Source organism: Loxodonta africana, chromosome 5, assembly GCF_030014295.1.
Source record: "Loxodonta africana isolate mLoxAfr1 chromosome 5, mLoxAfr1.hap2, whole genome shotgun sequence".
Classification (NCBI taxonomy): domain Eukaryota; kingdom Metazoa; phylum Chordata; class Mammalia; order Proboscidea; family Elephantidae; genus Loxodonta; species Loxodonta africana.
The window spans coordinates 24,378,296-24,450,384 of record NC_087346.1 but is presented as its reverse complement, the minus strand read 5'-3'; the positions used below and the strand labels follow the sequence as shown (position 1 = coordinate 24,450,384).

General features: G+C 39.5%; 1 protein-coding gene across 2 annotated transcripts; it reads right to left on the bottom strand.

The window, feature by feature from the left end:
• Positions 1-21,041: 21,041 nt before the first annotated feature.
• On the bottom strand, positions 21,042-63,748 carry NDNF (neuron derived neurotrophic factor). 2 transcript variants are annotated; one of them, XM_003410500.4, is made up of 4 exons: positions 63,325-63,748; positions 32,644-32,832; positions 26,606-26,730; positions 21,042-25,222 (listed from the first exon to the last, which is right to left on the bottom strand). In XM_003410500.4, exons 2-4 carry the CDS (start codon positions 32,829-32,831, stop codon positions 23,829-23,831), a joined length of 1,707 nt encoding a protein of 568 aa, XP_003410548.1. In that variant the 5' UTR covers position 32,832; positions 63,325-63,748; the 3' UTR covers positions 21,042-23,828. The 2 variants fall into 2 exon arrangements, with proteins under 2 accessions (XP_003410548.1, XP_023404394.1); XM_023548626.2 differs by lacking the exon at positions 63,325-63,748 and adding an exon at positions 35,678-36,639.
• Positions 63,749-72,089: the final 8,341 nt, after the last annotated feature.

Genomic DNA, 72,089 nt, shown 5'->3' with positions numbered 1-72,089 from the left:
TACACACACTTCTTAGAACAGGCATGTGTTAAAGAAACTAATCACAGGAGCTCAAGTCGTAATATTAAGCAGACCTACAAGAGGGTTAGTTGGCCCTTGGTAAAGTGTAATGTTTGGATAATAAATTTAAGGGCAGAGTTTCCTAGCTCCTCATAGATAGGTTATTATTAACACCCATTTTTTTTTTCTTTTATCAAAGCAATAAATTCTTCACGGTTATTTTGTAATGTAGTCATGGGAAGTCATTGAATTTTAACAGTTTGAAAATACATGGGCTTCCCAAGATCCTGTTTTAACTGTGTTTTCCAGGGACTCCATTCTGCTTTATAAGTAGGCAAAGGCAGCATAAAAGGAAACTTTAGTAAAACCAATGTCAACAAAAAGAAAACTTTGAAGGCTAAGGCCTTCATTTATCTGGAATCAGGTTTAGTTTCAATGCAATTTCCTCTTTTGATCCTGATGTCTGCAATGGTGTCAGTAACCTTGAGTTTATTTATGGCTCCTTGGTATAATCTAGCTATGTGTGAAAGCCTGGTACCAGGCTTCCCTAAATACCTTGGTGGTAAAGGTCAGTTCAGAGCAAAATTATGAGGGGAAGCAGCTATCCTTACTCTGTTCAGTTTGACCTGGCAATAACACATCTAGCCAGAGTTAGGAGTAGGCTTCTACATGGGAGGAAAATTTGGAGAGGAAGAATTGATGCCTTTGAATTATGGTGTTGGCAAAGAATATTGAATATACCATGGACTGCCAAAAGAATGGAAACCCCGGTGGTGTAGTCGTTAAGTGCCATGGCTGCTAACCAAAAGGTCAGCAGCTCGAATCCACCAGGCACTCCTTGGAAACTCTACAGGGCAGTTCTACTCTGTCCTATAGGGTCTCCTATGAGTCGGAATCGACTCGATGGCAGTGGGTTTGTTTTTTTTATTTTGGCCAAAAGAATGAAGAAATCTGTCTTGGAAGAAGTACAGCCAGAATGTTCCTTAGAAGCGTGGTTGGCAAGACTTTGTCTCACATAATTTGGCCATGTTATCAAATGGGATCAGTCCCTGGAGAAGGGCATCATGCTTGGTAAAGTAGAGGGTCAATGAAAAGGCAGAGCCTCAATAACATGGATTAACACAGTGGCTACAATGGGCTGAAGCATAACAACAATCATGAAGATAGCACAGGACTGGGCAGTGTTTCGTTCTGTTGTTTGCTATGAGTCAGAGTCAACTCGACAGCATCTAACAACGCCACACGGACTTTTATTTCCTAGACATACATATATACACGTATATACCTAAATGGGCATTCAAATATAGTCCGATGAGGCAGATTTGTGAAGAGATGGCTAAGGTCAAAGTGGTAAAAATCAAAAGGATTGCAATGGCCCTAAAGCAGTACCTTTTAGTTGTACCTTTGGTTCTCCAATCAAAACTCATGCTCATAACCAAGGAAAGAAAGTCAGCAATACAGAGGGGATACCTACATTCTCGAGCTTCTGGTACTTAGATTCTATACCTAGTAGAAAAGTCAACTGACTCCTTTAAATTTTTGACTTAGTCTTTGTGATGTTTTCTTACAAATTATAGAGTTTCGTTTTACCTAAACTTAAAAATCAAATATTAATTACAGCTGAAAGAACTGCCTTTAAAGGTTTTTTGTTTAGCAGCATCTTTCTTTTATCAATTGAAAATGACGAAGAGATACGTCTGAGTTTCCAAATTCCATTTGCTTTGTTAAAATAACATTGCAGCCAAAAGACTCTAATGAAAGGTTCCCTCTGACAAGTCTAAACAATGATCCAATAGGAATGAAAAACCAAACTAATGAGAAAATGATGTAAAAGGCCAACTTTCTGCTCTCCCCACAAGGACTTTAATTACAGAGAAATCAACAGCTGTGCCAGGGGTAACACAGGAGTGCTGGCCATGCAAAATAACACCTTGGAATGGAATGAATTTGAAGTAAATGGGCTGGAAATGTTGGCTTTCCAAGCAATCAACAGAAACACACGAGGGAAAACACGGAGCCTTTAATTTGGTTAAGTGTGCTGATCCGAAATTTCTCCATAGCGTCTGAATTCAGTGAGTGTATGGACACTTGTGATCTTTGATTAAATGGGAAACTAATCCTTTACATAAACTGCCAGTCCCAGGATCTGGAAAAGCAAAATGATCTTCAGCCCAGGACCTCATATGCTGTCGTATGCTTTCTCCACTTATGAAAGTAAACGTTCTCTTGACTCTGTGGCCCACTGTAGCAATGTGATATTATTCTTTTGTTGTTCTTGCCTTTTTCTACAGCTCAACTTGTACAGAACATGTTTTTAAAAAACCTGTTGTTTTTCTCAGTTGAAGAGGGCTTATATCTTTTTTAAGCAAAGGTTACGGGTAAACTTAGAAAAATTATCTAAAACAGGCTTTTATTAATCAGCCCACTAATGAGAAGTCCAGATACATTAAAATACTATTGTGCCAACCAAGAAAGACACAGGTTTTCTCAAATGGGTTCAAAACAATAGAATAATGCAAAATACAAAGGAAAAGGGAAAATATTCTCACCTTTATGACTAGACAGTAACCATAGGCTTTTAAAATTAGTTTTATTTTTTATATGAGTATTATGAAACACTTGACCCATTACTTGACTGTTATATTACACACTGTAAAAACCTGGAGAATCACTCCTACTGAGAGAGGTAATAGCCTCTTTAGTTTGCCAATAAGGAGTGTGGCAAGCTGTGGCCCTATTCCCTCACTCTGGACATTCTTTTTTGGGGGCAGGCAGCTGAATCAATGACCACTGGGCAACGGTGATACTGCCCAGTGCCCTAGCGTTTTCTGCTCAGGAAGGAAACTTTGGTAGGTGAAAAGGGCCTGTGTGTTGCAGTCAGACTTCAGTTCAAAGTTCAGTTCAGCGGGCAATTTGCTTAACCTTGCTGAACCTTGATTTTCTAACTTAAGCAATTTGTCCCAGTTCACCTCATTAGTAGGTGGAGAAGACAAAATTTGAACCCATGACTGTCTGCCTTTAAGGCTGATTTAATTTTTACTTTCTTAGTAAAGGTGCATGTCTCACATGTACTCAACATAGACAATTTTAAAGATTTGTTGGTTTTATTAGAAGATTCTACTTCCTTCCTAAAAAACTAAGGTGCACATGACCCAAACCATGGTCTTTTCAATTGCCTCATATACATACAAAAGTTGGACAATGAAAAAAGAAGGTGGAAGAAGAATCCATGCACTTGAATTGTGATGTTGGTGAAGAATAGTGAATATACTGTCAACTGCCAGAAGAACAAACAGATCAGTCTTAGAAGAAATAAAACCAGCGTGATTCTTAGAGGCAAGGATGGAGAAACTTTGTCTTGCTTAATTTGGATACATCACCAGGAAAGACCAATTGCTAGAGAAGGACATCATGTTTGGTAAAGTAGAGCATCAGTGAAAATGAGGGAAACTCTCAGTGAGGTAGATTGACACAAACACCGTAACAATAGGCTCAAATATTAACGATCATGAAGATGGCACACACCTAGACAACATTTCATTCTGTCATACATAAGGTCACTAGGAGTTGGAGCCAACTCGTCGGCAACTAACAAAAACAAATGTCTTCCTGAATGCTTTGCAAAATTCTGGTTGCAAATTTTCTTACAAAATGGCAATTTTGTTACAAAATGGCTGTCGATGCCATGGCTCTTTGACTCTTCGACCGAGTACTCTGTGACTGTGTTCTATCTGAAGCTACCATTTTCTGTCATGACCCAGGCTCTGCAGTACATGTACACTATGCTGATGCGAGAAAAGCTGAGGAGAAGAATGTATACATTTCAGCATGTATGCAAGTGTTGAAGCCTGTGCTCATCATCTGTCGACCTGTGAGAAACAGAATGACGTTCTGGCAGTTCTTTTTATTTCTTTTTCTTCTTTTATTTATGTTCTTAATAGACTTTTTTTTAGACAGTAGTTTTAAGTTTACAGAAAATTTGTGTAGTAAATACAGAGAGTTTCCTTATAAATATTGTTGTTCTTAGTTGCCATTGAGTGGATTCCAACTCATGGCAACCGCATATACCCCTAAGCATCTGGATGAATATATCTGTTTTGTGGGGTTGTTGTTGTTAGGTGCTGTCAAGTTGGTTCCAACTCATAATGACCCTACGTACAACAGAACAAAACTTTGCCAGGTTCTGCACCATCCTAACAATCGTTGCTGTGTTTGAGCCCATTATTACAGCCTCTGTGTCAATCCATTTATGGAATTATTGGGTATGAAACAATCAAATAGTGAACACCTCTGTGAAAAACAGATACTTTAGTTTTAGGAAACCCTGGTGGCATAGTGGTTAAGAGCTACAGCTGCTAACCAAAAGGTCAGCAGTTCAAATCCACCAGGCGCTCCTTGGAAACCTTAAGAGGCAGTTCTACTCTGTCCAATAGGGTAGCTATGAGTCGGAATCGACTTGACGGCAATGGGTTTGGTTTTCCCCCTGGACCGGGTATCATGCTAAATATTGGGTATATAGTAGGAGAAAACCGGTCACGGTCACTACCTTCCCTTAAATTCTAGTCTAGTGAATATGGAACCATTCTTTCCGACAAATTCACTAGGAAAGGATGTTTTTCAGTACTGCACATTTGCTGACAAGATTTTTCAGATTTTTTCTAAGGCTAAGGAAGCAACATTTATTTTTGTAAATAAACTTTATACTTTAAAACAGCTTCAGATTTACGAAAAAGTTGTGAAGACAGTACAGAGAGTTCCCCTATATTCCACATCCATCTTCTCCTGTTGTTAGCATCTTACAGTAGTATGGTATATATATTAGCTATATAAACATCACGCTAATATATTAGTACCATATTAATGAAGGAGCTTGGGAGGTGCAAGCGGTTTGTGATCGGCTGCTAACCTAAAGGTTGGCAGTTGGAACTCACCCAGCATCTCCACAGAAGAAAGGCATGGTGAACTGCTTCTGTAAACATTGCAGTCAAGAAAACCCTATGGAGCAGTTCTATAATGTCACACATGGGCTCACCATGAGTTGGGGGGATGATTAGACTGTAGCTAACAACAACCACATATTAGTATGGTCTATACTTTATTCAGATTTCCTTAGTTTTTACCCAATGTCTTTTTCCTGTTCCATGATTCCACCCAGGATACCATGTTATATTATTCATCAGGTCTCTTGGCAGTGATAACTTCTTAGACAGTCCTTATCTTTGATGACTTTGACAGTTTTGAAGAATACTGCTCACGTAACCATCACAACTAGAATTTATCTGATGATTTTGGGAAGAAGACCACAGAGGTAAAGTGCTACTCTTGTAGCTTCAAGTCGGGATACTTGTTATTAAGATAACTTCTCATGGTTGATGTCAGCCTTGATTATCGGATTGGAGTAGAGTTTGTGAGGTTTTTTTTACTTTAAAGTTTCTCATCCCCGACCCTTCAAACTGTTCTCTTTGGAAGAAAGTCACTGTGCACAGCCCTCACATAAGGAGTGGGTAGTTATTTTCTACCCCCTTGAAGGCAGAGTATCTACATAAATTATTTGAAATACCTCTGCATGGGATATTTGTCTCTTCTCACCCATTTACTAATTTATTCACCATTTATTTATATCAGTATGGACTCACGGGTATTTATTTCATACTCTGAGTTATAATCCAATACTACTTTATTGCTCAAATTATTCCAGATTTGGCCGTTGGAAGTTCTTTTAGTTGATTCCTGTGTCCCTTTGACATACTATCATCATTTGTGTGTGAGTGTGTGTGTGTGTGTGTGTGTTTAAGTGCATCCTTACTTTCCGGCAGTATAAGAAGCTCCAGGCTCACCTTCTATATTTTCTACCCCAGTCATAGAATTAGCCATTTCTCCAAGGAGCCCTGAGTCATTTTTGGAGAATGGTATAAGAAACCAAGATCTGGATGCTAAGTGTGCTCATTGGTACAGGGGTGTCATTGCTTCTAGGCCCTCTGAGCTGATAGACCAATGAAATATATGCGTGTATATGAACGCATGTCTATACACATATTGACAAATATTTCTATATGTAACATCTGTATCTGTATTGATCTAAACATGAGTTCATACTGATATCTCAATTCTAGCCCATTACTACATAAATCATTCTAGCCTCCTTCTCTTGCTTATCTGTAGGTACCAACTCTGACAGTGAGGAACCTGCCTTCCACCACCCACCATTCATTTACCTAATTGTTCAATTCCAGTAAAAACGCATAGCAGTGTCAGGATTGTTAACCCACACCCCCAAGGAAAAAAACTTTATCAACTACAGTGTTTAAGTACTGTTTCTTTTGCTTTTAGTCTTACAAATTCTATTATTTCCAAAGTTACTAGGTCAGCAACTTTTCCCCATCCCCTTCAGTGAAGTTGTTCCATTTATTTGTAATACAGTTGTATTGTTTTTTCACATCTTGAGTTATAAACTGGGATCCCCTTACCTCCTAAATGATTTTCTTAAAATTTGCATCCCTTTTGGCTTCTCTTGTGTTCTAAAATTTAATGTTTTAAAAGAGGTATACTGTGTAATAGATTGAATTTGTGTCTACCCAAAATATGTGTCAACTTGGTTAGGCCATGTGTGGTTGTCCTCCATTTTGTGATCTTCCTAAGTGTTATAAATCATAATCTCTGTCTATATTTAAGATAGATTAGGGTGGGATGTAACACTGTTGTTCAGGTCACATCCCTGATCCAATGTAAAGGGAGTTTCTCTGGGGTGTGGCCTGCACCACCTTTTGTCTTACAAGAGATAAAAAGAAAGAGAAGCAACCAGAGAGTTGGGGACCTCATGCCAGCAAGAAAAGAGTGCCAGGAGCAGAGCAGAGTGCATTCTTTGGACCTAAGTTTCCTGCACCGTGATGCTCCGAGACCAAGGGAAGATCGATGATGAGGACCTTCCTCCAGAGTGGACAGAGAGAAAAACTTCTCCTGGAGCCAGCCCCCTGAATTTGGACTTGTAGTCCTAGACTGAGAGAATAAGTTTCTATTTGTTAAAACCATCCACTTGCGGTGTTTCTGTTCTAACAGAACTAGATGACTAAGACACTGTGCAACATCTACTTTTTAGCAAAGCCCAAATCAAATCATTATGGCCATGTTCTATAGTGTAGAAATGTGTATTACTAAGCAATCACTTAGTATATGTGAAATGGAACCCCTATTTTTTTTTTTTAATCATGTTGTTCCTCATGGTACATTTTGTAGAGAGGTGACATGGTCCTTTGTCCTGCACATAGTCTTACTTTGAGTCTTTAATCCCATGAAAAGGTGGTTTTCTAAGATGTGTAAGAAAGGAGCCCTGGTGGTGCAGTGGTTAAGCACTAAGCTGATAAACAAAAGGTCAGTGGTTCAAACCCACAAGACAGTCTTTGGGAGAAAGATGTGGCAGTTTGTTTCTGCGAAGATTTACATCCTTAAAAACTCTGTGGGATAGTTCTACTGTGTCCTACAGGGTCACTATGAGATGGTAACAACTTGGCAGCAATGAGTTTGGTTTGAGTTTTTAAGTATATGAAGTCTATCTCAGTGAACAATTCAAAACTACTTTAGATTCTCATCAGAAAATTCAATTTCAAACCATTGTTTTTCACCTTTTATCAAAAGGTGATTTTAGGAAAATACTACTCATGGTTGGACTAAATCAAGGCTATGTTTTGTGGAACTTTGATTCCATTGACTAGGTATTCTAGAATTCTATCAAGTCAGATAATCAAGTACATCTTTGTGCCGTTGTGTCTTGGCCACTGACAGATTGCCTGAATGAACTCTGTATTTTCAGGTCATGCTGTTGTATTTTTATCGAAGGATTAGAAGAGACAGCCATATCAAATCCCTCACTGTATTTGCTACAGAAATGCTGGTGAAGACATTTCTATTACGTAACTTTGTTTCTTTACCCCCTGGCCCCAATATGGAGTTCCAAGTCAGAAAGTTAGACATTTTTTTGTAAAGGACTTTTAAGAGATTTAATTAGTGGAGTACTCATTTATCCTTATCAAACAAAATTTAGGATGATTTCTCCCATTAGACTGAGGCTTCAGTTTTGCACAGAGAGGAGAGGGGTGAACAGGAGACACACCTTGCTAGTCAGATCGACTTAATGAATGCTGGAAAACAAGAGAGTGCCAAGAGACTGCCAGATGACTCTCACATTCGATTTTATTTAGAACTTAGTGGTAAAAAAAACTCAATTAGGAATGGCTATATTACTTTTCTTCCCTGGCAATAAGACCTGTGCAACTAGCCATGCTTCCCTGTTCACTTTGGCCACCAAAAAGCATTTAAAATTTGAAGTTCAAATCAAATAATTACCAGTCTTTGTAGTCAATGCATTACTGTTATCGTCTCATTTATGTTTTACTATTATGCTGCTAGAAAGAAATACAATTTAAAGTATTAGTATAGGGATAGAAAAAAACAAATAGTAACCTGAAGAAAGTTGGAATAGAAATAATATTATATAATAAGTTGATTAAAGAAATAACCAGCAAGTGTAAATATTACTCCTTAATTATATAAGGGAAATTCATTAGCAAGTAATAAAATCTTGAGTTTGTATAGACATAACAATATAACCTCACAATATGTAAAGCAAAAATGGACAGAAATAAATGAAAAGTTTGACAAATCTACAATTGTTGGAGATTTTAATAAACTTCTCTCCCAAACTGGTGTGTCAAATAGAAATAAAAAAGTGTATAGAAAGTTCGAAGCACACAATTTACAAGCTGTGTGAATGTTGTTGTTGTTAGGTGCCGTCGAGTCAGTTCCTGCTCATAGCGACCCTAGGCACAACAGAAGGAAACATTGCCCAGTCCTGTGCCATCCTCGCAATCGTTGTTATGCTTGAGCTCATTGTTGCAGCCACTGTGTCAATCCACCTTGTTGAGAGTCTTCCTCTTTTCCCCTGACTCTGTGCTCTGCCAAGCATGATGTCCTTCTCCAGGGACTGATCCGTCCTGACAACATGTCCAAAGTATGCAAGATGCAGTCTCGCCATCCTTGCCTCTAAGGAGCATTCTGGTTGTACTTCTTCCAAGACAGATTTGTTGGTTCTTTTGGTAGTCCATGGTATACTCAATATTCTTCTCCAACACCACAATTCAAAGGCGTCAACTGTTCTTCGGTTTTCCTTATTCAATGTCCAGCTTTCACATGCATATGATGTGATTGAAAATACCATGGCTTGGGTCAGACGCACCTTAGTCTTCAGGGTGACATCTTTGTTCTTCAACACTTTGAAGAGGTCCTTTGCAGCAGATTTACCCAAAGCAATGAGTCTTTTGATTTCTTGACTGCTGCTTCCATGGCTGTTGATTGTGGATCCAAGTAAAATGAACTGCTTGACAACTTCAATGTTTTCCCCGTTTATCATGATGTTGCTCGTTGGTCCAGTTGTGAGGATTTTTGTTTTCTTTATGTTGAGGTGTAATCCATACTGAAGGCTGTGGTCTTTGATGTTCATTAGTAAGTGCTTCAAGTCCTCTTCACTTTCAGCAAGAAAGGTTGTGTCATCTGCATAACGCAGGTTGTTAATGAGTCTTCCTCTAATCCTGATGCCCTGTTCTTCTTCATATAGTCCAGTTTCTCAGATTGTTTGCTCAGCGTACAGATTAAATAGGTATGGTGAAAGGATACAACCCTGATGCACACCTTTCCTGACTTTAAACCAATCAGTATCCCCTTGTTCTGTCCGAACAACTGCCTCTTGATCTATGTAAAGGTTCCTCATGAGCACAATTAAATGTTCTGGAATTCCCATTCTTCGCAGTATTATCCGTAGTTTATTATGATCCACACAGTCAGATGCCTTTGCATAGTCAATAAAACACAGGCAAAAATCCTTCTGGAATTCTCTGCTTTCAGCCAGGATCCATCTGACATCAGCAATGATAACCCTAGTTCCACGTCCTCTTCTGAAATTGGCCTGAATTTCTGGCAGTTCCCTGTCGATGTATTGCTGCAGCCGTTTTTGAATGATCTTCAGCAAAATTTTGCTTGCGTGTGATATTAATGATATTGTTCTATAATTTCCATATTCAGTTGGATCACCTTTCTTGGGAATAGGTATAAATATGGATCTCTTCCAGTCAGTTGGCCAGGAAGCTGTCTTCCATATTTCTTGGCACAGACGAGTGAGCACCTCCAGCACTGCATCTGTTTGTTGAAACATCTCAATTGATATTCCATCAATTCCTGGAGCCTTGTTTTTCACCAACGCCTTCAGAGCAGCTTGGACTTCTTCCTTCAGTACCATCAGTTCCTGATCATACGCCACTTGTTGAAATGGTTGAATATTGGCTAATTCTTTTTGGTATAATGACTCTGTGTATTCTTTCCATCTTCTTTTGATGCTTCCTGAGTCATTTAATATTTTCCCCATAGAATCCTTCACTATTGCAACTCGAGGCTTGAGTTTTTTCTTCAGTTCTTTCAGCTTGAGAAACGCCAAGCATGTTCTTCTCTTTTGGTTTTCCATTTCCAGCTCTTTGCACATGTTATCATACTACTTTACTTTTTCTTCTCTAGAGGCCCCTTGAAATCTTCTGTTCAGTTCTTTTACTTCATCAATTCTTCCTTTTGCTTTAGCTGCTCGACACTCAAGAGCAAGTTTCAGTCTCCTCTGACATCCATCTTGGTCTTTTCTTTCTTTCCTATCTTTTCAGTGACCTCTTGCTTTCTTCATGGATGATGTCCTTGATGTCATTCCACAACTCGCCTGGTCTTCAGTCACTAGTGTTCAATGCGTCAAATCTGTTCTTGAGATGGTCTCTAAATTCAGGTGGGATATATTCAAGGTCAAATTTTGGCTCTCGTGGACTTGCTCTGATTTTCTTCAGTTTCAGCTTGAACTTGCATGTGAGCAATTGATGGTCTGTTCTAGAGTCGGCCCCTGGCCTTGTTCTGACTGATGATATTGAGCTTTTCCATTGTCTTTTTCCACAGATGTAGTCAATTTGATTTCTGTGTGTTCCATCTGGCGAGGTCCATGTGTATAGTCACCGTTTATGTTGGTGAAAGAAGGTATTTGCAATGAAGAAACAGTTGGTCTTGCAAAATTCTATCATTCGATCTCCGGCATTGTTTCTATCACCAAAGCCATATTTTTCAACTACTGATCTTTCTTCTTTGTTTCCAAGTTTTGCATTCAAATCACCAGTAATTATCAATGCATCTTGATTGCTTGTTAGATCAATTTCTGACTGCAGCAGCTGATAAAAATCTTCTATTTCTTCATCTTTAGCCCTAGTGGTTGATGCATAAATTTCAATAATAGTCATATTAACTGGCCTTCCTTGTAGGCGTATGGATATTATCCTATCACTGACAGCGTTGTACTTCAGGATAGATCTTGAAACATTCTTTTTGACGATGAATGCAACACCATTCCTCTTCGAGTTGTCATTCCCAGCATAGTAGACTACATGATTGTCTGATTCAAAATGGCCAATACCAGTCCATTTCAGCTCACTAATGCCTAGGATATTGATGTTTATGCATTCCATTTCATTTTTCACAATTTCCAATTTTCCTAGATATTCATACTTTGTACATTCCAGGTTCTGATTATTAAGGGATGTTTGCAGCTGTTTCTTCTCACTTTGGGTTGTGCCACATCAGCAAATGAAGGTCCCAAAAGCTTTATTCTATCCACGTCATTAAGGTCGACTCTACTTTGAGGAGGCAGCTCTTCCCCAGTCATCTTCTGAGTGCCTTCCAACCTGGGGGGCTCATCTTCCAGCACTATATCAGACAATGTTCTGCTGCTATTCATAAGGTTTTCACTGGCTAATGCTTTTTAGATGTAGATGGCCGGGTCCTTCTTCCTAGTCTGTCTTAGTCTGGAAGCTCAGCTGAAACCTGTCCTCCATGGGTGACCCTGCTGGTATCTGAATACTGGTGGCATAGCTTGTAGCATCACAGCAACGCACAAGCCACCACAGGCTTGAGAATACTTTTTGACAAGCTCGTGTGGAACACCTACACAAATTGAGCATAAACTGAGCCATGAAAAAAAAAAATTTTTTTTTTTTGCAAATCGTAAAAGCTACCAAAGAATTAATTACATACAGACCACTTTCTCTGACTGCAATGAAATTAAATATATATCAGTAATCAAGGAAAGTCACACCTCAACTCATGATTATAGAAGAAATCATAGTGGAAATTACTAGCATCTTAGAACTTAATAAGAAAAGACTACATGTAAAAGCTTGTTGAACAATGACAGAGTGGTGCTTAGAGGGAACTTTATTATTGTAAAACTTAGAGGGATATGTATGGCCAGAAATTTAGAAAATTAAAAAGTAAAAATAAATAAGCTCAGTGATCAACTCATGCAACTGAAAAACAATGTAAATGGAAAGAAAGCAGAAGAAAATAATAAAGATTAGAGCTTAAGAAAATACAAAACAGGAAATCTCTTTATGAAATTAATGGAACTAGAGCTGCTTTCTTTGAAAAAATATAACAATAGTCAAGTTTTTGGGAATATTTTAAGGAAATGATAAGACATAAATAATTTTTAAAATAATAAAAATAATAAAGCTATATATGTATAGAAAATTTAACCATCATAAAATAATACTATGAACCACTTTTGGAACAACAAATTTGAACATATAAGTGAAATGGCAAATTTTCAAGGAAAATTTGAATTAAAATTTTGACTGAAGACAAAATGAAAATCAGAATGCAAGATAGAAATTAGTAGAATATAATCAGGGTTGGGCGGGTTAATCAGTAAATAAGTAGAATAAACAGTCATAATTCCCCAAAGGATAATAGAATCAGATGGTTTATATGTGTGTTTTTTTTTAATCAAATACTTAAGGAACCAATAAACCCTAATAGTATACAAATTGTTTCTGAGGGCAAAGAAGGAAAGCTTCCCATTTAGTTTTGTGAGGCAAGGAAAACCTTTAGAAGAAAACTAGACAAAGGCAGTATGAGAAAGAAAAATTAATAGGTATCCTGATTCTGGAATATGAAAGCATAAATCCAAGTCAAGTATTTTATGGTTATTATAGTCAATACATGGCTTTTGTAAATAAATTTATATTTTCTGTGTGTTTATGTAAAATAATGAACAATTCTTCTGTAAACACATTCAAATCAGGACTTGTACATCAAACCAGATGTTAGCATTAACTACATGTATCTTACCCAAAATCCAGATGCAATAATCATTTTTATTATACTCTTTAAACATACTTTTCAAGTCTTAGTTTAGTTCTCTATAGATCCCTTGAGAGTAGTTTCATTTTAGTTTTTTTGTGGTCACTTCCTTTAAGCAGAATTTGGAATGCTCATAAAATGAGAGTTTTAAAGGTATTTGCTCAAGCTTTTGCCAGAGACAAATGCCATGACGTTGAACTCCCAGATGACTGAGATACTGAACCTGAGTCTCTGCCCTCTTTTGTACCTGCCCCAACAGTACCCTCCCTGAAGACTCCAAAGAGCAACATGCAAAGGAAATGCCTCCTGGTGGCTCAAAATTGTTTTTGTTTTCATCTATGACAGAATTGTTTGCCAGTAATGAGTGAATACGGGGCAGTGGTGGTCCAATAGTAGAGTTCTCGCCTTTCATGTGGGAAACCTGGTTCAATTCCTGGTCAGTGCATCTGATTCTCAGCCACAACCTGTTGGCCAATAGAGGCTTGCATATTGCTATGACACTGAACAGATTTTAATGGAGCTTCCTATCTAAGAGAGACTAGGAAGAAAGGCCTGGTTGCCTACTTCCAAAAATCAGTGGATGAAAACTCTATGAATCACAATTGTCAGAGCTGCAACCAACCACAGGGATAGCTCAGGAACAGGCAGCAATTTGTTCTATTATCCATGGGTCACTGTGAGTGGGGGCTGACTAGATGGTAAGTAACAACAATGGATGAAAGGGTAAAAAGATTTTCACTCCCTATTAGCCCCACCCCTAAGCAGGAAACTATCAAATTCCTTCAGAATATCTGATTATGGTTCAAGATACACATAGAGTGAAGATCTACTTTGAAAGCACTTGTTTCCTTGCTCTTAGATCAAGTGGGTGGGGGTAGAGGCTTGTGACGGGGATAGTAAAAGAGAAACTTGAGGACGGCCTGTTTCTAATCCAGCCTCTATGCCACATGAGCTCAGGGACAATTTCCACACAGAATGTCAGGCTTTTTTGTCAAATGTCAACTCGATTATTGCAGAACAGAAACATGCATCACTCCAAACAGTGTTTAATATAAATATTAATATAAAGACCACTTAAACTGGGCTTTAGACAGGTTTTCTTTGAACTTAACGTTGGAATATATTTGTCTGATTTTTAGAATTCTGTGCATTAACCCCTAAGCACTCTTCCATATTGTGGGAGAACACCCTTACGAAAGATACTGACGAGGCTGAAGGTGAAGACAAATTCTGTAAGTATTTTGCTTATTTGGGGAGAAAGCCCATATGCAGTAGTGAACAAGAAGAGGTGATGGCTCAACACTGAGTTTGAGGACGGTTTAATATGTAACCGATATACACCATCACTGTATGTTTACACTGATAAGTACTTTTCCGCATCGGAGGAAAAAAGTCTGGGAAAAAACTGATGCTAATAAAAGAAAAACTGAGGTCAGGGTGACATGGAATGCAGGCCAAGATATTAAATTCAGTGAAAAAAGTCAGTTGCAAAACTGTGTATTTAGTATAATTTCATGTTTGGTAAAAATGATTAAAAATAAGTATTAGTATATGTACAGGGAAGAAGGAGGTACTGGAATGTAAACAGGATTGCTACGGTTTTGTTTAGGGAATGGAGCTAGAGTGAAGGTTCATGTTCCAAGTTATGTGTTTTCATTTTTATAACAAACATTAATTTAGCAACTAGGAAAAAAATACTTTTTAAAGTAGTAAGACGGGTAACAGTGCCCTCATCAATCCTTAGCATTGTCTACAGAAGAGCTCGACCAAAGAAGCCACGCTGACTAACTCACCAGCCCAGAAGGCATTGCCCGAATCCTTTCACCCTGCTTGCCCTTTCTCCATGCAGAGCACTAAGTCAACTAGCTTTAAGCCTCAGGCAGTGGCTCTGTGATCTTCTTAAATGCCAAGTAAATAGGAACACTTTATATGGGAACAAAGGTGTAAAAAAGTCAAGCAGAAGAATCTTAGTAGTGAATACTTAACATGTCAACAAAGCTAGTCCTCAGAAGAACCGAACAGAAGTCCAACAAACTTTAAAAGTACATTTACGCCAAAGGATTTCACGGAAATCACAGTTGGAGGGTCTTTTACAAAGGCAGGGAGAAAGCCAACATCCCTTCAAGCGCTGGGTTCATCTGTAATCCATGATTGGATGCTGGGATGAACTGCATATTAGCTCCAGGATGTTGCAAAAGTTACTTAATCTTCTCTAAGCCTTGGTTTCTTCATCATTACAATGTGGAAAATAACATTGTGTACCTTCTGAGGTTGTAGTATAGATTAACGACATAATGCTTGTTAAACTCTTAACTCAGCCTTGTCATATATGGAACACTCAGTAAATGTCTGCTATCTAAGTAAACCATCACAAAAGAAGGCAAATATGTACAAGGGCAAAAAAAAAAAAAAAAAAAAAAAATCACGTGCACACACGAACACCACATGTAACTATACGTTAATATGGAAAATCATCAGATAAGAGTTTATTGATATCATATTATACACACATTGTATCATATGTAAGCATTACAGCAAATTCCATACAATAAGATAGATAAACAAGTCCAGGCAAGGTTATTGTGGTAGTGTACGACTCTATTAGCGATCTAAAATGGAAACATTCTACACAGTAGGAGGAAGTTAGCAATACTCAGTCAATTATTTTTCTTCTGTTTCTAACTTTCCATTGTTACGCATGTGAAAGAATTTGTTTATAAATGTCCAAGCCAAGCTTGAGTATACTTAAACCTTTCTCCATTTTTATCAATGTACTCCACAGGTCTTTCATTCTGGTGAAACTCTGGTTTACTATCTCTAGAGCCCACAAACATACAGGAGAGACTGGGAAGATGCATGTTTGCAGCCAGATGTACCCGAATTTAAATTCTAGCTTCACTTTTATTGACTTTGTGACCTTGAGCTCCTTATGTAATTATTTTGTGCTTCGGGTGCCTCATCTGCCCAATGACAACACAGCACTGTCTCCATCTCAGGGTTGTTAGGAGGATTAAGCAACTGTATTTCAAATGCCTAACACACAGCACGAGACTGAAGGTTGATAGTTTCCTGCTTTTCCCAAACGGAATTTGAGTGATCAGCAAACTTCTTGTTTTACAAATGAGAAAAGCTCAAGTCCACAAAACTTAAAAATCATGCCCAATGTCTCATTTCTAGGCTTTTTCCACTGCTGTCCTTTCTCTTATTAGCTTAATAAAAGAGAAAACTCAATGGAATCAAAAAATATTCTTTTCCTTTTTTTAATATAGGTAAGCTACCAGTTCTTAAATTTTTTTTTACCAGGAGACTTTGAAAGTAGGAGTGAGTTTTATGAAAGGTAATAAGTGGTCTAAGAACTGTTTTAAATCCTCAGAGATATTAAAAACCGAAGTTCTGTTCTTCCAAGATTTCCAAGCGAGAACATAAGTATTCTGTATGCTTTGGCACCAAAAACTCCAGAACTGAGTATTTATCTGCACATTTCAACTCAGGCCTCCGGAATGCTTGCCCATGGAATTGGCAAAGGACCTGGTGTTCTGTATTTGGAGCAGTCAAGTTTGCTCAGCACACAGCTGTATTTGAAGCAGAGCTCTCTGCCATTAGTCAATGCAACTTACACACAATGTAAGATAATTTAGATGTAAATCCTGGGATTCTTATCCTGCTTTCACATCCTCTGTTTTTCTGAAGAGCACCCACTGACAACCCAAGAGAGCCTGAGACCATGCGGATGATGGAAGCAGGAAAATTCAGCAACCTGCAGTTTAGATCTTCACCTCTTTATTTGAGGAATTATTCAGTAGAAAAGAGATATAACATATAACCATTAAAAAAATTGTCAGCGAAAAGAGTCTGTTATTTCTTGGAAACAAACAAAAAAAAAAATGATACTTTACCATAATAAAAATGGTTGCATTTTATTTGGTTTTTAAAATTATACAATTTTAGCATGCGTGTGGGTATACACACACATACTTGTTTGTCTCTCTCAGTTTTTACCTCAGTCAGGAAAAGCAGGAGACATTAAATGTTGCTACTCTGTCCTATAGGATTGCTATGAGTTGGAATCGACTATACAGCACACGATAACAACAACAAAAGACTACGTGTAGCTGCTATGATTTGTGGAAGAGCAACCATTAGGAATGGGCCATATTCATGACCACACTAGTTGCTCTTACTAAACTGCTCATATAGCACTCTATGTCTATTGTTACAAACAATAAATCGATTGAGCCACAGTCTGGTTACTTCAGCCCTATGGACCTTCAGAGGAGCACAGGCCGAGTCAGGCAACTGCAGCAGCCTTTAAGATATTTTACCTGTGGCTTTTGAGGGTAAACTGTTGCTTCTAAAACTGTATTATAGAAAAATTTTGACCTGCTTGGTAAAGGTAGCTAATATACTAGCAGATGAACCTGTTGGCAAAGAATATTGAAAACAATGGACTGCCAAAAGAAGGAACAGATCTGTCCTGGAAGAAGTCCAGCCAGAATGCTCCTTAGAAGCAAAGAGGGCAAGACTTGTCTCACGTACTTTGGACACGTTATCAGGAGGGTCAAGTCTCCTGAGAAGGACATCATGCTCGGTAAAGTAGGGGGTCAGCAAAAAAGAGGAAGACTCTCAATGAACGAGATGAATTGACACCATGACTGCAACAATGGGCTCAAGCATAACGGTGATTGTGAGGATGGTGCAGGACAGGGCAAGGTTTCATTCCGTTGTATGTAGGGTTGTTATGAGTTGGAACCGACTCGACAGCACCTAACAACAACAACCATGATCCTGTTTAACAGCTCTGAGTTCACTTTATAGAAAGGGATAAAACTGAACAGTCAAATCGTCATTCCTTTTATGCGTTAATGCACTTGGTTCTGTTTTTCACAAATAATTTTTCTCAGAAGCAAAACCCTAGTGTCAGAATTATTTTTAAATAAGGATATTTCTGGGGCTTTTTCAAATATATTTTAAAATAATTGTGTTGTCAAAAAGACCATACTTAATGGTCTGACTGAAGCTAGAGGAGTCCCGGGGGTCATGGTCCCCAAACCTTCTGTTGGCCCAGGACAGGAACCATTCCCGAAGACAACTCATCAGACATGAAAGGGACTGGACAGTGGGTAGGAGAGAGATGCTGATGAAGAGTGAGCTATTTGTATCAGGTGGACACTTGAGACCGTGTTGGCATCTCCTGTCTGGAGGGGGGATGGGCGGATAGAGAGAGTTGGAAGCTGGCAAAATTGTCACGAAAGGAGAGACTGGAAGGGCTGACTCATTAGGGGGAGAGCAAGTAGGAGTACGGAGTAAGGTGTATATAAACTTATATGTGACAGTTTGACTTGATTTGTAAACGTTCACTTGAAGCTCAATAAAAGTTAATAATAATAATAAAAAAAAATTGTGTTGTTCTGTGCTGCTTTGTTTATGTAAGTGGAAGGATTGTAACCAAAGGTAACCAGGCAAGAAATGAATATTTGCTTACTTCCGAATTATGACAACTTGATTATTAATTTTGGCAGATATTTATGCTAGAAGAGAGAGACTAGAAACATTTGGAATTGCTGCTTAAAACTTACTATTTTCTGAAAATAATACCAGACTCAAAAACAAAGCAACACATTCATTACATCTCTTACTTGTAATATGGTTGGTTTTGTTTTTCCTAGGCTGTTCTATTTGGACCTCATCACCAATAACTAGAACCGTCTGCTCTGATCTCTCTCTTTTACACCTTTGTTTCAATTTGAAAAACTATTCCAAATTCTGAAGAGTCTTGGGTCACGGTTATATACTGGGAGGCCACTTGATGTGCCCTTGGCTCAAGGTTTCTAGACTCCACAGTTACGAGGAAATCTCCCATTTATCGGAAAGCTGTCTTTCTCTGTAGTATAATGCCATGATCGGTTACATTCCCAATACTTCATTCTTATTTTTGTTTTTAAAATTGTGTTTTCCTAGGACTCAGTGTCCCTCCCTGCACTATCCTCTTCCCACAACGCTTGTCATTCGTCACCACTTCTCGTCCTTTGTTAGTTGCTCAGATTCATGGTGACCCTATTTCTATTAGTATCTAAATCATAACAATATAACAATGTAACTGTGCCTGAATTCTTGAACTCTTTAATCTTGGAACCAGCTATTTTTCTGTGACAGAGATCAACAGCCTTTTATTTCCTTTACACTTTGAAAGAATATTTAAAAACACCTTTGAAAGAGGTTTAAGGGTGAATCTGAAAGGTCATTCTAATTGACTTCATCTCTAAGCTTTTTCTTACTAAGTTCGTTTCTCAAAGGTTGAGAAGGAGGAATGTCAATGAAAAGAAATGAAAGAAAGCTTACCCAGATGTGTGATCAACCCCTCCTAGGAAATGAAAAGTTTGTCAGGGGTACACAATTTTCATAGAGTGGATGGGTGATCTAAGTCAAATTTTCCAAATTTTCATGTAGGTCAGAATCCAAAATGTTAAAAGAATTAGACTGTGTTAGATCTCTGTCTTCCCCTTAATCTCTCAGGCTTATTACAGGAAGAAAAAAAAAAAAAAAAAGACACTATAAATAACACTATACTTTTCTTCATGCTCTATTTCCTTTCTCTGCCCTCCTGCCTCCCACTTCCCACCTTGAAAATAATAACAAAGGCCCAAATCTGAATTGAGTCTATATTTTCTGGCCAAATCCATATGGAGAAAACACGATGATGAGTGGGTGTTGATGTCTCCCAAGTCCTGTGGACATCTACAAACAGTGGACAGCTGAAGTCTGGCAGTGGTCACTCCACTTGGTCCTGGGGAAAGCATCAACAGGCAAGCTCCCAGGCGATTTTGCGTCAATCACACCATATCAAAGTGGGGAAGGAAGTGGCTGGAGATGCTCCAAATGGACCTTGTTCTCCAAGTCAGATGTGAGTTTTGTATTTGGTTTCGTTTGCTTTTAAGCTAGCCAGCGAATATAGATGAAGAAGTTCACTTTGTGTGAGCTGTTGAGTGCCTTCTAAAGTGAAGGAGTGCTTAAAATGAAGTATTGAAGTGAGCAATAAACTGGAAATAAAGAAATGTGGGTTCTGGTATAAATTGGGCCTCAATGCCCTACTCTGTAAAATGGGGTTGTGGAATGAGATAATCTCTAGAAGGGTTGGTAAAACAGTGGAAAGCGTATCTAGTGGGTTCTGGGTTCAAAGCCTTGAATTGTGTGTCAAAGTGTGTGCATATGTGTGTGTGTGGCTTCATTTAAAGGGTCTGCAACCCCCAAACCATTAGGAACCATTGTATCTCAAATGCTGAAATTAAAGTATGTGTTTTTGTTGTTGTTTATTTGTTTTGTTTTTTTCATTGAAGCCACTTCATTTGGCCCTTCAGGATACCCAGGTTGTAATTTTTCTAATGTGTTCTGAATAACAAAAAAGAAAGAACACATATGTCCTTTTCAGCACTAGTCCTTTAAATCCTTTAATATGTTTTAAAAATTGCTCTAGACATTAACTCTGAAGTACTGTAATCTAGAAAATATCTGCTATAACTTTTTGTAAAGATTCTGAATAGTTATAGACAAAAAACAGGGTTTAAAAAAAAATTTTTTTTTTTTTTTTATCATGAAAGCAATTGACTAATGATCTTACAGTCTTAAGTTGGTGTAAGCATGCAAACCCAGATTAGAAATAGTGTTTATAAAAATAACTAAATGACCACAAAAATTATTTCTCACAAGTTTGATATTGTCAGTTATAGGTAGCATACACATTCTTTAGAATAAGTTGCTTAAAATCATCTATATGAGACCAAACAGTCAACATTTACCCTAAAGCAATGATGAGAAACTAAGGGCGGGGTGGGCGGGGCGGTGGGGAGGACAGGGAAGCCAGATTAATGGAAATGAACAATCAGAATGGAAATAAAGAGAATGTTGACATACTGTGGAAAATGTAACAAACGTCACTGAACAATATGTACAGAGATCGTTAAATGTGGACCTAATTTACTGTGTAAACTTTCACCGAAAACACAATAAAATATATGTAAAAAAAGGGTAACTTGCCTTGTAATCATAAATAAAACAAAACAGTCCTTTTTGGAGAATGAAATGTGTAATGGCTTCCCCTCTTCCCTCCAAGAATTGGTGATTTACATTCTTACAATGATTTTAGAGTCAGACTAACGTTCACTGTTCAAATGTTCTGATTATGAGGGTTTTATTTTAGGATTTTTAAAAAATTTTCTCTGGTCTTCAATTTTTTTCTGCAACTGAAAAATAAAGATGGTAACTACATCCTCGAAGGTTCGTCCCTCCTCTGTGACACTGTGGTTACGGTTGGGATTTCAAACGCCACGTTCTCAATACAGCCAACTTGGATCTTAACGTAGATGAGGCGGTGCTTTCAGATTAGCAATTTTCTAGTTCTTTTGTTAATTCAGAGCAAGTTTTTCTAACTTGGTCCTCAGTTCACCTAATACTCTTAAAATCTAAATGCCCTGGTAAATTAGAAAGCTTTACTTTTCATAGATTTTTCCTTTCTTTATAAGGGCTATAACTTTCACATTTGCCTATAATTTTAAGAAGGCAAATTTCACTGGGGCCATGAAAGAACTCCCAGATTTATCCAGATTATGTAGAAACCACCATCACAGCTGGCTGAACAGTAAAAGCTTGGTTAAATGATTTGGCCTGGTTCCCAGGGTTTCCTAGGCGTTAAGAAATAGCTGAGAGTTAACTCCCTCACCTTCAGAAGCTGCAATAAAGCTTAGATTCGTGACAGCGCATGTAGCACATTGCTCTGTAATGATATACACACAATATGAGAAAGTTGACTCTCCTTCCAACAGTACCCCATTTATAACTTAAGATATACGAGCTCTGAGATGTTGTCAGTTTTAAGGTCTCTCCTTCCACTTTGGTTGGTTACATGCCCATTGTGTTCATTTTTTTTTTTTTTTTAATTCTTTCCAACGTCGTAAGTATTTGATAGGGGTGTGATCAATGTTGTTTGTCTACCTTAACACTGAGGAGTTGCATGGTATTTTTCCCTAAGGTGAGCAGAACACCTTTTGTGAGGACTGTCATTTATACTACCTTAGCTGTAGTAATTCTATACTCCATAGGAACGCTACTCATGCAGGCATGCCATATGAAAGGTGGAGACAGCATGCAGGGAACAGTGCAGAGGCTAACAGATTATACCAGTCCGCACTTGTAGACACAGAAGCACTTGGTAATTTAGGATCATAGAATTCTACAAAAGACAACCTCGTGTAATAGAAGATAACTTACAGTGCCATCCTGTGCAAACCCATCACTGCCTAGTTTTACAGATGGGAAAAGGAGATGATGGACGGTCAACAGATTTGCCTAAAGTCACATAGCTTAGGTAATTGTAAAATCAACATTTGCTGAATCTTAGTCCAATACGCTCATTACACTTCATGATTTATGTATAGGATCATGGAGAATGAAGCCAGCTAAAACTGCACTTTGTGCACTGTCTTTCCATGATAAAAGGTTTCTGTTTTTATTTGCCTAAATTTTATCTTACATCTAAATTATTTTTTAAAAATCAATTAAAAAGCAAAGTTAAAAGTAGCAGATTGCTACTTTTTTCCCCCTTATTATTACCCACAGGCCTAACTGGTAGTTGATAAGTTGCTTTTGTAGAAATTAAAATAATTATTTTGCTAATATTCAAGCAGATGGAAAATTCTTGGAATATTTGAATTTTGCACTTGAAATTGATGCTTAAAATGTGATGTATTTCAGGTTGTTAAGGACAGTATGTTTCTCAAGCTGCACTGTTTGGCTTGTCTTAACCTTTGAAAGCAAGTACATGGTAGTTTTCTCAGCTCTCACAATAGCTGGCTCCCAGTCAGTGTCAAAATACAGATTCTAACAACTTCTTCTAATGGCATAGTAACTTTAGGCCAATTTTGGTGCCAAATTACATACAGACACAATTTTAGGGGCAGAAAAGAAGTTGAATACACCAAGGTAGCTGCTTGAGAAAATGAGCCGTATATAATCTAATATCTTTAATTTTATGTACATGAATATAATGTATGTCAACTTTGTACAGGAGATACATACAGTATTTAAACATTTTACTCAACAAATAAGAATTTACAATAGCAATATAACTGACTACAGGGCTGTCCACTTCATAATACTTAGATTAGACCTGTACTTTAACAGGAAGAATTGAATAGTTTACAATCATAGGAACACTGACATTTAAAACAAGACTTTAGAAAATAATTTATATATACCCTAGCATCTATAGGGAGGAATGATTTGCATTTGTGGACGTGTGCAATGAATGGCATATTTTAAATTTTTAGGTAATAAAATAATTTAGAAGCAGTTCATGCAGTGGCAAAGCAAGGGGCAGCAGTTCCTTCGAGATGCCCTCCACCTTTGACATCGACTGGGCATCAGCCGTGTGCTAGGTACCATTTCGGCACATTTGGCCAAGTCTCCTCCAACAATTACTTACATAAACATACATATACACAAGTTGGGATCTTTCCTTACAGCGTATAAACGCAGGTCAGAACTTCTCTCAGCTGTGGGAGTAGCCAGTTTATACTTAAAGTGATTTAATGTCTCTCCTGGAGTTCTACATCTATCTCTATGCAAGGTAACTAACAGAGCTTCCTGGTTTTCACGACTTTACTCTGATACTTCACAGAATGCCCCCCATGTCCTATGACATAAACATCCAGCAGGTAAGATTTGCCAGGCTGAAGACCTTTGATTGTTTCTGTGGTCACTGCTTTTTGCACGTTTTGACTATGGAAATATTTACAGAGGACCTTTTCTGATTTCTTCCGGGTATCTGGTCCTAGGCATTGGTTTTGTTCTCTTTTCTTCTGGTCTTCGTTGTAGTTATCAGCCACTTCTTTTTTGTAGATGCAAAACTTGTTCCTTTCCTGAGTGCCTAGCCAAGCCACAGTGGCGGAAGAACAGGTACGGAGCTTGTCGAAGGCTTTGATTCTTGTATCTTCCGGAAGAGAGGGGAATGACTGCTTACTTGGCCTTGTGGTGGCTAGAATTTTCAACAGGGATGCCCCTTTTTTGTTTCCTTTCAGTCTGATGAGGTACTTGGCTTTAGGTTTCCCTCTAAGCTGAAACTGCCGAATGTCTTCCACACTGTGAGACAGAAGGAGCTTTCCATCCCGTCTCACTTGGATTTGGACAGCGTCTAGGCAAGAGTGAATAAAGAAGGTGACTTTTTGGTGAGAAGAGACTGGAGCAAACCGTAGAAACTTTGCCCCCTTCCTTTTCACAAATACATCTGTAACTTTTCCGTCTTTAAGCTCAACTCTCTTCTGTTTAGCTTCTTCCTTGGTCCTGGCGAAGGTGCCGACATAAGCAGTGCTCGTGTTGCTGTTGCTCTTGACCACAAAGACGTCAAAGTAGTACTGCGTATCGGGTTTCAGATCGGAGACGGTGAAGATGTTCTTGTTTCCGATGCAGATTTTCTGAATGTCAACCTTGGGCCTTGAGTAGATGTGACGTCCCAGTTTTGGAGAAGGCTTTGCTAGGAAGCCACGTTCTTTACCCAAATTGTATGAAGGAAATCCAAAGTGGGCAAAGTCAAAGGGGCTGAAGTGCAGACCAGGTTTTGGCGCCATCATAAAAGTATCATCTGCACTCAGCTTTGCTTCCACTGCACAGAGACTTTTAAAATTGTGTTCTTTGTTGATGACCACACAGTACTGAATGGGCTGTTTCAGCAAAGAGGACGTGGGGCTCGGTTTCCAGGCCAAAGTGACTGTGGTGCGTCCTAGGGAGGTGACATCTACTCTTGGGTCATAAGGCAATTCAGGGTATGGTTGATCTGACTCTGGAGTTGTAGTGGCATACACTTTGAAATGTGTATCTTTCTCTGTTGAAAGAAGCTCCAACTGATATAAACCAGATGGAGAGCTAGACGATATAAAATACTCAACATCATTGCCTTTGTAGGAGAATAACTCTGTGCCTTCCTCACTAATGATCTGCTGCTTCTGCTGCTCAAGAGGTTCTGGATCACCTAGAAGACACAAGAGAACCATGGGTGACATGTCAGGGCATATATACCAGCCTTAAATTGTGTTGTTAAGATTATCTTATTTTTTCTTCATTATGAAAATTATACATGTTGGTTGTATAAAATTGGGAAATAGGGAAAAATAACCAGATAAAAAATCAACCATTAATTCATTATTCAGAGCCTACCACCACCACCAGCTGCTGTTGAGTGGACTCTGACTCATAATGACCCCATGTGTGTCAGAGCAGAACTGTGCTCCATAGGGTTTTTGAAGGATGATTTTTCATTGCCAGGCCTTTTTTCCCAGGTACTTCTGCGTGGATTCAAGCCGCCAACCTTTCAGTTAGCAGTAGACTGTTTAATGTTTGTGCCATCCAGGGACTCCTATGCAGAGACAGCTCCTTGTATAAATATTTTGGTTTATTTCCATCCAGTATTTTCCTTTATATGTTTTTATGCGATCAATATTATTCACTCTTGTTTCTCATTGTAACTTAATGCGTACGTGTATCTAGGCAAATCCCCATTTTTGAATACTGTTTTGGTCAGTATTATCACACAACAGTAATACTGTGGGTCAATTTTTCACTATTATAAAAAAATAATACTCTAATATATGTGTAAAGCTTTGCATTCAAATTACTTCTTCAGGATAGAGTCTAAGCAGTGGAATTTTTAGGTCCAAGTATTGCTGCTTGCTAGCATCTTTTGCATGGCATCTGTTGTCAAGTCTTCACCTTTAAGCTGTAATGCCCTCATTTCCTAAAGACAGCAGCATCACTCCAAGGCCTCATATACACTCTCGTCATTACCCTTGTATCTTGTTATTTGCTTCCCACGACCTGTATCTTCTTTAAATGCCTAACCCATTCCTGTTACTGATTTTCTCCTCACCCTGGCCTTTCATTGCTGATCAATGCCCCATTGCTCCTCTCTTTGTTTCTACCCTTTGTTCCCCATAGATCAGAGGTTCCTAACCTTGGGTACATATTACAATCACCAAGGGAGGTTAGAAAAGTTCCAGGGCCCACACAGCACCCCACGACAATTACATCAGAATCTCAAAGGGTGGAATCCAGGCATCAGTGGCATTTAAAGCCCCATAGGTGATTCCAATGCTCAGGCAAGATTGCAAACCACAAGCATAAAGGCTATTCCAAACCTGTCGCCTTCTTCTCAGTCCTTCAGTAGTCCTCATACCTGTCTCTCCTACCCTTTTTACTAAGATCACTGTCATCTAAAGCCATTCTCCATTTCCCTCAAAATCTCCAACTTCACCTGTGCATCTTTGCTGCTTTTTCTTACTAACGGAAGGTTGTATGTTTCATAAAACCATTGACCATCTATTCAAACGCCTGGGGCCAGGTCTATCCTGCTTCTTACCTGAGCCTTCCCCGCTAGCCTCCTCTGGCAGCTCCTGGAGGCTCAGTTTCCATTCTAAAGGTGCATCACAGGGAGTCACCGTGACTGATAATGGAGTATTGTCTTCTTCCACCACAAAGAAATACCTGTGGGAGAGTGGATCAATTCAGACCAACACGATTCATTTCAATACTCAGAATCAAGACTTACTACCTAAATCATTTGGTTTTAATTTTTATTCATTTAACAGAGAACCAAACTGGTTATTTGACACAAATCATGGCATTTAAGCATTAGCTGTGGAAGTTCAATAGCCCAAGGTCCTGAAGCCAGATTTATCATCAACATAGTGTGAAATAATAAAAAGACATTGAACTGAGAGTATTTTGAGTCAGGAATCAACACACTCCTGGGTTTTGGTGTTATTTAACACAGGTCATGCCATGACAAAGCAAGCCACAAACCCAGCCAAATTTCCAGGTTTGCTGCACTACGGTATCATTTTTTTCCCCTTAAATTTGGTGATATTCATAAGGTACCTCTGAGAGTACTGTGACATAGTCACTGACTATTTCAAAAAATGTCATTTTCACAGCAAACTAGTCCAAAAATGCTTGTTGGTCTCTGGCAAAATAACACCATATTCACATTGCAAAATATTAATGCAAGACTACACTGATGATGTTTATTCACAGCTTTACTGTTTTGTATATTTTTGGAAAAAGGTATCTACTCATTATTGGAGAAATAGTTTTCGATCACTATATTACTCAGTGGGAAGATATATTTCCCTACCCTTTCTCTGTCACTAAGATTTTCTGTTGAATTAAATAACTTAATGATTTTAAGATGTCCCTGCATGGGGCAAACAGTTAAGCACTGGACTGCTAGCCAAAAGGTTGGTGGTTTGAACACACACACAGTTGCCTTGGAAGACAGGCCTGGTGACCTGCTTCCAAAAGGTCATGGCCTTGAAAACTCTATGGAGAAGTTCTATTTGGCACACATGGGGTGACCATGAGTCATAATCAACTTCACGGCAGCTAACAACGATTTTAAAACAAAATTTAAAAAATCAAAGCATGTTTGCTCTATGTTTTCCCTTCAGACTTTTTTTTCTATGCCTCAAAAGGCTTTTTAAGGTGAATAAAAACATTGCCTAACTATAACAATCCTGTATATTCTTACTCTGGATAACTAAAATGATTTCATTTAATTATCTTTCAAAGTCTATAATCTTGCAAACAAGGAAATAATGATTCCAGTTCTGGCAAGCCCGGAGTTGCTCATTAGTTTCATGGGCAAAAAGTTAAGTAGGTTTGACTTCTCATAGATTCTGTTTCCTGAGTAACTCCTACCTCTCTATTCTCTGCATATCCGTCACCACCACGCTGTCCAAACTGACCACCACAGCCTTCTCCCTTGACAGCACCTTTGCTGGTTCCTTCTCACTTCCCCAACCTCTAACCCCTGTGGTGAGCCAGGGGCTGTGCTTGGATGTCTCTTTTCCTCCCATACTCACTAACTGGGTGATCTCATCAAGCTCATGGCTTCAAATCCCCTGTCTGTTAACAATTTCCAAATTCAAATCGTCAGCCTGAACTGGTGCCTAAATTCCAGAAGCATATGTCCAACTATCTTCTTACCATCCTCACTTGGACAGTAAGGGGAATTTCAGACTTAAGATAGGCACTCCAAACTTCTGGTTCTTCCCTCAGAAATCGGCTTCTTCTGCAGTCTATCCCTTCTCAGTAAACGACGCCTCCAGGCATCCGGTTGTTCAGTGTGATGGTTGGTGTTATGTGTTAAGTTGGCTAGACTATGATTCTCAGTGGTTTGGCAGATACTAGACTGGTTTCTCTTCCATACTGTAATATAATATAATCCCCATCCATGATGTGATCTTATGTGACCAGCCTATCAGTTGAAAAGGGAGTTTCCTTGGGGATGTGGCCTGTCTCCAGTATATAAATGGAGGTTCTGGCAAAGCTCCTTCTCTCTTGACTCCACACTCTTCTTGTTGCTTGGCCTCCTGTTTCCGGGATGTAAGCCTGCAGAAGTCTCCAGTGTGCTGTCTGACCTGCAGATTTTGGATTTGCCAGCCCCTGTAATCACGTGAGCCAGCAGAGGTCTCCAGCCTGCTGCCTGACCTACAGATTTGGGACTTGCCAACCCCTATAGTTGCATGAGCCAAACATTTAGAGACATTCTTGACTTTTTCTTTCCTTCTACTCCACATCTAATGAATCAACAGACACTTTTGGCTCCACTTTTAAAACATATCCAGAATCTACTACTTCATACCACTTCACCTGATCCAAGTCATCATGATTTCTTGAGTATTGTAACAGCTTGCTGACTGGTGTCCCTGCTTCTACCTCTGCCTGCCTTAGTTTAATCTCCCCTTTCCAGGAAGAGTGATTCCAGGTCAGAACACACCACTCCCCCTTGCTCAAAGCCCTCCAAGAGCTTCTCATACACTCAGAGTAAAAGCCACAGAACTCGCAATGTCCTATAAGACCCTTCATGTTTGGTCCCCCAATCAAATCCCTTAAGTCATTTCTTCCCATTCTTTCCTTCCTTAGTTCAGCTCCTTGCTGTCTTGGAACCTATTAGGTATACTGTACTCTTGCCTCAGGGTGTCTGCACTTGTTGTTCCTCTACCTGATATACTCTTCCTCCAGATATTGACCTTTCTTGCTATGTCACCTCCATCAGCTTTCTCTTCAAGGATGTAATAGACCAACTCCGGCCCTTTATGTAATATCACTTTCCTACCCAGGAAGCTTTCTTTTACTCCATCTCATTCTTCTTCTATGCACTTATCAAACTACCTGACATATTATATATTTTGTTGTTTACTTTTTTATTTTTTCCATCACCCCCAGCTAGAATGAAAGCTTCAAGAGGGCAGGGCCTTTGGTTCATTGATGTAGCTTCAGAGCCTAAAATAATTCTCAGTAAATATTTGTTGAATTAATGAATAGCTGTTTCCTACACATCCATATTAACCACCTCCAAATCATTATTTACATTGTAGCAAGAGTGAACTTTTGTTAAAGCAATTTATTATAAGTGATTAGAACCCCCTCATGGCTTTAGATTGCTTTTGGGATACAGTCCTCAATACTTTACATCGCCTGAAACTTCTTCAGTGATGGAGCCCCTGTCTACCTCACCAAAAAAAAAAAAAAAAACCTCACCAGCCCCTGTCATGTCACTATCTGCTTTGCTTTGTGCTCTAATCACATAGGACTTCTCTTGTTTCCCAGATTTCACCCCAATTTAGAGCCTTTGGATGTTTTTTCTAAGCCTGAATTATACCCCTTGTCCCCTCCTCTTAATTAATACCTGTTTATTTAAATTTCACTTCTTCAGGGATGCCCTTTCTGATTCCTCATTCTGGATCAAGTTCTCTTATATACTCTCAGAGTGTCCTTTGCTTTTCAAGTTTGGGCACTTATCACAATTCATAGCTATAAATCTGGGTTATTATTTGATTAATATCATTTTCCCCACATGGCCTTTTTCAGGTTCATTTTCTGTGTCCTTGTATTTCCAGCATTTAGCACAGATATCCACATGTAGTAGATTCTTGATTAGTGTTTTTTTTTTTTTTGAATGAATGCATTACTAAATCAATGAATAGACCCTAAGAATCCTAACACGAACCTTATCGTTGTAGTCTGAGGATACTCACACCTAGAATTATTTCTATCTGAAGATATGGAACCTGAATGGAGGAAATAAGTACTTCTCCCCCGTCCCCCACCTTACCATTTAAAGATGAAGTTTGGAGATGGGGGGTAGGAGGAGAGTAATGGGAGAACAAATAAAGACCCTACAAAAGCAAAAGCAACTTGTTCATAAATAGTGAAGTTAGACAATCATCCAGACAAAATAACTAGATGATTGAATTGTTTACTGCAAGGGAAGTTTTATGTACCATAAATATCCATAAAGAGAGGTGTCGGATGGTTTAATTTCCAATTCAGTCTACTTCTTGGAGAGCAGAATTGTGTTTCTTAGGCCAGGTTGTACGAGAGATATTTGCCACAGGCAAGACGACTGAACTGATTCATATTACAAAGAAACAGTCACAATAAAGTAATTTATTTAGCATCATGTAAGTATAAAAGAAAAGTGTTCAAAACTTTTTGCTTTGTTTCTTGTTGGTTTTTATGTGGGCAGCATAGTTAACTGAAGCCAAAGCAGAACTGAACAAGGTGAAAGTTCTCTGTTACCTTCTCTCCTCGTTTTGAACAAATAAGTAGTTCATTTCTCAAAGTAAGCAACTGTGTCTTAATAACTTAAAAACAGGCCAAAAGTGACCAAAACCAATAAAACAATGCTTGCAAGGTAATTATTGCACATTTAAGACATCGGGGAGTCCCTCTAGGTCAAAATTTTCAAGTGGAAGCACTTATGATTAGGGCTAAATGATTAACATGAAAAAACTTGAACAATTTAACAAACTTTTATTGTCTCCCATGTAGAAAGCACTCATGGAAAAGGGTGGCAATCAGAGTCTACACGACATGATCCATGTGCCCAAGGTATTTACTCGCTAATGAGGGAGACAGGAATGCCTACAGTGAGGGATAAACACACCATGAACTTTGGCCAATGGAATTTATGTATAAACACGAGAATAATTAATGCATTTGTTAATTGTCTTTTTCTACAGCTGCTGCTGGACTTTATCTGGGAGTTCATCTTTAGCTGTAATACAACAATGTCTCTGTGTGATTCCAATTGCACATCTCACCTCCAGACATGATGGTTCTCTAAGTGGCTGCAATTCTTTTGTATAAGTTAACTGTTCATCCAGTTGTGGAAACTAAGGATCCCAAAAAGTATATGTAAAAAAAAAAAGACAAAAAGAAAGAATGGACGAATGAAAGAAATAAGGAGGAAGGGAGGGAGGAAGGGAGAGAGGAAATGTTGACTTTTTTTTTATAATGTTGTTTTGAAGGGAAAAAATGCAATGTAGTTTTTAAGACAACTCTTGGAACCAAAGCTTATTTAATTTTTGACAGACTGGAAGACGAAGGGAAAACTATTTATTTGATTAAGTGATATGAATATATCATATGGAATATTGTAGCTAATGAACCAGAAGCAAGCACATCTGAGAAATCAAAGTGCTTTCTGAAGAAAAATTTTAATTTGACTTGATTCACTCAAAAATTTCAAGAGACAAAGTTATACGAAAAGCAAAATGTGTTCAGTGAGAGTTCAGCTGATATGTGAGGTTGATTTGAAATATTAGGACTGCCTCATATATCCTTTCCTGATTTCACAGATTCAACCTTAGCAAGGGCTAGGGCATCAAGTTCCTTCAGTGTAATCATTTTTATATTTTTGCTTTCATTCTTAAGAAAATCATTTACAGATTCATAAGTATTTTATGTTATTGACATATCAGTTCCTAATCTATTGCATTCATTTAAACAAAAGGAAATCATTTCATTCTGGCAGTGCTGAAATGATATCCCAACAATAGATCACCTCAGTCAAAATAGGAAAACTGATCATCTAGTATTACCCAATCTGACCCGATGATGATATGACTGGGCCACTAAATGCAAGGGATTTAGAGCACCACGTCCCTTTGTTATTGTTGATCTTAACAGCCAGTTTTTATCACTGTTTGGTTTTATTCTCTCAGAATCTGATCATATTAAAGAAATGTTATCCTTATGAAACTTAATACAGAGCCTTAAAGAATCATATGTATTCAATTAATTTCATTTTAATTCTACATAGCTCTTCTTAGATATTTCCTCCTGTCCCCAAAATAAGAAAACAATCATTCTAAAATGTAAGAAATGCAAGTATTGCCCACACACCCGAAAGGAGATCACAATAGAAAGACTCAAGTAGCCTCTATTTAATGACTAGTGGCACTACCATTTTTCTCTTACTTAGAGAAAATAGATAATACTATTCATAGGTTGATTTTCAAATTACCCAAACTAAATCTAAAAAGTTACTTCCTTTTTCGGAGATATCCTTTAAGAGTGCGATGGTCCCAGAAAGTACTGAAGGGAGCATACCTTTTGGGTGTGTCTCTAAAGAGATAACTGCTAATTTCAGCTCCATCTGGAATTACGGACGAATCATGAAAAAATGCTTTGTCCCGGATCTGCATTTGAAAAAGTTCCTCATCTCGAGTAGGAAACTTCTGGGTCCTTGAGCTGAGTGGTAATAGCAGCCACAGCAAACACCAGTGAAGCAGCACCATCCTAGGACAACGGAAACAGTTGCTCACATTAGCTCTGCAGGCAGACACTTGAACAAGTTGCAAACTTTCTAAAGTGCTGCACTATCTTAGTTTTGACAGGAACTTAGAGATGTATCAGGTATCTTGGATACATGTACAGGATCTTGAAGGCATCTCTCCGGGATTTTTTTTTTCTTCAAAAGATTTCATGAAGTTGAGATGAATTCCAAGAATTCCAGATGTTAGAAAGATTTTGAAATGAAGAATTCTTGGATATTTACAGAGAAAATTCCCCCTTCATCATGGAGGAAGCCTAGATGGTCACTGCAGACAACTTTACAACCGTGTCTCACAGCTTGCATGAAAATAAGTACTTCGAGTCAGTTCTTTCAACGGTTATAAAAGTTATGCCAGTAGTTGGTTGGAATCATTGCTCAATAATCAAGTTACTAACTGTTGATATGTTTGAACTATTATTATACTTAACATAAATCATAATAAAGACCACTGAGAGCCATAAAATTATGACTGTACAATTATTTAATTTTTCCTTAAAATTTGACAAAGGATTATACTATGAATATTGTATAATACATATTTCTAAGATCCAGTTCTCATAAATAAGATATTTTTAGAGATTGGGAAGTTTGACATCCTCATAGGTTAAGCAATTTGTCCAAAATCACAAGATAAGTTATTTGTTGATATCTAAAAGACTATAGCCATTAGTATGGATTACACCTGAACATAAAGAAAATGAAAATCCTTACAACTCGACCAAAAAACAACATCAAGATAAATGACAAACTGAAGTTGTCAAGGTTTTCATTCTTCCTGTATTAACACTCAATGCCCATGAAGTAGCAGTCAAAATCAATTGACTTATTGCACTGGGCAAATCTGCTGCAAAAGACCTCTTAAAAGTGTTTAAAAAGCAAAGATGTCACTTTGATGACCAAGGTGTGCCTGACTTAAGCCAATTTTCAGTGGCCTCATATGCATTCAAAAGCTGGCCAATGAAAAAGGAAGACTGAAGAAGAATTGACTTATTCAAATTGTGGTTTGGGGGAAGAATACTGAATATACTATGAGCTGCCAGAAAAGCAAATAAATCTGTCTTGGAAAAAGTACCACCAGAATGCTCCTTAGATGCCAGGATGGTGAGACCTTGTATCACTAACTTTGGACATGTCATTGGATGGGGGTTTGGGGGATGGGAGCAAACCCTGGAGAAAGACATCATGCCTGGTAAAACAGAGAGTCAGTGAAAAAGAGGGAGGCACTCAATGAGATGGATTGACACAGTGGCTGCAACAATGGGCTCAAACAGCCATGACTGTGAAAATGGTGCAGGACCAGGCAACGTTTCATTCTGTTATACATAAGGTTGCTCTGATTGGGAGCCAGCTTTCTCAAGCACCTAACTAAACAGCAACAGTTGTTACATATAGACCACCGGACACTTCAACACAACATTTCCATATAAACTTCTACCATATTTGAAAGTGGGTTTGGATTCTCACTCTTAGATTAAGCCAGGCCATTGGAAATGTATATGTTTGACTATTTGTCTTGACCTCCCACAGTATTTTTATTGGATGACATTTTGGCATTTGTTACGAACTTTTATCAAAGACTATACGTAATTATGGATCATTTTCTACTGCACATTGCTGTAGGGGATTGTCAAGGAAACTGTCTTCCACATGTCTCAGTGTTCCCAATGAGAAGGATACAACAATAGGCTGGCAAGTTCTTTTCATGTGAAATGCCAATGAAAAGTTTTGCTTTCCATGAGGATTTGCTATATACATATATATATACACACACACATCAATTTTTTTTTTTTTTTTTACTTACACAACTCTGTAAGGAATTGTTTTCTTTGATTTAACCTACTTAAAGAAAATCAAGATCCATAGAGTTTTTACATTTAGGTGCTTTTTTTTTTTTTTATTGTGCTTTAGGTAAAATTTTATGCCTGAAGTTAATTTCTCACACACAAATTTATACACTTTTTTTGTGACATTAGTTGCAATCCCCACAACGTGACAGCACACTCCCTTTCCATCCCAGGCTCACTATGTCCATTCAATCAGTTCTTGTCCCTTCCTGCCTTCTCATCTTGCTTTCGGACAGGGGCTTCCCATTTGGTCTCATAGACCTGACTGAGCTAAGAAGCACATTCCTCACACGTATTACTTTTTTGTTTTATAGTTCTGTCTATTCTTTGTCTGAAGAATGGACTTCCAGAATGGTTTCAGCTCTAGTTTAACAAAGCTTTCGGGGGCCATAGTTTTGGGAGTTCTTCCAGTCTCTGTCAGACCATTAAATCTGATCATTTTACGTGAATTTGAGTTCTGTTCTACATTTTTTGCCTATTCTTTCCAGGACTCTCTGTTGTGTTCCCTATTAGTGTGGTCATTGGTGGTAGCTGAGCACCATCTACTTCTTCTGGTTTGAGGCTGGTGGAGTCTTTGATTCATGTGGTCCTTTAGCCCTTGGGGCTAATATTTCCCTCATTCTCAGTTGCTCCAAGTGGGATGGGACCAATCGATGTATCTTAGATGGCTGCTCACAAGCTTTTAAGACCCCAGATGTCACTCAACAAAGTGAGATGCAGAACATTTTCTTAATAAACTTTGTTATACCAAGTGACCTAGATGTCCCCCACAACTGTGGTCCCCAGGCCCCAGTACCAGCTACTCCCAATCCTTCCTCTCTGGTACCTTTCTTCCTGGGGTAATAAAAACCCAAACCAAACCTGTTGCCATAGAGTCAATTCCAACTCATAGCAACCCTACAGGGCAGGCTACAACTGCCCCATAGGGTTTCCAAGGAGTGGCTGGTGGATTCAAACTGCTGACCTTTTGGTTAGCAGGAGAGCTCTTAACGACTGCACCACCTGCGGATAAAAGGAATGGAAAATCTGAATGGAATTTGATATAATGTCCCTGTTTAGAAATACTCATTATTTCAACACAATAAACCATATTCAGTTTACTTCTCTTTGCAGTAACATCCCCAAATCTTTACCTCTTGCGAGCTTAAGAGGCCAGACAATAAAAAATGTTTCTTCAGAAAATGTTAGGATTTGACTTTTAATACTTATTAGGAACTTGGAGCAAATGTGCCAGGGCAGCACTTGAGTCTGAGATACTCAGGCATATTTACCCTAGAATCACTCAAAGACAGCCTTGCGTCATCAGGCTTCCTGCTTGCCCATAAAGCTGTCAATCTCCTACTGCCACCGTACAAATGAGCCTGACAAATTGCCCAACACCCCAGGAGAGGTGAGATATTAAGATCAACCCTGGAGTCAGAGAATTAGCTAGCTATGATTGGTGGGAATTTTCCCAGCATCCCCAACTGACCTTGGAAAGAGCTTTCTCTTTAGTTAAGTCAAGTAGTTATAATAGATTAATTTTTGAGAGAACGACAACACAATAATTCTGTGTGCATGCTATATGCCAGGCACTCTCTTAGGTGTTTTCTATGTATTATGTTATATAATGCTAACAACAACTCTGTGATGTAGACACTGTTATTTTTCTCATTTAAAAAAATAAGACTTGGACAGGTAAGGTCACTTAGTAAATACTATATAATGTGAGAAATATGAGCTATTCATCATGTGACTTAAAACAAATATGGTAAATCTGATGATTATATAATCTCCACATCAGCTTCTTAAACCAGTTGCTGTCAATTTAATTCATGGCAATTCCACGTTAGAGAGTAGAACTGTGCTCCATAGGGTTTTCAATGGCTGATTTTTTGGAAGTACATCACCAAGCCTCTTTTCCAAGGCATCTCTGGGTAGATTTGAACCACCAACCTTTGGGTTAGCAGCCAAGTACTTAACCATTTGCGCTACCCAAGAACATGTCAGTTATATTTAGCAATTTCTACTTAGTGAACTAAATAACTTTGGATTATAAGATTATGGAGAGCAAGCGTTGGGAGACAATTTTCCTTGGTTCTCATGTGTGTATTTTTGAGTACCTTAGGAGCAGAAGCAATGGTTGCTTGTGCTCCAGTTTATCTGGCTAAGAATGTGTGTGTATGGAACACTCTTGGAAGACAATGTCTCCCTCTGGAGCAAACAGCAGGCATGATTACCACCCATTATAAAAAGCCCTCTTCACATCATGCTGTGGAAACTGGGACTCAGGGAACCAGCAGAAGAAAATTATAATGGGGATGCTGTTGTTCCTGTGGAAGCCCTCGTGGCGTAGTTCAAATCTGCCAGGTGCTCCTTGGAAACTCTGGGGCAGTTCTACTCTGTCCTATAGGGTAGCTATGAGTCGGAATCGACTCGACGGCAGTGGGTTTGGTTTTTGGTTTGGTTGTTGCTGTGAGTGATAAAGTCCTTGGTCTCTGACACAGGACGAGTCGCACGTCTTCTGATTGCTGTCGAGTGGATTCTGACTCATAGCGACTCTATAGGACAGAGTAGAACTGCCCTATAGGACTTCCAAGGCTGTAATATTTATGGAGGAAACACTGGTGGCATAGGGATTAAATGATAGGGCTGCTAACCAAAAAGGTCAGCAGTTCAAATCCACCAGGTGCTCCTTGGAAACTCTTTGGGGGCAGTTCTACTCTGTCCTGTATGGTCACTATGAGTGGGAATCGACTTGACATCAGTGGGTTGGGTTTGGGTAATCTTTACGGAAGCAGACTGCCACATCTTTCTCCCTTGGAGTGGTTGGTGGGTTTGAACTGCCAACCTTTTGGTTAGCAGTCAAGTGCTTAACCACTGTGCCTCCAGAGCTCCTTATGCCTTCTACTAGAATTCATGAAACTACGGCAGCCTAACATGTTAGCTTTCAAGAAGGATAAAATCTCAAACTTTCACAGTCTTCTGTGCTAAGCTTTCACTTATTAAATTATTTTACTGGCTTAGGCACTTTACTGGATCAGGTGGACAATTTTATTTATATTACCACCAATAATAGATCTTTTCCAAGATTTTTTGCTTTCTTTATAAAAATTGTCTTATTTTTCCAATGTAAATTATATCAGGTCATTTTTTTTTTTCTCTGTGAAACAGTGTAAACCATCTTAATTGCCACATCAATTTATGGGAAAACCAGACACTTTTCAGAAAAGTTTTGGAAGTTAGTATGACCCCAAAAACCAGGATTTTATATTTTGCCAGATTATGGTTTTCAAAATAGAAATCATTTTTATCTGATAACATTAAACTATTGTTGGAAAAAAACTTACTCATTTTTTTCTTATACTTTATATTCACTGATCAAAAATTGAAACCTTACTGAAATATTCTTTAAATGGTGATTTTGAGGTTTTATAGGTTCTTTTTCCTACAAATAAAATGTTCTCTCTCGAACATTCAGCTGAAGAATTAGTTACTTTAAATAAACAGCTGAAAAGCCTTTCTTCTGAAGACTAAGCCTCAGGTAGTCCAGTCAATAAGAACAGACTTTTCTTCTAAGATTACAAAAGTGCCCTCTAATGGTATAACTTTTCCTCTCATTTCTTTTTGTTATTTCTAGGTATCCAAAGCTTATCTAGATTTAAACTTTAAATTAAGAACATTTCTTTCAGCATGATTGCTATTTTCGTGGGCATCTGGTGGATAATCTAAGAAACACGCCTGTAAGAGAAGAAATCTTCCTCTCTTTCATTCCACAATCAAAGCTGTAATTCAAAAAGAAATAGAAAGTTGCTAGGATGATCCCAAATAGTTTTATTTTACAAGGTGTAACAATCAACTTGATTGTACATTTAGTCCCAACCCAGAAGAACTGGATGGTTCTATTCAACCACTGTGAAGATTGACTTTGACTGTTTTGATTGGACAGCTCTGATGAATGAAGCATGTACATGATAATCTAAACCTCGGATATTGTTCAGGTTGCCAAAAGCCTTCTTCATATTTGACAGTTTTGGATCCTGCCGAAACTGAAGTCACACACACACACACACACACGCATACACAAAGACGACCTAATGGTTTGATATACCTCAGTCCTTGGAAGATGAATTATTGGTCATGGGAGAGAGTTTTATCCTTTGGAATATGTCAGTATGTCTCAGGCTAAAGGAGAAATTGTTTTTTTTTCTGTGAAATATAATTGTCCAAAGATTAACTATGTGTTCTGCAATTACAAAGGTAGAGAAGATTTGGGTGTGCAAAGAATATAAGTTTAAATATAATTTATCTAACTTGTTATATATATGTACACACACACACGTATATCAAAGTATTTAGAACCGTTATGTGAAGTCCAATCAGTTGGTGTTAGTGTTAAGGTAAATAAGCAATGGTTCTAAACACAGAGCCTTGTAAATATAAAAAGGGAATGTTTGCTGCTCCCCTCTCTGGTAAGCCAGTAAACACTGAAACTCAACAAGAGTAGTTTTCTTTTTAATGTTTTAGGACTAATGATGACTGGGGTTGCATCTCTCACTGATGATTCATTTCCTTTACCTTCTCAACTGAGCTTCTCTGCTTCCCCTCTCTATTCCGGTATCTAGGGAAAGTGGTAGGGGCATGACTATACTGAACAGATTGAAGGCTGGTTTTAAAGAACAGATCGAAAAATAGGTAAGAAGCTACAGCTCCGTTTTTTTGTTGTTTGGTGAAGGGTAGGAAGTGGGGCAGACGATGGATAACCGAAAGTGTACAAATAATTGTAAGAAATTACTTTCAGCAATAATTTTCATTCTACGGGGCCTTTAAAGAAAACAAACCCTCTGCAAAACAAACCCATTGCCATCAAGTGGATTCCAATTCATAGTGACACTATAAACCACATAAGACAGAGCAGAGCTGCCCCACAGGGCTTCCAAAGCTGTAATCTTTACAGAAGCAGATGGCCACATCTTTCTCCCGCAAAGCGGCTGGTGAGTTTGAACTGCTGGCCTTTCAATTAGCAGCACAGTGCTTAACCACTGCCCCACCAGGACTCCTCTATGGAGCTTTTAGTGTGGTTAAGATAAATGGTCAAACTGACCTGGTGCATATATTTTCCACAAACCTGTGGAAATGCTCATGAAGTGTACAATGGTCAAGCGGTAAATAAAGAAAAACTTAAAGGGAACTTGAATAACTTGTCAGTGTATCAACAAAACACCCAGGATGATCTCCGTCACCTCAAGGACACAAAATGCCTAAAAGTATAAAACTTCCTCCAGGTGTCTGCACTCGGGTGATGCTTTATGAGCTCATTTTGCAAAGTTTATCCTTCCATTACAGACGATTGACAATTTATCAATCTTTGTTAAAACACTGATTCAGGTAGTGAAAATAGATTATTTTAAATTGTGCAAATAAAATACGTTGGTTTTTTAAAAACCACTTTAAAAAGTATATTAAATGGATTTTACCCCCAATCCTAATTAAGAGTCTTTATTTTTTTAATTTTTTTTAAGAGTAGGGAAGTATGTCAAACCACTAAAAAGCCTGCTTTTAATATTTACAGACTGCTGGTTAGTTATATTATCTCACTAACGTAAGGAATTTGCAAATCTGGCAAATAAAAACCTTCAGGGTTTCATGTAACTGTCCAAGGCTCTCTGAGTAGAAGGCATGATATAAACTCAAGGCATAGTGACCTTCCTCAGCATTCTAGATTGCTCAGTACAGTAGCCAACAACAACCTACCTGAAATACGATCAAAACAATTTCCTCCACACCTCCACCACCAACCGAGGTCCTGCAAATTCCTTTCAGAAACATATGAATATTTTGTAAAAAATGTCATCAAGCTCATATAGGCATTATATGTCATAAAACTTAATAAGATCAGATTCATCAGTATCAATATGCCACATAAAATACAAAATTAAAAAAAAAATGTGTCATTAGAATTCACTTAAAAAACTACCGGTGTGCCCAATCGTGTGCTGGCCACAAACTTCAAATAAATTTACAATAACCAAAAAAGAAGGATGGGTATTCTGAATTTACTTGAAGCGAATCCATCTGGAATAAATGAAATCTAATGTTTAATGTTTAATAACAGAGAGTGGAAAGTGCATGATTATAATTTAGTGAGGATAATTTTAAGGGATGGTCTGCCACAGAGATTTCTGTTATTTTCTTTTCCTTTTTAAGTACAAATATTTAGTCTTTTTCACTTCTATGTTTAAACTCAAGGGCATTTGTTTTTATTTGACTGGTCCATGCTACATCTGATAATGAATCTGAAGCATCTGATCTAGCCATAAAGAAAACAAATGTAGCATTGGTGGAGGGAAGGGCTCCTGTGTCTGCCACAACCCCCTCAGTGAGCGAAGGAGGCCTGAGGACTTTAAAACTAGAATGCCCGCCACATGCCAGCTTAGATGTACAGATCCCCTCAAGGCAGAAATTAGGCGATAAATATAGTTGAGTTCCGAAAAGCTGTTTTTGTTTTGTTGCCCTTTGCAAACAATAAAAATGTTGACAAGTGAATTGGTAGGTATTATAAATCCAAAAATATTCTCTGCTTTTTTTTATGGTTGAAAACTTGAGGGAAATATATTATATATAATATATATATTTTTTTATGGTTGAAAACTTCAGGGAAATATATTATGACTTGTCCATTTCCATATGTGAAAAAAGAAAAATAAGGCAGGTGGAAGTAAATGGTTCCTGGTCTGTCATTTTCCTTCAGCTGTTTGGGGTAAAGACTGGTCTCTGGCACATGCTAGGTTAGCATCATAGCCTTAGAGGGAAGTTGATATGTGGTAACTCCTACCTAGCCCAGCAAAGTGAAGCCAGCATCATGCATGGAACCCATGGGCCGAAGCTTTCTAGATGCAGGCTGTCATGACATAGCGGAATGATTATTGAGCATTTTAGAGTTCATTATGTCAGTACCCCATGGATTAAAAAAACAAAACTCGCCGTCAAGTCAATTCTGACTCATAGCAAAGCCGTAGGACAGAGTAGAACAGCCCCATAGGGTTCCCAGAGAGCACCTGGTAGATCTGAACTGCTGACCTTTTTGTTAGCAGCCGTACCTCTTAACCACTACGCCACCAGGGTTTCCCTCTACGGATTAGGGACTTTCATATGCATTTCAACCTCAGTGATTTCAACCTCCTCTACCACTTCCCTAAATGATTGCCAACTTTCATTCTGGAAGGAAGTTAGATTAGTATAAAAAAACAATGTAAAATTAAAACACGCCAAGGATCTGAATAAAGTTTCCATTCCATCAGGTACCCTCTCAAATCCTCATGGTGTATAGTTCATAATGGGACCACATCTAGGGCATCCTAACTGTAAAAGATGGCCAAAGCTACAGAATAAGTTGAAAGAGGATCTGACTTTAAAGCAAGTAACCTTGCGTTCCCACCATCATTAATGCTAATGAAAAGAATAATGAACAGAGAAATGGCCAAAAAAAGTACCATAGATAGGAGTAGTCTTTTGATCCAAGAAACCAGATCCATTTTACTAAATGAAGGGGTATATCTCCTAAACTGCATCTGATTAGTGACTAGAAGATATGATAAAATTCAAAAGCAATGTAAAAGGCAATGCAAAGTAAAACTGGAAGAAAATACTGGTATACTTCCCTCCTATCAACATTTCCTCTGTATCTGCAACTGAGATTGCTGGGATAATTTCCACTATCTTAGGAGAAGCTAATGATTCCTGGAAGGCCCTAAGGGAGGAATAATATGCTTGGTTGCTTTTCTTGCTTTAGTTTGGCAACTAAGCCTTATTTCCTGTTGATTTGCAACAAAATGAAAATGACTTCCTGTGCAGTGTTTCCAAAAGCAATTTACAAACTGCACACCTCATCCTCCGCTGAAATTTAGCTAAGATAGAACATGGCAGCATTCCAGTAGCATCTAGTAACAGCACGTATCAGCTTAGTAAAGGTGTGGCCTGAATAGGCACAGTCAACAAATAAATACTGAGCCCCTGCTGTGTGTAGCATGCTAAAAAAATGTGAAATATACAAAGATATTTAATACAGAGCTGTATGGTTCCACATTAATAAACGAGTTGAGCGGACATTAATTACGCATAAAAGTACCCCACAACATAAGATAACACATTCCAAGAGGAAAAGAGCCCTAAGAGATGTGGAGCGAGGAATCAGCAAAAGCCAATGAAAACAGAGAAGGACTCAAAGAGAAAGTAGGATTTGAGGGCAAGGAAGAGTTAGATTTGGGAAAGGGAGCTGAGGCACAAAAGTAGAATTGCATTAGTAAGAGTTAAACAAATGTTAATCGAGCATCTTCTATGTACTAGACACTGAACTAACCCACACTGAACTAAGTGTTGGTAATACCACACATCCTCTATCCTGGAGGAATTTACAGTCTAGCAAGAAGTGAAGAAGAAAATACAGATCAAGAGATCAGTAGGGGATTAATTGCAAAGGTTCTTAAAAGCAAAATATAACTATAATTGATGGGAGAAATTATTACAGAAAGGTAGTTGGAGCCCTGATAGCACAGTGGTTAAGAGCTCAGCTGCTAATCAAAAGGCCAGCAGTTCAAATCCACCAGCTGACCCTTGGAAAGCCTATGAGGCAGTTCTATTCTGTCCTACAGGATTGCTACGAGTCGGAATTGACTCGATGGCAACGGGTAAAAGGCAATTATCTAATGGTTTATACCGTAAGTTTGTTAACTACTAAAATTCCTGGGAGGAATCCTGAAGAGGGCCCCTAAGGTTTTGTATCATGTCCTAAGACCACAACGGGAAGGCTACAGAAACGAGAACAAGTATTTCCTCAGAAGACAGTCTAATTTTTCAAAGGTCACTATTTGTAGTATTTCTCTTTTTCACACAAACCGCCCCCAAAAGTTAGGAATAAAGGCAGCATGGTTCATTGGAAAATCAATGAACGGGTAGGGAGTCAGGATGCCTCGGCTGTAGTCCGGAGAGTATCTGTGTTGGTCACTTTGTTTCTCTGGACCTCAGTACACTTTTCTGTAAAATAAAACCATTGGCCTAGGTATTCTCTAAGGCACACTAAGATTCCAGAGTAAGTGCATCATATTTCTCACAAAAGCCCACAGCATAAGACAGCAAATAACTTTCTCAATAATAAATGCTGCAACTTGGGTTCTTCCCCATCTAATTATAAGACCTGAAAGAATGGACTAAGGACAGAAGTGAAGAAAAAAACACTTTTATGGATGGAAATGTGTTGATCCATTTCATGTATTTAATAGCTGCTGTGGTATCGACGCGATGGCAATGGGTTTGGTTTTGGTTGTGTGGAGGGTTAACTTTGGGAGGGAGTTTGCCACAAACGTAGTAACAGCACAGACCTATAACGCAAACTTCTATTAGTGAGTAAGCCTAGTTCTAATTTCCTTGGAAATACTCATTAAGACACTTGAGGTGAGCTGATGCAGATTTACCAGAATTAAAACTACAGCATGTCAATTACAGGTTGGGTATTTTTATAGTTATTTTAGCTACGGAGGGAACTTTTCAGTAAGGTTCTCCATCACTTCCAGAAAATAAACATGGTCAAATGAGCTAAAATGTACAGAATAAGAGTTTGCCAAGCACTGACTCCATACCACAAAGTAAACTAAGTGACTTGAGGGATCAAAAGAACTATCCTAGGAATTTATCATCTACTTATAAACACAAAATTTACATACCCAGGAAGCTGACCCCAATAATTTTAGTATATTCACTCATATATTCTTTTTTTTACCTAACAGATATGTAATGAATCGTCCTTGCTACATGCCAGGCACACTTCTAGGGACAGTGATAATCTCATGAAGTTTATGTTCTAGTGAGGGTGATAGCCAGGGCATAAGCAAATACATAAATTAGAAAACACTGTTGGCTGGCATTTATTGCTATGAAAAGAATTAGAACAGGCCATGTGAAAGAGAGCATGCTGATGGCCACTTCAGATTGAATATTTAGAGAGGGCTTCTTGGAAGAAATGACATTTATGCTGAGATCTGAATAACAAGAGAAAGCCGGTGAAGCAAATGTCAGGGGAAAGAGCATTCCAGGTAGAGAAACAGCTGGTGCAAAGGTCCTGAGTTGGTACTAAGTTTGGAATATTGACAAAATGAAAAGACATCAGTATAGAATGGAACGGGTAAGGGAGAGAGTGGGTGGCAAAGGCCAGGTCACATAGAGCTTTGTATGTCATGTTAAAGAGTTTGGATTTATTCCAAATGTGATGGAAAGTTCTTTAAGCAGGGCAGAGTTATAATGGGATTTGTGTTTTTTAAAAAAATAACTCTGCCTGTTGTATAGAAATTAGATTTTAGGAAAATGATAATTGTAAAAGCAAAAAAAAAAAAAAAAATCTGACCTTTGTAAAAGCAAAAAAAAAAAAAAAAAAGATGGAAGGCTATTACAGTCATCCATCGTGGAGATGGTGGTGGCTTGGCTTGAAATATGGTAAACAGAGGAGAATAGAGAAGAGGAGGGATTTGGAATACGTTTTGCAGATAGAGTCACCTGTACTTGTAGGTAATTTGGAGGTAATAAGTGAGAAGAAGAGAAGTCAAAGATAGCATTGTGATTATAGGAGCATGCTCAGAATAAAATGACAAACATAAATAATGAAAAGATAGAAGACATCAGAGAGAAATGAAATTGGTCAGTCAGAAGTTCTAGGCAGCATCAAAGAATTTATGAACTGCTGGCCATCTCAGACGCAATTTTTAAAAGCTAAACCTTGTACTAGATAAGCTACTAGAAAAGAAAATCAGAAGGCATTATCTATATGCGATGAGGAACATAAAGGAGCAAAGGCAAAGCTGGGAAGTAGCAAGACGTGTTGGTTGAAAAAACAAAAATATTGATTTCAATTGTTGTGTGGGAATGGGATCTGCTGGATATAGAAGTGGTGGACAATAGATGCTGAGGGAAGGCAATACCCGTTAAAACCTGTTGCCGTCCATTCACATTTACAGTGACCCTACAGGACAAAGCAGAGCTGCCCCATGGGATTTCCAAGGCTGTGATCTTTATGGGAGCAGACTGCCACATCTTTCTCCTGTGGAGCTCCAGTGGATTCGAACCGCCGACCTTTGAGTTAACAGCCAAGTGCTTTAACCACTGCACCACCAGGCCTCCTTCTGTGTCCAAATGCCCATTACCGTCAAGTTGATTCTGAATCATAGCGACCCTACAGGACAGCAGAACAGCCTCATAGGGTTTCCAAGGCTGTAATCTTTACGGAAGCCACCTGCCATATCTTTCCCCCGTGGAGCACTAGTGGATTCAAATCATTGACTTTTCGGTTAGCAGCCGAGCTTTTTAACGACTGTGCCACCAGGGCTCCTTTTTGTGTCCAAATGCAATCCAGTGCCGTCGAGTCGACTCTGACTCATAGCGACCCTATAGGACAGAGTAGAACTGTGTCCATATAGAGCTGTGTCCAAATACATGGGCTAAATAAAACTTGTGGACGGTCCAATGAACCCACATCTGCCAAATATCAGATAACATATGCTATTAGGTAATTTTTTTTGGAAAGCAGCACCATCAGTAAAGGAATCCTAAAGGCTGTGAACGGAGCCCTGGTTAAGCGTTTGGCTGCTAACCAAAAGGCTGGCAATTCGAATCTACCAGCCGCTACTTGGAAACCCTGTGGGGCAGATCTACCCTGTCCTACAGAGTCAGAATGGACTCAATGGCAATGCTTTTTTTTTTTTTTTTGGTTTGAAGGCTGTGAATATGAGAATGAGGTGGACTATGCAGATAGGAGCAAGGGAGAGGCAAGTGGTGAGCACCATGAGACAACTAGAAGAGGGTCCCGTGCAATCAGTGAGACCGTCAGGAACACACAGGCTAGAGAAAGCACAGAGGTGATAAGCAGAGTTGTTGGGACTGATACCATGCTTTGAAGTCTAATATGTGTAAAGGGAAAAAAATCTGTGATCTTTTCATACGTACCATAATATTCATATTAAGTGTTCACTAAATACTTCGAAGTGACTGATGAATCAAATTGAATAATCACTGTATATGCTGAAGTGAATTCATTACTAGTTTTGTTTACGTAAATTCGAGCAAGGATGAAAGTGAAAGACTGAAACAGAACACTGTAGCTGCAAAGAAAAAAAGATTCTAAAAAACTACCAATCTCTTCACTCATCGATCAGCAACAACCTGGAATTTTTATACACTTTCCATCTATCTGAGGCAATGTGTACTATCTTCACACAGGATCTTCAAAATTTAATAGACTTTTCCAGGTCTACTGACCATATTAACAAAACAAGGTATTTAAATTTTTCAAGTTCAAAAATATTCCGGTTCCTCTGACAAACCTGTCTTTAAAAACTGCTTTAGTAACTCTGCCAGCTATGTCTGCTGAACACATGGGCTGCATCTCTCAGAAAGATGTGATTAAAGAAATATTTTATAACCCAGCTTCTAGTGATGTAATAAAAAGCAATATCCATTAACAAGGCAGTGACAACAGAAACTTTTTAAAAAGATAATGGAATTGTCCAGTTCAATGACTGATTCAGCAAACATTTATTGGACACGTACTTTGTGCAGTTAGAAGCAAGGATGGCACGTCTTGCATAGTTTGGACATGTTATCAGGAGGGGCCGGTCCCTGGAGAAGGACATCGTGCTTGGTAAAGTAAAGGGTCAGTGAAAGAGAGGAAGATCCTCAGTGTGATGTACTGACACAGTGGCTGCATCAATGGGCTCAAGCACAACAATTGCGTGGGTGGTGCAGGACCAGGCAATGTTTTGTTCTGTTGCACGTACGGTTGCTATGAGTCAGAACTGACTTGACAGCGCCTAACAAAGACGACTTTGTGCAGGGGGTCCTGGATATTGATATGGTTAGTGCACTCAGCTGTTAACAAAAAAGTTGGATGTTTGAGTCTACCCAAAGGTACCTAGGAAGAAAGGCCTGGCAAAGTACTTCTGAAAAAGTAGCCACTGAAAACCCTATGGAGCATATTATTCTACTCGGACACACATGGAGTTGCTATGAGTTGAAATCAACTGGGTGGCAAACGATTTGGAGTTTTTTTTTGTTTTTCATTTTTGTACTCCATGCCAGGCACTGTTTGAGGTGCTGGGAACATGGCAATGAGCAAGATCCTCGAAGTTTCTGAGCTTGTGAGCTTGGGCTTCGGTGGGAGTGGCAGATGGCGAACAAGTATACTGATAAGTATAAACACTCCAGAGAGCAGAAAGCAGGATGAGAAAATGAAACAGTTAAAGGGGCTAGAAGGGAACTGCAGGGAGGAGAAGGCAGGAGAGAGGGATGCCGTTCCCTAGGTGATCATAAAGGCTTCTCTGAGCAAGTGATCTATCATTTGAGCAGAGATTTGAATGAAGGGGAGTGAGCCTTACCCAGTCACAGAAAGAACTATGTGAGCTTTGTTTTCTACAAATATGGAAACTGAGGAAGAGTGAGGAGAAGGACAAAGTTGGTCTCCTGGGCTTCACACCTGGGAGCTTCCACACACAGGAATGTATGCAACCAACAACCACCAAGAGGGACACACGGCCCAGTCACGGAAACCAGAAGTCAGGAACTGGCTCACGGAGGTTGCAAGGATCATGTCGGGTGACGGACAACTACCCAGAACTGATTGGTGTTAAATTTTGGGAGACTGGAATGGGCGGGACCCCAGGTGTCCTAGAGTCCATTATCAGATAAAAGTGAGATTAGAAGCCCTCTGGCTAGCTCAGCCAGTCCCAGGGGCCAGCCATTATAAGTGAGAGATTTGAACTCAGTAAAATATTTATCTGACAAAGTCTTTAAACTGAAAGGAACAGTTTAACAAAGTAGGCTGTGTTCTGGCCAGAGGAACGATGGTTCCTGAGATACCACAAAAAAAAAAAAAAAAAAGTACTCTAAAGTCTCCAAGAGATTCTTGATAGAAGTGCAGCAGCAGTGTGGAGTTTACTTAGATGTTTTGTTATCTGAGCTCACTCTGCACACTGTCGGTAAGTCAACTAGTGTTGATTGAGTGCCTACTGCAAGTCCTCTGGGAATCCGGAGGCCCAAGAGGCAGGGTCACTGTCCTTCAGAGAAACCAGAGACTTTCTTATGTCCTTTCTTATCTGACTTGTTTACTTTTTTTATATTTTTTTCTTGTTCTTACAAAAAAAAAGATTTTCACGAGGATTACATGACATACCTTTACTCAAGTAAATGTTCCTTGGACAGAAATTACTTTTTATTCATCTATTTATACCTTATGTAGTCTTTTATTTTTTTTTGGTCTTTTATAGTTCCTGCACAAAGTAGATACTAAAGAAATACTTGCTGAATTATATTGCTTTGCTCTAATCTTTTGAGGTGGAAATAATACACATCTATTGGCATGGCTGCCATAGACAGACGGTGTATGCTGAATGGTCCAAGAGACTGGTAGAAGGGGGCATCCTTTTTGTCCTTAACCAAAAAAACCAAACCCGTTGCCTTCAAGTGGATTCAAACTGCCGATCTTTTGATTAGCTGCCGAACTCTTAACCACTGTGCCACCAGGGTTCCACAAAAAATGTTTTGGTGATAATATACGTAGTGTATTTGTGAAGAAGGTCTCTGGTGTATCAGTGAAGAAGGATGGTATAAACATTTTGTGCTCAACTACTAACCTAAAAATTGGCGGTTCAAACCCACCTCGCGGCATCATGGAGGAAGGGCCTGGTAATCTGTTTCTGTAAAGATTATGGCCAAGAAAGCCCTATGGAGCAGTTCTACTCTGTAACACATGCAGCCACCATGAGTCAGAACCAACTTGGCAGCAATGGGTTTGATTTTCATTGTGAAGAAGTCTTTTTCATTCCAAAAATTGTGTAAAATCTTGTTTGGTTGGGATACATTCTCGGCTGGAGACTGGAATCGTACAGAGCAGTGCTTCTCAACTTTAATGTGCCCATGAATCACCCAGTTTTCCTCTTAAAATGCAGATTGATTCAATTGGTCTTGGATGAGGCCTGAGATTTGGCCTTTCTAACAAGCTCCCAAGGAGCCCTGGTAGTGCAGTGGTTAAGCGCTCAGCTGCTAACTGATAGACCAGCAATTCGAACCCCCTAGCCGCTCCTTTGGAGAAAGATGTGGCAGGCTGCTTCCATAAAGAGTACAGCCTTGGAAACTCTACGGGGCAATTCTACTCTGTCCTATAGGGTTGATGGGAGTGGGAATTGATTTGACAGCAACAGGTTTTTTTGGTATTTAGAGAGAGACATGGATGAGGTGGAGATCGTAACATTCTTCTTTTTTCTTTGAGAATTACTCGCTTTCACAGCTTTCTCTTTTCTCAACCTTCATTACATTAAAAAAAAAAAAGGACACACGAGTTTATTTCCTTTGAGTGGTTTGTTTTTCATAAAGGCAAAAAATGGACTGGTGAACCATTTAGCAGCAATATTTAAAATTACACCAAAGTTTCTATTTTGTTCATTTACTTGATGTAGTTTGCAAATACAGTACTAATAAATAAAGCGTTATTCCAGATGGTTCTGAAGCTTCATTTCCAGTTCCATGCCTCTCTGCCTGGACCTTGGCAGTTTCTTTTGATAGGAGAGCATGAATGCCTGGCTGAACAGGTTTCAGCAGAGCTGCCAGACTAAAACATACTAGGAAGAAAGGTCTGGCCATCTACTTCTGAAATTACTCAAAGAAAACCCTATGGATTACAATAGTTTGATCCAGTTGTGCATGGGATCACCATGAGTTGGGGGCCAACTCAATGGCAGCTAACAACAACAACAACTACCATCAAAAGGGGTTTGAGGTGACCTCCAATGCCAACCCACAAGACAAAGTCAAAATAATAATTTTAAAATAACTATAATAAAGATGACTTAATCCTTTAAATAAATGAGCTAGATAGATGTACCGGGGACATTAAACATATTAGTTAAAATGATTAAACTCTAAATTATTGTTATTTACAGAAAAGAAAAGAAAGGAAAGGGTAGTCACACAAGCATGTAGTTATCTCACTCTAGTAAAAAGAAATGTTAAAGTAACAATCTCCAAACATGTATTTCTTTTACCATCTCTATTAAACTACAAGCTTAAAGAAGCCATGTCTTTGGAGAGATGAGATAATATTCTCTAAGGTCACTGGCTCTTGATAACTAGTAGTTTAGAGAACCTCAAAGAAAGAATAGTTAACATGTTACTTTCATTTTCGTTCTCTGTGCTGCACTCTGTTCTGCCTTCCGTCTCAGTATCTCAAGTGAGCTCTTTTCAAGTCTTGGGTTCCCATCCTTTCAGGACTGAATGTTCTTACAAGCACCTGAATTTATTGTTCCAGCCTGTTCTTTACTCTTTCCTATCCTCCGCAGTCAGGACAATTATTTATTTATTTATTCAAGTTTTGGAACAATTAAGAGACTACCAAGACAAAACAGGAAAAGGAGCACTGGAGTGTGGTGAGCAGTAAGATCTGAGTTGTGGTAAGATGTGGGATTTAGAAGGTGGACTAAACCATTAACTGCTTTTTTACACTGAGCAAGTCTTTGAGTCTCGGTTACCTCATCTACAAAAGGGACAATTATTCCCAGGGTTGTTAGGACATTCAATGTGACGACAGATGTGAATGCCTTTTTAAAATTACAAAAGCTTCTGTTTAAATATCTACAAATAGCAGAAGAGAGGTTCTCAAACTTGTTGCAAAATTTTACTCAACAGCCAAAGACACGTTTTATCTTTTGCTCTTAAAATAGATAAGAGAAGAAGTTTCAGCATCACATTATTCTATCTCTATTTATCTAATCTATCAGGTAAAATAGGGCCCTATTTAAATAGAGGCTGACTAGAAATACAGATGAGGGCCAAGATGTTGGATTTAGAAAAAAATAATCACATAAACAGTTGGCAACTCTTAATACCCTTTTTATTAGCCTTGATACATCATATTTCAGGACATCAATATTGTTCAATAAACAAAGCTGTATTAAAACTGGGTCAAAGGTGAGGGTGCTCAGGCTTTTTAGGCACTAATCTAGCAAAGGATTTAAGAGGCACGTGTTGAGATTAGAGACCAGAGGATCTGGCTCAGTTCCTGGATGTTCTGCATTATAATTTCTGGATTAAGAGATGACTGAACGACCGAGCACTTTCAAAAGGCAGACAATGCAGACAGGCCCACAGTCATTTTTAAGGAACACCATATAGCAAATTATGATGAAATAATATAAATACATAAACGTACATTTAGGGAGATGACAAAGCACAATACACCAACCCAATATAAGAATTCAGAAACACAATTATTTCATCCTGTTACCCTCAAAGAAGTATAATATACAGTTAGGTGTGCTTTTTCTTCTTTTAAAAAATTTTTAAAAGGGGAACACTAAGGAAAGTCTGCAGCTGGTGAGTGTTGGGGGTCAACCATATGTAGTGGTCATTACACAGGGCAGAGTTGGCCAAGAGAAAAAGATGTCTCGAAACTGCCTCTTTGTTGTCCTTGCTTTGGGGTGTGAATTCACTTACATGTACGTATGTATATACGTGTGTGTATATACACACATATACACAAGCATGCACCCCAAAAAAGTATTTTACACAAATAACGCGTGCCCTCTGCATTTGTTTGCCAGCAGTGCTCTCCCCGCTTCCATGGCTCCCTCACAAACAATGCCATGCCAATCCTCTTCCACATGTTGCTGTAAAAAAAAAAAAAATTAGCATAGCCGCTTACAAAAACACCTTCAGGGGAGGGTGAGGCCAGCAAACAAATGCAGAAGGTGTGTAAAAATATATAAAATTTAAGTTGTATATATAAAAGCAAAAACCCGTTGCCATTGAGCCGATTCTAACTCATAGTGACCCTATAGGACAGGGTAGAACTGCCCCATATGGTTTCCAAGGAGCAGTTGGCGGATTCAAACTGCTGACCTTTTAGATAGCAACAGAGCTCTTAACCACTGCACCTCCAGAGCTCCACTGATAAACCAAAAAACCAACCTCATTGTCATCGAGTCAATTCTGATTCATAGCAACCCTATAGGACAGAGAACTACCCTATAGGGTTTCTGAGGAATGGCTGATAGATTCGAACTACCAATTTTTTTTGGCTAGGAGCTGTAGCTCTCAACCACTGTGCCACTGGGGCTCCCATATATGTGTGTGTATATATATAAAACACTAGTGGCATAGTGGTTAAGAGCTATAGCTGCTAACCAAAAGGTCGGTGGTTCAAGTCCACCAGGCACTCCCTGGAAACCGTATGTGGGCAGTTCTGCCCTGTCCTATAGGGTTGCTATGAGTCGGAATCGACTCGACAGCAACGGGTTTGATTTGGTTATATGTAAACATATAATTTAAACTATAGACTAAATTTTGTGGCTGAAGTGTTCATATGGGTGTATGTATATACACTTTCACTGTGTGAAGTTACTTTTTCTCATAATGTCTTAAAGGGTCTTAAACTTTTAGAATATTTGGGGTATCTTTTCCTATGAATCTATATATTTCTTATTAACATGAATTTTTGGATATTACTCATTTTAAAAATCTTAGAACTCTTACCTCTCAAGAATGCCACATCTGATGGAAAAATTGTAGAGCCAAATTACTAATTTCAAAAGGGATTCTATAGCTTATTGATTTTTCAGTCTTGCAGGTATGATACATAATTGCAATATGTTTCAATATTTTGGGTTATATGTCTCCGGTAAACTTTTAATTCATTTTTCTAATTCCCAATTTTCTTATTAGACTCTGTGTCTGGAGAAGACACGCTTTATTATTTCCTTTTCCAGACAACTTACCTCTGTGGTATGTTAAAGGCACTGTCAATATCACACACACAGCACAGGTCAGACTTAACCAACTGCGCATCTTAGAGAGAATCTTAACGCCCACACTTGATTGGCTGGTCAGGTGCACTAATTAAAAGGAGGGCTGAAGTAAGGAAAAGTGATTTGCCTTCAAGAGTTGATTCCATGGCTATATGTAGACTCAATAAAGCAAAGTGATAGTCTAGTTTGGCTTTTGTGGTTGGGGCAGGATTCATGCAAATTGTGGGGGCGGGAAGGTTTACACCAGAACCTATACACGTTCAGAGATTGAGATTCCATTTCACTTTTAACAACTTCCCTATTAAAAAGTCTTTACCCTTCTAGAAGGACAGATGTAGGGCATTATTTATGTACTTATCATTACAGACAAGTCTTGAGTGGAGCCACTGCTAGCCCTTTGTGTCATTTAGAATCAGAACTATGTTTACTCTCAAAGACAGGTTGTTTCTACATGACCTTAAACACTAACCTCAAAGTGGAAAACTTTAGTCATTCTCCCCCTCCCCTCCAAAAAAAAAAACTCTAATAAATTAACTGTTACAAAAACAAAAAAACACTTAATGCAATTTAAAAAAAAAAAAACAAAAAACCAAACCCATTGCCATCAAGTTGATTCCAACTCATAGCCTCCCTATAGGACAGAGTAGAACTGTCCCATAGGATTTCCAAGGAGCAGCTGGTGGATTCAAACTGCTGATTTTTTGGTCAGTAGCTGTAAATCAACATAGCTCTTAACTACTGTGCCAGTACCAAACCAAAAACCAAACCTGTTGCCATTGAGTCGATTCCGACTCATAGTGACCCTATAAGGACAGAGTAGTGCCGCCCCACAGGGTTTCCAAGGAGCATGTGGAGGATTCGAACTGCCAACCTTTATGGCTAGCAACTGTAGCTCTTAACTGTTATGCCACCAGGGTCTCCCTGTGCAGCCTAAAACCATGGTCTGGTGGATTTAGATTAAAAATGCAATATTTTGGAATCATTAAATTGTAGAAGAATCCTAAAGAAATTGTGTCTCTGCAAATTAACTGGGCAATTAATCTCAATTAAAAATTATTAGAAATGTCCATCAATTTTGCTTCTGAAACCAAAGAGTTCTCACTTTCTTAGAAAAAGTTTCTGTGCGTTTAAGTTCCTTAACTGAAACTGAGTCTCCAATTTCTTAGGAGGGGGGAAAAAAATTGCTGTCGAGTTGATTTAGACTCATATCGACCGTATAGTAAGAGGATATAGTAGTATCTTCCTCATTGGGTTGCTGTGAGGATAAAGCAAAGGATGTGGAAGTACTTTGTAAACAATTGAGGGTTATACAAAGTGATAATTTTATTAATAAATAGGATCATTTCTGTGTGCATTGTGACAATCAAAGCACAGAAACAACTTTAATAATTAACAATGTCACTGCAAAATAATATTAACGTCACTGAAAAACAATAAAATTACCAAAAAATTTCAAAATGTAACATAACATATATTTTTATGAGCCCATGAAAAAGGTTGACTAACATTATTTTAAACTCTTGGAATACTGCACTTCTTAGAACTTACTGGGTGTAATATCGATTTAATTGGGCACTATCTAGAGGCCTTAAGAAATGCTTCCTCAAATAACTAAGAATACTCTTGAAGAAAATAGTAAACAGTTTATTTATTTATTTTTAGCTTCTTTTTCACCTCGTTTCAAGACCTCTGGCTCTTATGTGTTGCCTACATTATGGTCTCTAAACATAACTGTGACTTGAAACAAAAACGAACTTGTACATGAAAACTCAAGGCACTCTGTACGGGATGATTATCACAGTCAATTACAGCGGCCGAAATTGTTCTTTGTAATCTTTTTCTGGCTAATTTCAGGGATGTTTTGTAGGAAGGGCTGGCTTCTTGTCAGTGCTGACTAGATGGTCATTAATTTTACCTTATGTTATTTTTACTTCATAGAAGTTGTCACCTTTGCTATTTTTTTTGTTTAATGACCCACAATCTGATAAGGATGGTTTTGTCAACATAAACACTAGATAATATTAACAAAAATTTATTAATTTGTATATAAAAGCAAATATAAATAGACCTTCTGATATTTTCTTTTTGTACCATAAGGCAGCATCTTGTGTATTCTCAGAGGTGAAGAAACTCCCTTCTAGAGACTTCTACTTTACAAGGTTGACACTATCAGAAGCTGGATACCTGTTCAGTATGATTTTAGAGGCAGTGGGCCACCTTGGCAGAAACCCTGGTGGCATAGTGGCTAAGTGCTACTGCTGCTAACCAAAGCGTCCGCATTTTGAATCCGCCAGGTGCTCCTTGGAAACTCTACGGAGAAGTTCTACTCTGTCCTATAGGGTCGCTACGAGTCAGAACTGACTCGACGGCACTGGGTTTTGGTTTGGGCCACGTTGACCTCAGTTGTTTAAAAGAGTATCCCATAATTTTCATTTTACTTAAAAGGCAAGCTTTTAAATGCAAATATTCACTGGGCCTCACCCTTGCAGAGATAATCTCAAATGTCCTTTCTAATCCCTAGATATTAATATTCTATATCTTAAATTCTCACCAAGCTATGATGTGGACTAGCTATATCAATTGTGGGGTCGAGAGCAAAATGAAAATGCAGGACCCCTCATTCGAAAACCAAGAATTTCAAGGTGGCAATCACAGAGCATTCAACCAAGCGTGAAGCTGTCCCTGTGTATCACTTATACTAGAATAAGGAGAACTGAGAATCGATTATCAGAGGAAGAGGATAAAGAGCAGCTGTAGGCTGCCCCCAAAAGCAGAGGTTGAGGATGCCAAAGATAGATATCACCCCTCTCTAAATTTCTGTCTTAAGCCAGCTTCGTTCCTGTCTGGAACTAGCTATTAGTGTATCTTCGTAAGATGCTAGCTGATATCAGTTTACCCTGTTTCCCATCTCAGGGGTATTTCTATATTGAAAAGGGACACCAAAACACAATGAAGGCACCGGTGGTTCAGTGGTAGAATTCTTGCCTTCCATGCAGAAGACCAGAATTCCAGGCCAATCCACCTCGTGGGCAGCCACCACCCATCTGGCAGTGAAGGCATGCAGGTTGCTGTGATGCTGAAGCAGTTTCAGTGGAACTTCCAGACTCAGGCAGACAAGGAAGAAAGGCCTGGTGATATACTTCTGAAAATAAGCCAATAAAAACCCTATGGATCACGATGGTTTGATCCACAACCAATCATAGGGATGGCACAGGAGCAGGCAGTATTTTGTTTCGTTATGCATGGGGTTGTCATGTGTTGGGCCAACTCAATAGCCACTAACAACAACAACAACTGAAATACAAAATTACTTTAAAAAAGTATTTCTGCAGGTACTATCCTAGTACTATGAGAGGTGATAGTAATATTCGGATATTTACAGGCAGAGCCGCTTCTCAGTTACCTCTCAGGCCATCTTTCTCAGGGTACCCTCCCTGTTAGTTCCTCGACTAAAAGTTAATCTTGCTACTTGCAATCATTAGAGCGTTAAGCTTTTAGCTCCCCTTTAAGAAGCAGTTTTATTTTTCCATTAAAAAAAAAAAAGTAATACATTTTTCTAGCACGCTTTCACAAACTTCTGAAGGTCACCAATAGAACTGACATTCATATCCGGGACCGGGGCAGGCCAAGAGATAAATGATTGCTGTCTTTTCCCAGATTGCCAGGTGTTTTAGCTAGCACTGCTGTTTCCGATCTCTGTCACCACTGTGGACAACAGATACCTCTTCAATTACAGGATCCAGTTACTTCTGAATGAATCCCAATTTTAACCTTTCAATGATATCAATGAATTTTAGTGAATGCTGTAATTTAATATGCAATCACAATGCCCATCAAGAGCTATTAACATAAATGTAATATTGAGATGTAAATCATAATACATACCTAATGGGTAAAAATGAATTTATTACTTTTCTTTAAATATATTACTCAACAAGATAACTAAAGTGGATCAAGTACCTTTCGGTTTGTGGGTTTTACTGGTACAACTCTGTTAATTTAATCAGAAACACATTTTTATCACTGGAATAAAATGCATAATGTTACACTTGGCACTGCCTGTGGGCTTAGTATACATATGACCTGAACACAAGAGAGTAATCAAAGCCATCTCCGAGGTTTGTATGGATTGTTATGGTTTACTTTTCACTACAATGTGCTATAAATTATAACCATCTACACCCCAGTACATCTATACTTGTCACATCAAAGTAAGAGAAACCAATCCTAAACAAATTAGACCCTTTTCTACCTAGTGTGCTTACACCTAATACCGAGCCCTCTCATACATAACACTTCCAAGTACATAAAGTCGCCATGAGTTGAAGCTGACTCACAGCACTTAACAACAACATCAACAATAACCGCACTGTTGCCCCTTCGTTGTGTTTGCCAGCTCTCCAGATCTGCTATTGTCTATGCTTGCATAGACTAACTTGCTCATAGTTCCTATAAAAAACAGCCATGGTGATTGTCGAAAACAAGATGTCACACTGTACAGGGCCTTCTAACTCTGAGTTCTGTTTCTGCTAGTTATTTTAGAAAATGTTCAATTGCAATCTCCTTTCGTATCTACGGCTGTGGCTATAAGGACCATGCCTCACAGGACGAGATGTAGTTATGACAACTTTTAGTTGTTGATCAAAAACACATTTGAATGTAGTTCTATATTTTTTGGCTATGTCTTTTGATTTTGGAATATATGTTCTCTGAGCACACAGCTGGAAGAAGAGGGTGTTTACCTCGATTTCTTCTGAGGGAGAAGAAACGCTAACAGACAGAAACTTGCAAAATCGCCATTTACTACAGCTGGTCACCGCTATTTGTGATATTGGCTGAAATTACTCCAACAGGCATGAGTGGCTGTTGTTAACTCAACTTTGGTTATTTGGTGATTATAAGTCTTCGTATATTAGAGGTAGTTTCTAATAGTTCCACTCAAATGAGCTGATTTCTAATCATGATTAATCATGTTTTTATTGAATTCCTTCCAAACATTATACAGCCCCACTTTTTCTAATTATTTTTTCCTTTTCTCATGACTACAAAATACAGCAAGATCTTTCAAAATAAGAATTAAAACAGACATTTGATAAGTTAACTATATACATTCTTAAATATTTATTTTCCTTTTTTAAAGAAAAGTTTTATTTAAGAGTTCTTACAAGTGAAACTGAAAATAGAGACTTCAGAGGAATATATATGAAGCATTAAACACATATCATTTTCAAATTTGCTACAGGAAAAAATTAACAAATGAAAACCACGAACTATCCACTAACTTAACTAAAATAAATTAGTTTCCACAGAATCCAGAAATTATTGCAGGGATAATGAAATGTAATCTTGGAAGTTTCTATACTTTCCCTATGAACTTGAGGTCTGCAAACTTTAAAGTCAAGTCAAAATCAAACACAGTTCAGTGAGTTCCTTAAAAAAATTGACATTGTAACGGGACCCAATGCCCAGCTGTTCTATGGTCAGATCGGTCTCTTCATCCCAAATGGAAAAATCTACAGAAACATATTGCTAGCTTACTTTTATTCCTTACCAATCAAATTCTTTACCTTAATTTTAGAAATTCAAAACAAGCAATACCTTTTATTTCAGGGAACTAATATTACCTATTTCACATTCTTCAAATGCTTCAAAAGACTAAAATTTATGGATTTGTTAGTTTGTAGTTTTTAGTAAAATGTCAAAAAGAAGGGCAGAAGTGTGGATATAGCACTTTGGGTTGTGTGTTTAGGAGTCAGCAGCCTACTTTGGGTACTGGTCTGGGCATGTGGCGGGGGGCTTTGGGACAGCAAATGTCAGGTGTCATCTCAGAAGTGGCAAGAGATACAAGAGTCTGTACACACATTCATACGAACACAGATTCACACTCAAATGGTGAAGATTTTCCCAGAAATATAACGGAGTTTATAGTCAACAAACTACCATACGGTGCAAGAAAATATCAGCAGTTTTGTTTTTCCATGTCATGGTATGTGATTCTTTTTTGACACCACCAAAAACAGAGTATCTGCTTCCCTTCCTAGGGTAGCAATTAACTTATGCAAGGATGACTTCATGTAGCTTAGCTATCAGCTGCATTTGTAATTTGCTGGAAAAATAAAACACAGCAGAATTTAGCCTAACTGACTTTTAGATACAAAACCAAAGTCTTTTTAAAATGGAATGATTTAAGCATTGGGGGTCTATAATTCTGAAATCAGTTTTCAAAGCAAATATTTGGTTCAGTTGACTATTTACCATTGAACTATAACCTGTGTGTCTATGACTTCTATTAAATGATTGTAAGCCAACAGAGGAAGAATAAATTATGTTCTTCAGAATAATCCTTCTGAAGTAAACATCTAGAAGCTCTAGATATTGTTTCAAGGTCAAATGAGTTATCTGAATGATTTTTGTAGGATATGCTTGCCTTTGACTCAGTGCAAATACTGCGTGATCTACTTTCTTCCTAGTGACAAGCTGATAGCGACTTCCTCTGACAAGTTTCAATGATTAACCAGTTACCACTATGGGTGCCTGGCTTTCCAAAGCAAGACTTGACAAGAAGGCAGGAAGAAAAAAAAAAGATGAGAGAGCCCTGCTTGGTCACTAGAATCAACCACCCAATCATAGGGAAAACTAAGGAAGGCATATTAAATCTACCCTAATTTTAACCTGTGCAAATGATGTAAAATTCACTCTGATTCTTTGCTACAGTTAATTCAGGCATATCTGCTCATCTACCATACAAAAAAAAAAAAAAATTAAGTTCTGCCCTAACAATAATGACAACAAAAACACAATCGACTTTTAAAATAAAAATTCTGATCTCTCGATAAACTGATTAGAATTCTATCAAAGCAAACAAAGTAAGATAACAGTAGACTGGGACATTTCATTTCTACCATTTTCCTCTTCATTTCAAAGAATGTGTTAGAGTTTTAAAACATTTTTTTTTTCCCTTACTACACACAGAGTCTGGTCAATATGTTCAAGCAAGAAAATGAAAATTTGGATTGCCAGGTTCATGAAGTCAATTGAAAAAGCCTCTATATTATCTGAAGGCTGACCCGCTCTGGCGACTTGTAAGGCAGCATTTTCGTGGCATAGTATTGGCAAGGTTATGACGTTAGTCTTTACTCTTTAACATTCATACTTTACCACATAAATGTTAAATAGACCCAGGAGAAATAAACTGGGGGCAGGGGCTTCCCTTATTCTTTGACTCAGGATATTTCTCAATGATATATTTTGTTGCATCTTAAGAGATAAAAGCTGTATCTGCAAGTGATTAAAAGATGTTTTATATTCGTGGTTTCATTTCTGCTGAAATAAATGTGTAGTTTAAACCACACATAACTCATAGCAATTTAGGCCTATTACAGACTTCTAGCTTCTTTTTTTATGATAGTTACTAATTAAAACAGAGTGTTACTGCCATGCTGTGCCTGCTTCTTTGACATACAGGTTTAATGAATAAAACGTCCTGACATAAAAATGAAAACAATAATACAGACAACGCTGCAAGCTGTTATGTTTCGAGTGTGTGGTAAAGATTAAGGACAGTCATTGAAGTTAAGAGTCGAGCAGAAAAGGCACTTGTAATTTCTTTCTTTCAAGGAAGAAGGATTTTGGAAAGAAACCTGAAGTAGTACTAATTTCTATATATTCTGGGCCCCTCATTCCCAGTTGCTCTCCCCACTCCAAGAACATAAAATTCATGTCATTTTTTGAAGGATAAATGATGGGACATTTTAATATAATACTGAATATAGGTTTAGATTGAAAATGGGAATTGGGACCATAATTAATTACGTTGCTGACTTTTAAAAACTTTAAAGTGAGAGACGGAGGCAAACGGGGATATTTCATAAGACTGCAGCCTTCCAAAAGTTCATGGATTAAAACTTTGGTAAAATGACAGGGTCTTTTTGACATTTGATTAATCCCAGATGCAAAATGAGTGTGAGGAATTAATACCCTTTTGGTGTTTTCACTTTCTGAACCCACTGTAATAAGAGACTGACATAAAATCAAACCAAGTATAAACACAGCCCTCAGCTAGGGTTACGGCCTTATTATCACTCTTAATAAACAATGATAACAAATACCGACGCCCTCAGTACACTCTGCTCTATACGCCTGTTCCCATCCATCCATCACATCTTTCAGGATAATAAAACAATTCAATTCCATCAAATCCTCAGCAACCGCTCCCTCGGGAAGGATGTTTTATCTCTACTTCTGTGGGCCCAGGGAGGATTTTACTTCTTTGAAGGGGGCGGAGAATGGAGCGGGTCCTATTTATTTCCATTGACTACTCCCCTGGTTCTCACAAGCTCGCAGGGACCGGGTGGGAGGAGAAGAGGAGGAGGTGCGGAGATTCTCTTCTTCCGAAAAGAAAAAGGGTTCAGGAAGCGAGGCCGGAGGAGGAGGGGTGGAGGGGGGAAGAGAGGGTAGAGTATTTGCGGAGATGAGCAGCCAAATGAGAAAATAAATCCTTCGTCGTGATTTTTTTTTTAGTGGAATCGAAAAATGAGAAGTAAACAAATTCACTAACCCAACAAAGTTGCTAAAAAGAACTCAGTTAAAAAAAAAAAAATCAAAGCCAGAGACTTTAGCTCGGGTTCATTTCCCGCTCAAGGTCTTGGTTTCAGGGAACTACTAATGCCCACAGCAGGAGATGGACAGCGCCCCGAAGGGGGCCGGGAGGGGAACCGCGACTTGGCCGGGGGCAAGGCTCAGCTCCAGCGCAGTAGTGCCTGCGGCAAACTCTAGGGGCCTCGGCCACCAGCGCTGAGCCGGGGCGGTGGATTTCGGGGACCTCTCCTGCTTCGGCCTCAGGCAGGAGTGCGACTGGGAGGGAAGAGAAGGGCACATAATAAAACGAAACCGCACCCCAAATTTAGCAGTTTTGCGACGTGACCCAAGAGAACAGCCGGGACTTAGGAATACTCGTTCGCAGTCCTGATAGTCGGGGCCGCTCGGACTCTCAGCTCAGGACCGAAGGCGCGGACTAGAGCTAACCCGGACCCGCGCTTAGACGAGGCGAGGGCAGGATTCGCTGTCGCCCAGGCTGGGGCGGCGGGAGGGGACGTCCTCTGGATGGCTGCTCTGCTCTCCAGGCAGTGTGAGCCGTCTCGGGCCACTCTGCTCAACCCGAGGAAGTTTCTCTAAAGATGCTCGCCTACCGCGCATTGGACAAATGAGAAGCCAGAGCGGTGGGGGGTCGGCCAGGCGAGGCTGACCAAGAATCCAGTTCCTGGCGCTGAGCGCGGCGCCTGGAGCCCGAGCTTTGTACCCCACACGCAGACGCCCCCAGCTAGACCCTAGTCCCTAAGACTTTTCTCTAGAGGTGGGCAGAGGACTTGAAACCGGAGAGAGAGCAGCAGCTGTCCCCGCAGGCGGGCAAAGTAAGTGTCCAGACCAAGTAGAGGAAAAAGGCTCTGCGGTTCCCCAGACTTCGCCCGCACACCCGGGCGCCGGGTTCCCAGTTCCCCTGGCTAGCGCAAGTCTCTCTACCTCCTTTGAACACTGCTCGGCGCCGCCTGGCCACGAAGCCAGCCTGAGACGTCAAGGAGACCTGCTGGACGCCCCTCAAACCTTCCGCGCCAACCGATCTGACGCCCTCGCCCCGCGATGACCAAGAACCTCGCTGGGCCCCTATCAGTTAGGAGACAGGCGCCTGAGCCCCCCATACCAGATAAGCCCTGGGGCGTGAACGTCCCTTGCCCCAGGTTTCCGGGTGGCGGGCTCCGGCTTCAGGGCGTCGTGGGTTTGCTTTCCTCTCAACGCTACTTACCTTGACAAAATCTTTTTTCCCCCCGGGGGGAAGAGGAAAAAATCCCTCCCCGAGGTGTGGTGCGCGAAACAGTCCACGTCCCCGGCTCCAGCCAAGATGTTAAGCACTAATATCCAGGAACTGAGGGGATTGGGGGGAGTGGGCGGAGGCAAATAAAAGCGAAAAATGAAATCGGCCGAAGTGTCCCAACTTTGCGGTAGGTGCTGCAAACTTCAAAGGCGGGCGAGGGCTGGCGGCGCGCGGCCGGGAAGTTGCTGGGAAGTCGAGTGGAAAGAAGCGCGGGCCAGGGGTATCCCGGGGCAGAGGGGAAAGTGTCCAGAGGTCGTTTTAAAAGGCTAGGAGCGCGCAAGGGACCGGGCAGCAAGAGGATGCTGCTGCGGGAGTGGAGCGGTGCGGGCTCTGCAGGAGGCTGCTCGGGGCGCGGGGCTGGAGCGCGGCGGGGAGAGCCGGGCGCACACGGCGGCGGCGGCGGCGGGTAAGCGGATCGGTTCGCTCCGCTCTCTCGCGGCTCCGAGCGGGGAGTGAGTGTTCGCTCCGGAGTGTCACTGCTGAAGCCCCAAGCCTCTCCCCCTCCCATCCTCAACCCCTCCCGCCCTGCCACTGCCCGCGGGTCCCCTCCCTCCTCTGCCCGCTGCTTTCCCCCTCCTTCTCTCCTTCCCGCTGCGCGCCAGAGCGCGCGCGCGCACACACACACACACACACACACACGCACATACACACACCTCCACCCACCCACCCCTCTTCTGGCCACCCAGCGATCCCCAAGCAGGACCCTAGCCGGCGGCATTGCGGGGGACATACTGCTGTCCTTACCTCCCACCACTCGTAGAAAAGAAGCGGGAGGTCCACAGAGACCTCAGAAAAACCGCAAAACCCAGGGAGATGTGCAGGCGGGATCATCGCCCTGTCAGGGGGAGGGGATACACAATAGATGGGGGTCTCCCTGGGGTGATTGGGGGGCGGACTGGGGAGACGTCTTTAAATCCAGAAGGTTGGAGGTTGGAGACGGAAAGCAGAGTGTGCAAACTGCATTCATGTCCCACTCTTGACCGAACGCCTGTCTACCACTGCCTTTACTGGGGAGCGCTTCCCCCTCAGCGAACGCGAAGTCTCCTCCGGTTTGAAACTCAGCAGCTGTTTTAACAATTGAAAAGTGGCCCTACAGGACCAGGGAGAAACGGAACAGTGTGTGTGAAGCCATTAAGGCTCGCTAGGTAATTATGATAAGAAGTTACCTAATTAGCAACGTGGCCTGAGCTTTGGAAAACGGAAAAAACAAAACAAAACAAAAAACAAACAAACAAAAAAACCTAGAGTTTTAGTGATCTCATTTTCGGCAACGGTGAACCTAGTTTTCAGCAAATCTGGTTTTTAGACACTCGAGATTACTGTGTACATGAACTAGTTCTAAGAATGTACAGATTTTTTAAGGTAAAATGTCAATATTGAAAGCATGAAGACTACTATCCCTACAGTGACATGAAGATAAATGAGATAAAAACCAACCTCACCCAGATCATATTAAGAACTACGGTCTTTTTGTTAAATACCTTGTTACAGACAGTAGTCAGATGGATCTCCTGATGTTTTGTGGCCCCTAGATAAGACTACTACCAAAAAAAAAATCGAAGTAGGTGGATTTATAAAACAGGTTATACTACAAAAAATTGTATTGTAAAAATTATACTTTTTCAATGCAAAAAAGGACTTTTGAGGTCACTATCCAAGCTTATTTTTTCATATGAGGCATGGAGGTGGAAAAAAAGGATTGCCTAGATCTCATCTCAGAAGTACCAGGGTGGCAAACAGCACTGGACGACTAGCTGAAAGGTTGGTCATTCCAACGCTCTGAGAGGCCTCAGAACACAGGCCTGGTGATCTGCTTCCTAATGGTCACAGTCTTGAAAACTTTGTGGCGCAGTTCTGCTCTGCACACAAAGGGTTGTGTGAGTTGGAATCAACTTTATGGCAGTTAACAACAGATCTCAGTTCAGAAGATGTGAAGACGTAACTCCTACACTGCAGGGATGTGACCCAGAGCAGATCATTCATTCACAAGCATTTATTGCATGCCTACTGTGTACCAGGTATGTCTTACCAGAACATGTTGCCTTCAAGTCGATTTCGACTCATGGCGACCCAATGGTTCCTGCCTTTAAGGACCTCACAGCCTTGTGGGGAGACCGACACATAAATGAAAATGTAATTAGTGTAGATGTTTGTAGCTGATCCTGTGGGAACATGGGTGGCGGAGCATCTAACTCCCCTTCAGAAGGTCCCCTAGGTAGAGATTTTAGTATAGCCTTCTGAAGGATAAAGACAAGGGTGGAAGAGAGAAGGGTGCTCCAGAAACAGAGAGAAGCAAGTGAAAAGGTCAGGGAGGTGTCAAAGTACTCAGCGCGTCCTTGGAATTGGGAGAAGTTAGGCGTGGCTGAATTGCAGGTGAGGCAAGCAAGGCCAGGCCCCACCAGGATCTGCAGGCCCAAAGAGCCAGAACTTTCCTGAAGGGGGTGGGCGGTTGGGGAACTGTTAAGGGTTTTGTGCAAGGACAGAATTTAATAATTTTAAGTATCCTTAGCTATGTTTTAGAAAGCTACCTCTGGTATCACTATGGAAGACAAATAGGAGAGAGAGAACACTGAGGAGGTTATTTCCGGAGAAAAAATTTAGGTCTGAACTAAAGCAGCGGCAGTGCCAGTTGGGAGGTTGGGACAGCTTTAGAGATATTTAGGAAATAAAGTAGGACTTGGTGATTGATTGGATATGGAGGGTAGTGAAGAAGGGGAGTAGTCTAGACTGACTCCCAGGTTTCTGGCTGAGCCAACAGGGCAGGTGGTGGTGCTATTAGCCAAGAGAAACAACACACAGAGAGGAGCAGTTTTAGGCGGAATGTGATGAGTTCTATTTTAAAGTTGTTGAGTTAGGGGTGCCTGTGGGACAGCTGATTGCGACGCCTCATAGGCAGCTGAGGGAGAGCTCCTAAGAGAGAGGACCCAGACTGGAGGGGTACAGCAGCAGCCATCAGCATGCAGGTATGTCTTGAAGTCAGAGAGGGGAGGAAGACAGCCAGGAAGAGATCAAGATGACTTAGGATGGAATATGGCAGGACCTCGAGGTTCTAGGGCTGGATAGAGAAAGAGGAGCCTGCAAAAGAAAGGAAGACCAATGAGGGAGGAGGAGAATAAGGAGAGAGCAGGGTTCATGAAACAAAGGGAGGAGGGGACTGGTGATGGGGAGGTGGGGGGGTGGGGGGGCGTGGGGACGTGGCATATAGATCAGGACAACAAAACTGAGGAGCAACAGCTATTCTTTCCAAAACCCCTCGGTTACCTTGGCCTAAGCAATTGTGTAGGTTGTATGTGTGCCAAGTATCCAAGTAACAGCAGGTAGAGGAGGTAGGATTGCCGGGACGGGGAATGCAAGCTCGTTTATCTAGCAGTTTGGGGGTGAGAGAGACTTAGAGTCAGTGGAGAGGGAAGGCTAAAGATGTAGCAGAGAAGTCCATTGAGCTCTCTGAGGGCCAGTTCCCTCCTCAGTACCATTGTGAGTGATAGTAGCTTTCCCATGGATCTCTAAGGGTTGGTGGAGAGTCCAAATATACCAGTGATTGGGGTAGTGCTTTAAAATTGTCTCTGGGAAGAAACTGAGCCCCAAAGACATTAAAGTGACTTGTCGTTAATTCAGCCCATTAATGATAGGCCTGAATCTATGAGAAAAGTTCTATAAGAACTCTCCGAAGGATATTTCTGTGAAAATTCCTAAAAATATCCCTGTTTTGAATGTTAGGCTTTGCATATCTTACCTATCTACTCAAAACAAGCCATTGGTAAAACCAACGGCATAGTATATATATTTATATACGTAAATACCTTCAATGTGTTTTGAAAGAATTGAGTAATATGCCGTAGTAGAACACGTATTTTATAGTCAGACAGACTTGTATTTAATTCTAGACTCTGACAATTATTTGCTGTGGGACAAGTAAGTTAACTTCACTGAGCTCCAGTTTGGTTTCAGATATAAAAATAGAACCAGTTATAGCTGCCTTACAGATGTTCTGTGAGGATTAAGTAGTATCACGTATTCAAGTGCTTGGCAGGCATTTGCTTCTGTGTATCTGAATTTACTTTTAAACCATGAAATTAATAAATATTCAGTCAATTGTAAAAAAAAAAATGAAAAATCCAAAATTCTAAAATTAACAGTGTGATTTAAGTTTGCTTATGAGAATTTTCTTCTAATTCAAGCCTATGTCCTAAGGCAACAGTTTTCACAGTGTGGTCTGTGGACCCTGGCAGTTCCTGAGACTCTTTCAGGGGAGTTCTGCAAAGTCAAAACTATTTTCATATTAATTCTAAAGCATTGTTTGCCTTTTTTTTTTGTTTGTTTGTTTTTAGCTGTGTTGACATTTGCACTCATGGTACAAAAGCAACGGCGGGTAAAACTGCTGGCACCTTGGTGTGAATCAAGGCCGTAACACCAAACTGTGCTAGCAGTCACTGTAGTCTTCACTGCCACGAATGTTAGTTTCACTGTCATGGACTGAATTATGTTCCCCCCAAAATGTGTGTATCAATTTGGCTGGGCTATGTTTTCCTGTATTGTGTGGTTGTCCTCTATTTTGTGATTGTAATTTTATGTTAAAGAGGATTAAGGTGGGATTATAACACCCTTACTAAGGCCACATCACTGATCCAATGTAAAAGGAGTTTCCCTGGGGTGTGGCCTGCACCACCTTTTATCTAACAGGAGATAAAAGACAAGGGAAGCAAGCAGAGAGTTGGAGACCTCATACCACCAAGAAAGCAGTGCCAGGAGCAGAGTGTGTCCTTTAGACCTGTGGTTCCTGCAGAGAGAAGCGCCTACGCCAAGGGAAGATTGATGACAGGGACCTTCCTCCAGAGCCGACAGAGAGAGCCTTCCCCTGAAGCTGATGTCCTGAATTTGGACTCGTAGCCTACTAGACTGTGAGAGAATAAAGTTCTCTTTGTTAAAGCCATCCACTTGTGGTATTTCTGTTACAGCAGCACTAGATGACTAAGACATTCACTTAAGAATGTCCTTGACGAGGCATTAAAATGTATTCATTTTATTCAGTTTCAACCCTTGCTATGCCTTTTTAATTTTCTGTGTGCTTAAGTGGGAAGGACACACACAGCACTTCTGCTGTATACCAAAGTATAGTGTTTGCCTGGAATTAAAACACTTACGTAATTGATTGAGTTGTGAGTTAACCTAGCTGCATTCTTCATGGAACATATTTTTCTTGAGAGAACAACTGACAGGCAGACTGGTCATATAGACTTGAAGATTTGGCAGATGCTGTTTTTCAAAGGAAGCCCTGGTGGTGCAGTGGTTAAGAGCTTGGCTGCTAAAGTTGCTCCTTGGAAACCTTATGGGGCAGTTCTCCTCTGTCCTATAGGGCTGCTATGAGTCTGAATTGACTGGAGTGCAAGGGGTTTTGGTTTGGCTTTTCAAAGGGAATGAAGTGAACCTATCAATTCAAGGTGAACAATCCACAGTATTTGTTTCCAATGAAAAATCTGAGTTTTTATGTAAAAATTAGAATTTAGGAAACTTGTATCAACTACTATGAACAGATTCCCAATACTCAAAGTTTTTTTTTCTAATATGGTTGTAATCATATTAATGAGTGTGTTTTTTGATATTGTACAATGAAATATATCAACATTTGGAAGATCTACATAACTCAGTGAACAAATATTTACCAAGTGACCAAGGCATGCTGTTATGAAATTCATATATGACTTAAAGAAATAGAAGATAGACCGATGGGTTTTAATGTAACAGAATGTGAAAAGTTCACTGATATGGTTTTATATTCCACATTGCAATTATAAGCTTTAAGAAACTACCACTTGTCAAGTTTTAGTGTAGCATCAAAGAAGAAAATCCAGAATTATTTGATGTTATTTAAATATGTCTTTTCCCCCAACTACATACCTGTGTGAAAAGGGATTTTCTTCATTTACTTAAAACAAAACAACATATTGCAATAGAGTAAATACAGAAGCAATGTGAGAATCCAGCTGTTTTCTATTAAGCCAGATAGTATAGAGATTTGCAAAAATGTAATATGATACTTTTCTCACTAAATTATTTTAATTGGAAAATACAGTTCTGATAGAAAACTGTTAACATGTAGTAGGTTTACTATTATTATTTTAAAATGAATTAATAAATAAATGTTTTAAAATTTTCTCACTTTTAATTCCATATATGGTGAATACTGATAGATGTAACTCACATAAACAAAAGCTCCTTGGAGTCCTTAATAATTTTAATAATGTAAAGGAGTCCTTGGAACCACTATCTTGTAGACTAGGTCCAATCATGAAAACAGATTGATAGATCACCAAAGCCTTACCATAATATCCTACCAACAGATTGGCCATCACCCAAGTTATATTTATACATTAGATTGCTCATTTCCAACACGTGTAAATAAGCCCTTCTATACGTGTACTTTTCTGGTTGTACTTCTTCCAAGACAGACTTGTTCATTCTTTTGGCAGTCCCTGATATCTTCAATATTCTTACCCAACACTATAGTTCAAAAGCACAACCAGAATGTTGCTTAGAAGCAAGGATGGCAAGACTACGTCTCACATACTTTGGACATGTTATCAGGAGGGATCAGTCCCTGGAGAAAGACATCATGCTTGGTAAAAGTTGAGGGTCAGTGAAAAAGAAGAAGACCCTCGATGAGGTGGATTGGCACAGTTGCTGCAACGATGGGCTCAAGCATAACAACGATTATGAGGATGGCGCAGGACGGGGCAGTGTTTCGTTCTGTTGTACGTAGGGTCGCTATGAATTGGAACCGACTTGATGGCACCTAACAGCAACAACAACATACATGTACTCAATTATGTAGAGCGTTAGAGTTAACACCTCTACACTGGTGCCTGGGACAGAAAAAGCCTGGTATAAACTATCATACAAATCCTGAAGTTTTGGTAAAACAGTATAATTCCCCTAAACATACCATAAAAACAGCACTGGGCATTCTTTGCCTGTTGATTCCCTACCTGACACTATCCATGGCAGGGCTTGTTATACAACTCTTGAAGTAGTTCTCTAAAGTCCCTTTGAAATTAATGATTACCTCTAACTGGATGACTCTTGAACACTTAACCAATGGAAAGTTGAAGCATTAAGCCTTATTCATCTTTCTTTGTTGTTGTGTTCTGTCAAGTGGATTCTGACTCATAGTGACCCTACAGGGCAGAGTAGAACTGCCTCATAGGGTTTCCTAGGCTGTACTCTTTAAGGAAGCAGCAGTATGCCAGGTCTCTTCTCCCATGGAACTGCTGGTCGGTTCGAACTGACAACCTTTCAGTTAGTAGCCGAGCACTTAACCATTGTCCCACTAAGACTCCTTTCATCCTTCTTAAGGGTATTTATTCACTTAATAACTATTTCTTGAACATCTACTATATGCCAGCTACAATAATAACTGCTGGGGATAAAAGAATATATACCGCTCTTGTGGGGTGCCTCCAGGCACTTATTGGTGGAGCTACAGAGCTTTGGAACACTTGTCCCAGCAGGCAGATATGGTGTGAGGCCCGAGGGCCCAGAGGTGAAGGAACACAGGAAGCTGAGCTGCCTCAGTCTCAAAAGGTTTGGCCATGACCTTTGGGGTTTCAGAGGGTGAAGCCATGGCCTCTGGTGTTTCTAAGGGTGGAGTTGACACTCAGACGGACTAGGATAGTGGTGCGCCTAAAGCTGAGGGAGCAGAGTTGCTGTCCCAGTGGAGTCTAGTGGAGATTTGGGCAATTACCATGTGACATAGTAAGAGAAAGTAGCCCTGGTTTGCCTCCCAACCAAAAGGTTGGTGGTTCAGATCTACCCAGTGGCTCCTCGGGAGTAAGACCTGGCAATCTGCTTCCATGAAGATTACAGCCAAGAAAAACCTATGGGGCAGTTCTACTCTGTCACATGGAATTGCTGTGAGTTGAAATCAACTTGGTGATAACCTCACAACAACAACATTGTAAGAGAATAGGAGGGTCCATGGGAGGAGTGGGAGTGGGGCATCAGGGAAGGCTTCTTGGAGAAAGTAACGTCTAAGTAAAGGCCCAAAGGAAGGATTAGTCGTCTTGGGTTAAGAGTTGGGAGTATAGAGTAAATGAGGGTTTGAGAAAAGAAGGAACAGCATAGAATAAGACACAGTCAAGGAATGTTACAAAATAAATCATTAGTGTAGACAATTACCTTAATTTTAAAGGTGTAAACACCCACTAAAAACCCACTCCTGTCAAATTGATTCCAACTCATAGAGACCCCATAGGACAGAGTAGAGCTGCCCCGTAAAGTTTCCAAGGAGTACCTGGTGGATTCGAACTGCTGACCTCTTGGTTAGCAGCCATAGCACTTAATCCCTACACCACCAGGTTTTCCAAAGGGGTAGATAGGATCAACATATTTTTGTTGAGTTTTAGTTTGTTCGAGAAGTAAAACGGGGTATTTAAAAATCATTATAATACATTTAAATGCATTTAATTTAAATCAGATTGGCTTTATAATATTACAAAAGAATCCTTGGACTAAAAAGATCAACATTTTTATTAAAAAGCCCAAACTCAATTTTTCATGGATTTCCAAAGTTTAATTTAGTACATTGAAGATTTAAATTTTTTTTTTTTTACTCAGTTCAAGGCACTTAGCTCAGTGCTGGGATACAAAGAAATCTGGAGCACATAGTACTTGCCCAGGGAAAATCTGCAAGATGAGTTCAG

Bases quoted from the DNA above. Each gene is read 5' to 3' on its own strand.
- NDNF (XM_003410500.4), bottom strand. From the start codon at position 32,831: ATGGTGCTGCTTCACTGGTGTTTGCTGTGGCTGCTATTACCACTCAGC. The intron at 26,731-32,643 runs GTATGCTCCCTT...ACTCTCCCACAG, and splicing joins TTTAGAGACACACCCAAAAG to GTATTTCTTTGTGGTGGAAG. The intron at 25,223-26,605 runs GTAAGAAGCAGG...TGTGTCTTCTAG, and splicing joins GGCTAGCGGGGAAGGCTCAG to GTGATCCAGAACCTCTTGAG.